Source organism: Garra rufa, chromosome 17 (genome assembly GCF_049309525.1).
Source record: "Garra rufa chromosome 17, GarRuf1.0, whole genome shotgun sequence".
NCBI classification, from domain to species: Eukaryota; Metazoa; Chordata; class Actinopteri; order Cypriniformes; family Cyprinidae; genus Garra; species Garra rufa.
Window position 1 is genome coordinate 40,379,607 of NC_133377.1, and position 72,089 is coordinate 40,451,695.

The following is a 72,089-nucleotide window of genomic DNA, read 5'->3' on the forward strand; positions in this document are numbered from 1 at the left end:
TTTTTTTCCTAATTTCCATGGTCTGTCGGTTGTAATAGTTTTCTCCCAAATGCATGAGATCTGCTGTCATATCTCCCATGTGCCATATGCACACATTACATCAGCCGGATAGGGGCCCTTTGAGAGTCCAAAGTACAGCAAAAACAGTAAAATTTTGAAATAATTTTACCATTTAAAAAAACTGTTTTCTATTTGAATATATTTTAAAATGTAATTTATTCCTGTGATTTCAAAGCTGAATTTTTAGCATCATTACTCCAGTCACATCCTTCAGAAATCATTCCAATATTCTGATTTGCTGCTCAAAAACATTTATTATTATTAATATGTTGAAAACAGCTGAGTAGAATTTTTTCAGGTTTCTTTGATAAATAGAAAGTTCTAAAATAAAAATATTTTGTAACATTCTAAATGTCTTTATCATCACTTTTGATCAATTTTACAAGTTTTTGATCACGTTGACAGTTTATGAGTGATATGTTTTTTTCCTAATTTCCTGTGATGGCATGTCGGTTGTAATAGTTTGCACCCAAACGCATGAGATCTGCTGTCATATCTCCCATGTGGCATATGCACACATTACATCAGCCGGATAGGGGCCTAAGAGTCACTCAGTCAGTCCACACTGGCCCTTAAGAGCCTCAGGCAACACACACACACACACTTGACTCAGCTCTAGTGAGCACGTCATGTCAGGACTCCTGGGATACTTATTTTTACATCACTATTGATTCATCTGCATTTGTCTTTCAGCTCTAAAATTAGAAACTGCTTCACATGCATGATGCAGACAAAAGGTCCAGATGTGCATACCTCTGTCAAACCAGCATGTTTTTGCTCCGCTAAATCAGTCCGCTGATATTTCCATTCGTTTAGAAATGCGCAGGGGACGCCGACTTCCAGCTGCTTTTATTTCTCACCTTTCAGTTGTTTACATCAATCCGTGACTGGCGTCATGTACTGTATGCACACGAGCGGCATGTGCTCTGTGTTAATGTGAGTTAATTATAGCTCTCCCTCCCCGCCTGTAATACAACCGCTTTATGTTGGGTGACCTTAACTGTCTCAGTGAGTGTGTGCATGATGCTGCGTAGTTTGCATGACTAGTTGCTTGAAGTAGTTAAACTGTCAGCTTGCAATCAAGCTGTCTGGAATTGGAGATGTTGACTTATTGATCTCTTGAGTGGTAATATATTTTTTGTTTAATGCATAAGCCCTGATGGAGTGATCAGTGGTGGGTCTTGTGTTAATCTGAGGAGGTTAAATTTGCAATAATGCCTGATTGGCTGTAAATTATCCCTTGGATAACTATACTGAAGCTATTTAAGGAGGGAAACTATCAAATGATGTAATTTATTTGTAAAATCAAAGCAATATCAGGTACAACAACAAAGACTTTGACACTAACTGCATGTAAAAAAACCAGTCTGTAAATCTGATTTTTGCATGCATGTCGTTTCATTAAAAGTACAAGGTTTTAGTGATGAATTATGATTACTATATGCACAGCTAATTGTTTATGTTCTGTTATAGGCTCACTGTATTTATTCTGTCTGCATATAAGTACTGTTTGTCAAGTCATTTATGAAATCACATCTGTTTTAATTAAAAATGTATTGTAAATGCTAGTGATTAAACAATATGGTGTTTCAAAGTGCAAAGGGTTGCCAATAGAATGCTGATTTTATATAATATTATAATATATACACCACCAGTCAAACATTTTTTAATAGTAAGATTTTTAATGTTGTTTTTAAGTTAAAAGTATTTCTGCTCACCAAGCCTGCATTTATTTGATCCAACGTACAGCAAAAACAGTAAAAATTTTGAAATATTTGTACTTTTTAAAATAACTGTTTTCTATTTGAATATATTTAAAAATGTAATTTATGTCTTTGATTTCAAAGCTGAATTTTAGCATCTTTACTCCAGTCACATGATTCTTCAGAAAACATTCTAATATTCTGATTTGTGGCGCAAAAAAAAAAAATTATTATTGTTATTATTTTGTTGAAAACAGCTGAGTAGATTTTTTCAGGTTCCTTTGATGAATAGAAAGTTCAGAGGAACAGCATTTTTCTAAAAATAGAAATATTTTGTAACATTATAAATGTCTTAATCATCCATTTTGATCAATTTAAAGCGTCCTTGTTGAATTAAAGTATTAATTCCTGTAATTTCCTCACCATATAATGTTACAAAAGCGTTTTATTTCAGATAAATGATGATTTTTGGTACTCAACTGTTTTAAATATAGATAATAATAATAAAATGAAAATAAAATGTTTCTTGAACAGCAAATCAGCATATTAGAATGATTTCTGAAGGATTGTGTGAGACTGAAGACTGCAGTAATGATGCTGAAAAATGTAGCTTTGATCACAGGAATACATTACATTTTAAAATATATTCAAATAAAAAGCAGTTATTTTAAATAGTAAAATTATTTTAAAAATTCACAGTTTTTACTGTACTTTGGATCAAATAAATGCAGGCTTGGTGAGCAGAAGAGATCTTTAATAAACATTAAAAATCTTACTGTTAAAAAACTTTGGACTGGTATTTGTATGTATATTTTAATTCAGCAAAGACACGTTAAATTGATCAAAAGTGACATTTGTAATGTTACAAAAGATTTCTGCTTCAAATAAATTCTATTCTTTTGAACTTTCTATTCATCAAAAAAAATCCTAAAATGTTTCTTGAGCAGCACTTTTACATTTACATTTTACGTCTTTACTTAGAACAAAGTTCTTTTAAATATTAACAATATTCCCGATTGGATCTAATCAATGCAGCCTGTGTGTGTATAAACCAGTTAAATAATAGTAAGTCAGATGTGCACCAATTTCCTCATTAGCAAACAGTATCGTAATATCATTCACTATATAAAAACGAAAAATGTTTCTACATAATCCGCTGACAAAGCTGTCAGTAGATTTTGCTTAGACTTTAGTAAGCACTTAGTGTTACACTAATGTCAGTTTTTCTGACAGGCCTCTCCGAGGTATGCATGTTCCCTGTGTTCAGTGGCACAATCTCTTGGAGAGGTGATGGAGGAGAGGTGTCATTCCCACCCATAAATTAGCTCACAGACTTGTTAGCGTATGTGTTCACTGTGTCTTCTTCCTCCGCAGGCTCAAACAGACGATGAGAGTTGACGAGACCCACGGCTCTTGGTGACGACGCGGTCCTGCTATGGGGCTTCCGTGAACGGCCCGGGCGTCGAGTATGTTGACTGCCTGTCAGCATGACGCCGTTGGACCTGTGGCTTTCGCGTTCCATCCCCATGTGTCTGCTGCTGCAGAGCCTGGTTCTCATGGTCCTGTGCTTTCCATCTGCCAGCACCTGTCCCAAGGGTTGCACCTGCCAGCGCTCCGAAAGCCCTCCACACGGCCTCAACGTCACCTGTAGTCTGTCGCGCTTGAAGGAGATCCCGCCCGACGTCCCCCCGGACACCCAGCTGCTGCAGCTGGACCGAAACCACATATCCCTGGTGCCCGATCGCATTTTTCATGGCTTGAGGATGCTCAGGAGGCTCAATCTGTCCCACAATGCCGTGGAGACCCTCGGCGAGGGAGCGTTCGTCGGATTGGAGGGCTCTCTGGAAGTACTGGACCTTTCCCACAACCGGATCACTAGCGTGCACAAGGACGCGTTCGCACGGTTGAAGGCACGTGTGATGGTGGACAACAACCCTTGGCATTGCGACTGCGCCCTGCAGCAGGCGCTGGGCGGCATGGCGCACAACCACGAGGCCGCCACGCGTGTGCTGTGCCGTAGTTCTGAGCTGAGGGACCAGGAGGGCCAGCCATTCCTGGCCGTGGACGCGGACTTGTGCAACCTGGCCAAGCGGACCACCGACTATGCCATGTTGGTGACCATGTTTGGCTGGTTCGCGATGGTTATCTCTTACGTTGTGTACTATGTACGGCAAAACCAGGAAGACGCGAGACGACACCTCGAGTACCTGAAATCGCTTCCCAGCAAGCCCAAGAAACCGGACGAACCGGAGGACATCAGCACGGTCGTGTGACGTTACAAAAAACACACGATCCCAGAGACTAAAGGCTCGTTCACACCAAGGATGATAACTATAACGATAACTTAGAGCTGCACGATTAATCGAATGCAATTTCCATGCGCATTTTGTCAGTAAAGCCGGTTCTGTAATCAGCAGTAAATCTCTATCATGTGCTTTCAGATGGAGCAGCATTTACTACACAAAGCCATAGTTCACTGAAAGGTTACCCAAAAAATCACAGACAATATTATTGCGCGATTATGAAATCGAAGAAATCATTCGCGATAATGAGAGCTGTGTAGTAAATGCTGCTACATCTGAAAGCACATGAAAATACCATATTCAATAACATGTTTTTACTACAAACTCCTTCTTACACAGAATAAGGCACGCAAAATATCTCATAGTATTCTAAGCCGTGATAAAGGCATTGCATTATTAATATACTTTATTATAATGAAAATTATAATAAGAACTCAAATAAAGCATATATTGTCATAGTTTCTTCTGGTTTTTGGGTTTCCATTTTAGAGCACCCTCTGGCCTTCGGGTTGAAAATTTACTGCTGATCACAGAACCGTGCTTCACTGAAAGATACTCATGACATTTGCAGCTTCTGTCTAATCACGATTTGCGATTTCATTTCGATTTACTGTGTAGCCCTAATACAGAAGTTCGCACCACAACTACAACGATAACCGTATGGAAGGACTGAATTGTTTACAGGTGGTAAATGATAAAAACGTCCATCTATAGGCAATCTGAATCCATTATTATATACTAGGGATGTAACGATACACCTACTCTTTGTCCTACACTACTCCAGTAGGGTGTGACGGTGAGAACTGACACTGAAAACAACAAAACTAATTTCAAACCGAACCGATACGAATCGTTACACCCCTATTATATACAGAGCTTTATCGTGCATTGGTGTGGACGCTGATATGGTTATTATTATAGTTAGCGTTCTTCATAAATGGGCCTTAAACCAGGATGTTGATCAATCTGACACGAGTCGTAAATGTCGTCTAGCGTACTACACCTGTCTTCTCTTTTTCCAATGTGCTTTCCTGTTTCTGAGTATGTATTTAAAACAATTTGTGATACACTTCCAACCCTTTGTCCTTACAAAAGAGTGAGAAAATCTTTTAAACGTGGCGTCCAGGTGGCATTAAAACAATCGCAAAGTTGTCCTTTAAACGTGGCCCGATCCCACGTTTAGAGCGAGAACTTTTCTTCAGGCACATTGACACGAGTAGTTTTCTATTTTAAATAGTCAGTTGGAGCAGGTCGTCGATCATTAAGCGGCGCTAATGACCAGTACAGGTATTTTGAGAAATCAAACCTCAGGTGCAAATGTTGATAGACTCCAATGATTTGTAAAAACCCTACGATGTTTTGATGCTACCAAGTTTTGTAAGACAAACGATAATCCAGGCATGTGCACATTAGCTACAATCGCCAATCATTTCACGACCTTTAAAAGGCGTGCCGCACCCTTTATTAGTGAAATGATGGGACATTTCTTCCAATGTTCAAAAACTATTATCGTGATTGTGTGCATTTTTAAGTTTTCTGTTTTGTTTTCACGTTAAAACTTGTGCGTTCAATCGTGACTCAACGTTCAATCGTGAATCGTTGAGTCGTAGAGCACAGCAGTGCTGGTGTGGTGCTTGTCACGTGATTTTTCGGAACTGTAGTCGAGGAACGTAGTCGATACCTCCATCCGAGTCTTTTGTCGGTAACGTTACTTGTGAGGCTCTTTGTCGATGTCGTAACTCACCGTGCATAAAAAGAGGCTCCCGAGCCCTGTATTAGTCCTCGTGTAATCTACGAGACGGCCAGTGTGTTTCCGTAAACGTAAGGTAACATCCCTGAATCCAATATCTTGACATCCAGGGCAGAAAATACACATCCTGGATGAGGAACTTCAGCTTCCCCTTGCGCTCTGGTGGTAGGGCCATCGGCGCTCAGTGATATTATTGTGTGTGTGTACAGTAATTCAGGCCGGTCGTGAGCAGAAAATTACAGCTGTCACTCTGTTACTGGCCTCATTCTTACGGTTGACTGCCGAGTCCAGCAAAGCAAAGCCCCAGGGAGAGCTAGAGGATAGAAAGACGGCAGAAGAAGAGAGAGGAAATGGAAAACAGGATGCTGGGAACAAGTTCTAGAGGAAATCAGAACAGGCGGTGGTACCGTGGTATAGTAAGTTTCAGATGGCTTTCGTATATCATTGCATTCACTTGATCCAAGGATAATGTGGTGTTTCCATGATTACCATGTCCAAAAGCTGTTAGTACCATGGTAGCCTCCCAAACAAATGGTTTTATGATGGATGCGACCATGTACTGTATATTCAAAAATGTGAAATTTAAAGCATTGGTCACTGGGGAAAAATGACATTCAGAATATATTAGTACCATGCCAGCAAATTGGAAATACTATAGTAGTGTCAAAAAAACATGGTATTATGATAGATTTAACCATTTATATTCAAAATTGGGGAACCAAATGTAAAATTTAAAGCATTGATCATTGGGGGGAAAAAGCAACAGAGTTTTTTAGTATCCATAAGTGTCTATAAATTGGAAATACTGTGGTACAGTAGTTTTTAATACCATGGTAGTGTCAAAAAATATGGTATTATGTTGAATGCAACCATATTTTTAAGATTGGGGGACTAAATATAAAGCATTAATTATTGGAGAACAAAATTGCCAATCAGAATAAATTAGTAATATGTCCACAAATTGGAAATATTATAGTAGTGTCCAAAAAAGCATTGTATTACAATGCATGCAACCATTTTTATTCTAGATTTGGGAACTAAATGCAACATTTACAGCATCGATCATTGGAGGGAAAAAAACAACAGAATTTGTTAGTATCTATAAGTGTCTATAAATTGGATATACTGTGGTACAGTAGTTTTTAATACCATGGCTGTGTTCAAAAACATGGTATTATGGTGGATGCAACCATATATAAAATCAAAATTTGGGAACTAAATGTAAAATTGGTCGTTTGGGATAAAATGACATTTAGAATATATTAGTACCATGTACACATATTGGAAATACTATAGTAGTGTCTATGGTAGTGTCTAAAAAACATGGTATTGTGATGGATGCAGTTATTTATATTCAAGATTGGGGAATCAAATGTAAAATTTAAAGCACTGATCATTGGAAAAAATATTACAAAATAATAATTAAATTAAAAAATTGATTGTTGATAAATTGGAAATACTATGCTACAGTAGTTGGGGATTGGGGAACTAAATGCAAAATTTAGAGCATTGTTTAGTGAGAAAAACATTGCCAATCAGAATATATTAGTACCTTATCCTCAAATTAAACAAAAAATAGAAATGCTATGATAATATTTGATACCATAGTACTGTCCAAAATGTATGGTATTATGATGGACGCAACTGTTTTTATTCAAGATTGGGGAAATGTAAAATTTTAAGCATTGATCATTGGGTAAAGTATTGCCAATACGAATCAGAGTACCAGAATACCATGGTAGTGTCTAAAAAGCTTGGTATTATGATGAGTTCTACTATATATGTGACCCTGGACCACAAAACCAGTCATAAGTGTAAATTTGTTGAAATTGAGATTCCTACATCATCTGAAAGCTGAGTAAATAAGCTTTCCATTGATATATTGTTTGTTAAAATAGGACGATGTTTGTCTGAGATACTATTTGATACTGATAACTATTTGAAAGCCTAGAATCTGAGGGTGCAAAAAAATCGAAATATTGAGAAAATCGCCTTAAAAGTTGTGCAAATGAAGTTCTTAGCAAAGTTTTTATATATTTATGGTAGAAAATTTACAAAATATCTTCATGGAACATGATCTTTACAAAATATGCTAATGATTTTTGGCATAAAAGAAAAATCGATAATTTTGACCCATACAATTTATTTTTGGCTATTGCTACAAATATACCCCAGCGACTTAAGACTGGTTTTGTGGTCCAGGGTCACATATATTCAAGATTTGGGGGACAAAGGTAAAATGTAACGATAAAATTGCCATCAGAATATTATTAGTACCATATCGACAGATTGGAAATACTATAGTGTCCAAAAAACATGGTATTATGTCAAGATTGGGGAAACAAATGCAAAATTAAAGCACTGATTATAGGGTAAAGTATTGCCAATCAGAGTATGTTAGAATTTATAAATTGGTAATACTATGGTACAATAGTTTTTTAATACCATGCCAGTGTCCAAACAACATGGCATTATGATGGATACAACAATATATATTCAAAACTGGGGGACTAAATGTAAAGCATTAATCATTGGGGAAAAATTGCTAAACAAAATGTGCGAAATTTAATTTAATACCATGGTAGTGTCTAAAAAGCTTGGTATTATGATGGATGCAAAATATATATATATATATATACAATATTGGGGGACCGAATGTAAAATGTAAAGATAAAATTGCCATCGGAATATTATTAGTACCATATCCACAGATTGGAAATACTATGGTAGTTTTGTGAGTGGAATGAGCGTTGTTTCTTTATTGTAACTTCATCGTTGTGTATCCAGTGAAGTGCTTTTTTTAATGAAACTTTTTAAACGGTAATTAAATTCCAAGGTTGGTGCCGTTATAATAACGACTTTGACATCGGTCCATCAGAATTATTAGGAGAACTTTAGAAGAACATTAGGGAGAGCGCTGAACCCGACTTCACTGTAGATAAAGAGTTTGTCGTTTGTGTAGGAAGGTACCTGAAATCCCTTTAAAGAATCGTGTTTGAATGTACTTATCTAGTCTTTTTGCCTTGTCTAACTGCGGTTGTTCTACACGCTGTATTGTGCTGGGAAAGAGAGCCGTTTCTCAATGCAGACTCCACAGTGAAGCACGCTGTAGCCAAGGACACGGGGGAGAGATTTTCTAAGTGCCTGAAATACTCGTCTATAAGTCTCTCATTCTTCCAGCTACCGATAACTTTGCTTTGAAACCTTTTGCTCCGTCTCGCCCAACTCGAGTCTCAAACGAGACGTTGCACAAACACACTGGGAAAACGAATGAAGTTGTCACATTGAAACGTGATGTTGTTCTTCCTGTTTTCTTAAGGCCTTTTCACATGATTCGTGTCATGGCTTCAATGCTGTGTGATGGTTTGGCCTTGCAGATTGTGCCACCGAAGGGCGATTTTACAAGGTTGCAAAAAGTAAAAAAATAGTCTAAATATCTTATATTAGAACAGAAAGTCCTGGCGTTTGCTTAGTGTAGATACATTGGAGAACCAAAACAAAGACATGTCTAACTTTTTCTCTGAATGTCATGATATGCATTTGACGCTCCAGATCCAGATTTGCACACCAGTCTATCTTCCATCTTGTTTTGATTTTCACATTGGATGCATATCTTTGGGAAATAGTTGGTTGCTCTTTGAAAAGATCAGAATTGTTAACATGTAAATGTGAGGGCAAATTTCAGGACGTTTTGTTCATCGGTTGGTTTCTAATTCTGCATTGTGAACTCTCATTGGTCCAATTACATTTAGGACAGAAAAACTACTAGCTGTTAGAAAATTATTATTATTAGCTGCTCAGGACGTGGTTTAACGCTGTAGTTTGATGCATTTGGGAACCGAATGCGAATCATGTGAAAGGGCTTTTCTTGAACAAAAATGTTGAGGGGAGTTGTGGTGTGTGTTTTTTCCTATGTTATGTTCATTTGTTTTTTTAAGGTAATAACTTCATCTTTGTGTACCATTCTTTGGCTTGGTATACATGAAACAGACTCCTGCTCAAAAAAGTGACATACTCTTGAAGACGTAAAACTGGAGGAGGACCAGTGGTACATCACATTGTAAACGCATGATGTAGAGAAAACGAAATAAAAGATTCATTTACACTGTTCCGTGTATACTTGTTTTTTCGGCTCCGTTCCAAAACCCGTTGAGCTGCCTACATAGGGCATATTTTAGGATGCACTTCTAAGGCTGTTGCTTAAAGAAGTGCTTCCTTTTCAGGCATTTCAGCCAACATTATCATCAAAACCACCACAAAACGCTAATATTTACTTGTTATTGTAGGTGGGCAAAAAAATCCATGGTGTTAAATTTGCATCCAGTGGCAATTCTCTGGCGCTGAGATGCAAAGTAGAGAGTCATGAATAAAACAAGGGCCGAATTCTGACAAGAGGCCAAATCTGAGAGGATTGAAATGAAAACAAAAGCATTTGAAGGGAGACGAAACGCGCTTTGTCACGGGTTCAGTGAAAAAGCACCATCAAATCTCTGACACTGACATCTGTTGTCCTTTTTCATCTGAAGTGTGGACGCCTATTATCATCGCGCCGTGTCTAAAACGGGACCACAAATTGGATCTATTTTTAAGGCGGTTTAAGCTGTGACAAGTTGAGCCTTATGGTGAGCTGCTGAAATGATTCACATTTTTGAGAGGCAAACACGGTCGGATCTGTTGGAGGGTGTCGAGCTTAAGGAATAAGTGTAACTATTTCTAGTGGATTTAGTAATTTACAAGCTATTTACAATTTGCAAGCTATAAAACAGAGTTATTATAGTGAAGTAAAACTATTCAAAACTTAAATTACTCAAAAATAAACTCAAAGCAAAGCAAGTTGTATGGATGTACGAGTGTCACAGTTTTTGTCATACGTTTTGTTCGCTATTTTATTCAAATAATACTTGCTGTTGAAATGTTTTCAGTTTTCTGATGTTCTTACATTTGGTTTATTATTATATTACAGGTCACATCTGCACAAGTTTTCATAGATATACACTACCAGTCAAAAGTTTTTGAACAGTAAGATTTTAAATGTTTTTTTAAAGAAGTATCTTCTGCTCTCCAAGCATTAATTTATTTTTTTAAAGTACAGCAAAATAAAATTTTGAATTGTTTGTACTATTTAAAATAACTTTTTTTCTCTTTTAATATATTTTAAAATATAATTTATTTTTGTGATTTCAAATTTGAATTTTGAAAATAGAATTTTTAGCATCATTACTCCAGTCACATGATCCTTCAGAAATCATTCTAATATTCTGATTTGCTGCTCAAAAAACATTTACTATTAGGTTGAAAACAGCCGAGTAGAATTTTCAGGTTTCTTTGATGCATAGAAAGTTTGGAAGAACAGCATTTATCTAAAATGGAAATCTTTTGTAACATTATATATGTCTTTTGATCAATTTAAAGCATCCTTGCTATAAACAAAAGCATTAATTATTATAATTTCTTTTTCAAAAACTCCAAGCTTGTGAAATTTTATAATGTTCCAAAAGCTTTTTATTTCAGATAAATGCTAATCTTGGCATCAAAAAATCCTAACTGTTTTAAATATTGATGATGATAATAAATGTTTTTGAGCAGCAAATCGGCATATTAGAATGATTTCTGAAGGATCATGTTACGCTGAAGACTGGAGTAGTAATGCTGAAAATTCAGCTTCACATCACAGATATAAATTACATTTTAAAATAAATTCAAATAAAAGGTGGATATTTTAAATAGTACAAATATTTTTAAATTTTACTGTTTTTGCTGTACTTTGGATCAAATAACTGCAGGCTTGGTCAGCAGAAGAGTCTTTTTTTTTTATAACATCTTACCATTCAAAAACCTTTGACTGGAAGTGTATTTATATTTGATTTCATAATGAATTGATGCATATTCACTACCTTCAATGCTTCCACATTTTCAACCTTGTAAATATTTGAGGATTATAATAATAATGATGAAAAATGTCCTGAGGTGCTGTGATGTTCAGCACTTGTGTTCTCTTCTTCAAATGAAACGCTAAATCAAACAGCATCTAAATTTATAATAACTTCCAAGGGTGAATATTTTTAAGAAACAAAAGCGCTTAGAAGCTTGAGTGATTCAGAGTAATTTTTTTAATTAGCTGTGAAAGCATTGACAGGTCGACGCGTCCTCACGTCCTCGCAGGGACAGACAAATCCTCAAGCATTGCAGGTGAATCTACCAGCTCCAGTTTGGAGTTTCAAGTCGTTTTATTCCAGTATTCAAACCCCGTACTCAAAGCTTTGAGCTCAATTATTATTCCAGTGTTAATGCGTCTTACTGTGTCCTTGGTATTAGAGACATTCACTGTTTTGATCAGTGTGCTTGCAATGAACGCAAGTCACGTACACTGGAAAAAATTAGGCCAAGCAAGATGTAGATGAGATTGTTTCTTCATCAGATTTGGAGAAATGTAGCATTGCATCACTTGCTCACCAATGGATTATCTGTAGTGAATGGGTGCCGTCAGAATGAGAGTCCAACAGCTGATAAAAACATCACGATAATCCACAAATAATCCATACCACTCCAGTTCATCAGTTAACGTCTTGTACGCCAAAAGCTGTGTTCGTAAGAAGCAAATCCATCATTAAGGTGTTTCTAACTTTAAAACATATAAAATATTAGTCCATAATAACACTTCCTTCAGTAAAAAAGTCCATTCCCTGTTGTCTCTCACATCAAAATCCACCCACATATTTGTTTAGAGCTGTTTTGGACTGTTTTGGCCTGATATTTCTCTGACTGCAGGAAGCGGTATTATGGATTATGGACTCAGTTTGGCATAAAAAATGTCTTTAAGGTGTTGTTTCATTTTTTACAAACGTGCAGATTTTGTCTTCTCAAGATGTTAACTGATGAACTGGAGTGGTGTCGATTACTTGTGGATTATTGTGATGTTTTTATCAGCTGTTAAGGCAGCTATACACTGTAAAAAAAACTATTTCTTGAGTCAACGTAAAATAATGTGTTACCTTGCTGCCTTAAAATTTTAAGTTTAGTCAACTCAAATAAGCTCACTCAACTTGAAATTTTAAGTACCAACTTAAATATTCGAGTTGACTAAACTAAAAAATATTTGCTACCCGGCTGCCTTAAAATTGTAAGTTGAATCAACTCAAATATCTAAGTTGTCACTAGCAAAACTTAACTTTTCAAGTTAACTAAACTTTTTTCAAAGTTGACTGAACTTAAAATTTTAAGGCAGCCGAGTAGCAAATTATTTTAAGTTGACTCAAGAAATAGTTTTTTTTTACAGTGTATAGCTGCCTTAAAATTTTAAGTTAAATCAACTTAAATGTCTAAATTGTTACTTAGTACAACTTAACATTTTAAGTTGGCTAAACTTCTTTGAGTTGACTGAACTTAAAATTTTAAGGCAGCCGGGTAACAAATTATTTTAAGTTGACTTAAGAATTTTTTTTTTACAGTGCAGCTGCCTTAAAATTTTAAGTTGAATCAACTCAAAAATCTAAATTGTTACTTAGTACAACTTAACATTTTAAGTTGGCTAAACTTTTTTGAGTTGACTGAACTGAAAATTATAAGGCATTTAGGTAACTAATTATTTTAAGTTGATTCAGCAAATTTTTTTGAAAAGAAAACTTTTTTTATTCAAATTTGTTAAGTCAACTTAAAACAGTTTGTTACCTTGCTGCCTCAACAATTTAAGTTCCGTCAACACAAATACGTTTACTCAACTTGAAATTTTCAGTTGTACTAAGTACCAACTTAAATATTCGAGTTGACTAACCTAAAAAATGGTTTCCTACCCGGCTGCACTGCAAAAAACTTTGTGTCGAATTTGTTGAATCAACTTAAAACAATTTGTTACTTGCTGACTTAAAATTTTAAGTCCTACTCAAATAAGTTCATTTAACTTGAAATTTTAAGTTGTACTAAGTACCAACATAAATATTCGAGTTGACTAAACTAATAAATGGTTTGCTACCCGGCTGCCTTAAAATTGTAAGTTGAATCAACTCTAAGTTGTCACTTAGCAAAATTTATCTTTTCAAGTTAATTCAGCTTTTTTTTTTAAAGTTAACTGAACTTAAAATTTTAAGGCAGCTGGGTAACAAATTATTTTAAGTTGACTCAAGAAATTGTTTACAGTGTACACTGTAAAAAAATTTTTTTTGAGTCAACTTAAAATAATTAGTTACCTGGCTGCCTTATAATTTTAAGTTGTCATCTCGAAAAAGTTTAGTCAACTTAAAATCTGAAGTTGTACTAAGTGACAACTTAGATATTTTAGTTGATTCAACTTAGAATTTTAGGACAGCCAGATAACTTAGCCAGCTTTTAAGTTTAACAAACCAATTTTTTTGTTAAGCAAACTCAAATATCTAAGTTGTCTCATAGGACAACTTAACATTTCAAGTTGACTTAACTTAAAATTTTAAGGCAGCAGTGCAATCGACACTGTAAAAAAACAGTTTGTTGAATCAACTTAAAATAATTAGTTACCTGGCTGCCTTGTAATTTTAAGTTGTCATCTCGAAAAAGTTTAGTCAACTTAAAATCTGAAGTTGTACTAAGTGACAACTTAGATATTTTAGTTGATTCAACTTAGAATTTTAGGACAGCCAGATAACTTAGCCAGCTTTTAAGTTTAACAAACCAATTTTTTTGTTAAGCAAACTCAAATATCTAAGTTGTCTCATAGGACAACTTAACATTTCAAGTTGACTAAATTTAAAATTTTAAGGCAGCAGGATAACAAATAATTTTAAGTTTACTCAACAAATTGTGTTTTTTTGTTTTTTTCCAGTGAGAGGATCCATCATTGAGCAAGTGATATAATGCTATGTTTCTCCAAATCTGATGACTATTTCTGGATGAACTATTCCCGTAAAACATGTTTTTTGTATTACTTCCTCAAATAACCCCTCCTTTATACATACTGTATGTTCAAGGCACTTATTATGATATATTTAATATCCTCTCAGAGTCTGGGGTTCAAAAGATGAAGATCTGCTTTGGCTGTGCTACGCGTCGCATGTTGTTTGTATTGCGCGCAGGCCAGGACATGCTTACATTTAATTATTTTTATGTGAGCCTGGAAGCAGAGACTTGTCTTTGAACGCTCCAAAGACGGAGTCCCTGCGGATTCTGGAAGTACGTTTGCCTGTTCTATAAATATTAAAAACAGACCGAGAGACAGTTGAGCCATCGTGGAGACAATGCTTTGTCATTTCCTCCTGTAACCTTCGTCATGTGTTTTTTCGGGACACAGATTGTAGTGTGATCAAATGCAATAAAACCGTCGTTTATATGCGATACATGCACTCTAGAGAAATCTAGTTTAAGGTGTAAAACCAGTATTTCTGTGTGGTTTGGGATCATAATATGTTGGAGGCCAAACAGTGTTTGTAATGAAAAGATGAAGGAGAAATTGAAGCATAATGGCCATGAAAATGTTATTGCTCACAGGTGCTATTCAGGAGCCTTAAAGCACTGTAAAAAAATATATTTTTTAAAGCAGTCTTTCTGCTTAAAATGTCTCATTTAAATCAGTATTGCTTGCCATTTGTTTGTATTGTTTGTGAAATGTACTGGCAGTTTTTTGAGTGAAAATGGTTTCTTCCATACAGCTCAATTAGGGAAAGCTCAATTAATCTTTTTATTATTATTAATATTATTATTATTATTATTATTATTTATTTTTACATATTTTGGGGCAAGAAAATGCTATAATAATTGCAAATGCGGATGGAATAGCCTACTAGAGAGCAAAACTATGATTGAGTAATGTTTATTTTTTAATATTGTAATATTTTTGGAACATTTAAAAAAAACATGTTTTTAAAAATATACAGAAAATTTAAAAAAAATACATGTTAAAAATTTGTATTGATTGATTGCCATATGACCTACACCTTTTTATTTTTGAACTATACTTTAAAAAAATATATAATATACAATACAATATAATAAAATATACAGAAAAGTCTTTATTTAATTATTTATTTATTGCCATATGGCCTACACCATTTTATATATATATACTTATTTATTTATGTATATATATATTGCTTTTATTAAGTGTAATACAATAAGTAAGGTTATAGGAGGGCAAAATATATTTTAAGTGCTTTAAATATATATATTTTTAAAATATGCAAAACAAATATTTCCCATTATTTATTTATTTATTTTTTGTCATATGGCCTACACCATTGAATTATTTTTAAAAAACACACGTAAAAAAATATTTTTGTATTTATTTTCCTTATGGCCTACACCTGTTTTATTATTGAAATATATTTAAAAAAATATACAAAAAGTAAAAAAAAAAAAAAAAAAAAAAACACTTCAAAAATGTTTTATTTATTTATTCCCTTTTGGCCTACAGTTTTTATTTATTTGTTTGTTTTATTTTTGAAATATACTTTTAAAAATATACAAAAACGGTTAAATACACATTAAAAATTTAATGATTAATGGAATCCTGGGAATTTGTAGACCTGAGCAAAAGTCACATTTTAATCTCATTGCTTTCCCTGACAATATATTTGTTTTAAATGCTTTTAAAAATATATGTAATTTTTAAAAATATATAATTTTTAAAAATACAAAAAAGTATTTCTTTTATGTTTTAAAAATTGTTTTAAAAATATAATTTAAAAATATACAAAAAAATACACATTAAAAATGTATGTATGTATTCATTTCTTTATTTATTTGCCTTAAGGCCTACACCACTTTTTTATTTTAAAGTATATTTACAATAATACAAGAAGTATTTTGCAAAAAAGTATTTATTTTTTATTGCCATATGCCCTACACTTTTTATTTGATTGTATTTTATTTTATTATTTTTTATTTTAATGTATTTTTTATTTTTTTGAAATATACTACTTTTAATAAAAAATTTAAAAAAAAAAACATGTTAAAAATCTTTACGATTTCTGGGATCCTGAGAATTAGGAGACCTGAGCAAAAATCTGATTTTAATTACTTTTTTTTTTTTTCTGACATTATTTGTTCTGAGTTTTAATTTATTTGAGGTGCAATACCTCTTTAAGTTTGTCTCCGTCACGTTCTTGGCCCCGGATCGTGCGAAAAGAAACAAAGCCCTCCGGCTCGCGGTTTGAATGGAGTTTGAATAAAAAGGAAGGATTAATGCTGAAGCTTTTCTCATCTCGTGACACATTAACAATAGCATCCAATTTAAAAAGCTCATATCGATCACGCGGCGAGGCGAGGATTTACTCTCTTATTAAACAATTAATCTAATGACAGAGAAAGCACAATGTCTCGCTCCGACAATGATTGTTTCATTTGTGAAATGAAGGCTGTGTATTCTGTCAGAGTCGCTGTATGTTAATGAAGCGTTTGCGTAAACCAGACGCCTCATTCTCATGCAGAGCATCCGGAATATTCCACTAATGAGGAAACACTTTCCAATTAAAGTCTCTGAGGCCGTGAGCAAATGTGAAAAACACTTTAGTGGTCCTTTTACAATTTCACAATCGCACTGCATGGGAATGCAGAGTTTCCTTAAGCGAATAATTAACCTGGAAATTAAAACTCTCACCTTTTTGTCAGTGTAAACTCATATTTTGTTCTTTTCATTTTTGTGCTGTTCATTTTTGAGATAAATAATGACCGGTTGTTCATTCCTTTAGTTGTAAAGTGTTTGTTCAGAGACGATTGTGTCCTGTTGTTTACCCTTAATGAAGCTGCTGCACAGACTGTTATTTCTCAAAGTGTGATCATAAGGACTGTCTTTGAGAAATGTGTGATTTTGCATTGATGAAAGCATAATCTTCCTCTTTTGTATGGCCTACTGAGAACACAGATCATGATGTACAAAGAAAGTCTGATAAAATCGGACTTTAATGAACAGATATCTGATTTCATTTTTCATCAGGCTGAGCGGTTAACTTGAGCTAAAATTAGAATTAAATTAAGATGGTCTGCCAGAACTTTTCAGCATTTACTGCTGAACAGTATTAAATATACAAGATATATTCTCAATGATTTTGCAACATTGTGAATATACTGTATATCAATATGATTTTTATATGGCCAGTATATTTCCTTAAAAGCATATAAATAAATTTTAGATTCAAAAATGATTCATAGATTCAGTCACATCATAGTTCACTGAAGTCTCTGTGTAGTCATTTGATTCATTGGTTCAAAACTCGGATTTAATTATTCATTCTGTTGTTCAATTATTTCATTAATCCATTGTTCACTGTGTAGTGAATTAATTCATTGATTCAAAACACTGTTTCAAAGGCTCATTCACATCATTGTTTACTTTGTCTCTCTGCTGTGAATTGATTCATTGATTCAAAACACTGATTCAAAGACTCATTTACATTATTGTTCACTGAAGTCTCTGTGCGATGGATTGATTCATTTTTTCAAAACTGATTCAAAAAATGATTTTGCTCCATTAATGCTGAATTAGTTCATTGTTATAAAACTGATTCAATTAATCATTAAATTATTCAATTATTAATTTACATCATTGTTCACTGAAGTCTCTGTGCTGTGAATTGATTAATTAATTCATTGATTCAAAACACTGTTTCAAAGGCTCATTCACATCATTGCTTTAAGTCTCTGTGCTGTGAATTGATTCATTGATTCAAAACACTGATTCAAAGGCTCAAAGGCACTACATCTGTGTAGTGAATGAATTCATTGGTTTAAAACTCTGATTCAAATATTAATTCAATTATTATTGAATTAATAATTGCATAATTGTTCAACAACATCTCTGTGTGGTAAATTGAATCACTGATCCAAAATGCTGATTCAAAGACTCATTTGAATCATTGTACACTGAAGTCTCTGTGTGGTGAGTTTATTTATTGATTTAAAACAGATTCAATGATTCAATTGATTCAGTGGTTTAAAAATCTGATTCAATTATTCTTTTACATCAATGTACACTGAAGTCTCTGTGTGGTGAGTTGAATCATTGATTTAAAACAGATTTAATGATTCATTAAAATATTAATTTGCATAATTCATTTGCATCATTGTTCACTGAAGTCTTTGTATGGTGAATTGATTCACTGATACAACATGCTGATTCAAAGACTCATTTGCATCATTGTTCACTGAAGTTTCCATGTAGTGAATTGATTCATTGGTTTTAAACTCTGATTCAAATATTAATTTAATTATTATTGTTCAATTATTAATTCAATTATTGTTCACCGCCATCTCTGTGTGGTAAATTGAATCACTGATCCAAAATGCTGATTCAAAGATTAATTTGAATCATTGTACACTGAAGTATCTGTGTGGTGAGTTTAATTATTGATTTAAAATAGATTCAATTATTCATTCAAATATTAATTTGCATAATTGTTCACTGATGTCTCTGTGTGATGAATTGATTCACTGATTTAAAATGCTGATTCAAATAGCATTTGCATTATTATTCACTGAAGTCTCCATGTAGTGAGTTGACTCATTGATTTAAAACAGATTCAATTATTCATTCAAATATTAATTTGCATAATTGTTCAATGATGTCTCTGTGTGGGGAATTGATTCACTGATACAACATGCTGATTCAAAGACTCATTTGCATCATTGTTCACTGAAGTTTCTATGTAGTGAATTGATAAATTGGTTTTAAACTCTGAATCAAATATTAATTTAATTATTATTGTTCAACTATTAATTCAATTATTGTTCACCACCATCTCTGTGTGGTAAATTGAATCACTGATCCAAAATGCTGATTCAAAGATTAATTTGAATCATTGTACACTGAAGTTTCTGTGTAGTGAATTGATTCATTGTTTCAAAACTAAGATTCAATTATTCATTCAATTATTCATTTACATCATTGTTCAATGATGTCTCTCTGTGGAGAATTGATTCACTTATCCAAAACACTGATTCAAAGACTCATTTGAATCATTGTTAACTGAAGTCTCTGTTAGGTGAGTTGAATCATTGATTCAAAATAGATTCAATTATTCATTCAAATATTAATTTGCATAATTGTTCACTGATGTCTCTGTGTGGTGAATTGATTCACTGATTTAAAATGCTGATTCAAATAGCATTTGCATTATTATTCACTGAAGTCTCCATGTGGTGAGTTGACTCATTGATTTAAAACAGATTCAATTATTCATTCAAATATTCATTTGCATAATTGTTCACTGATGTCTCTGTGTGGTAAATTTAATCACTGATCCAAAATGCTGATTCAAAGATCAATTTGAATTATTGTACACGGAAGTATCTGCGTGGTGAGTTTAATTATTGATTTAAAACAGATTTAATGATTCATTCAAATATTAATTTGCATACTTGTTCACTGATGTCTCTATGTGGAGAATTGATTCACTGATTTAAAATGCTGATTCAAAGACTCATTTGCATCATTGCTCACTGAAGTTTCTGTGTAGTGAATTGATTCATTGTTTCAAAACTAAGATTGAATTATTCATTCAAATATTTATTTGCATAATTGTTCACTGATGTCTCTGTGTGGTGAATTGATTCACTGATCTAAAATGCTGATTCAAATAGCATTTGCATTATTGTTCACTGAAGTCTCCACATGGTGAGTTGAATCATTGATTTAAAACAGATTCAATAATTCATTCAAATATTCATTTGCATAATTAATTTGCATCATTGTTCACTGAAGTCTCTGTGTGGTGAACTGATTTACTGATACTACAAAATGCTGATTCAAAGACTCATTTGCATCATTGTTCACTGAAGTTTCTATGTAGTGAATTGATTAATTGGTTTTAAACTCTGATTCAAATATTATTTTAATTATTTTTGTTCAATTATTAATTCAATTATTGTTCACCACCATCTCTGTGTGGTAAATTGAATCACTGATCCAAAATGCTGATTCAAAGACTCATTTGAATCATTGTTTACTGAAGTCTCTGTTAGGTGAGTTGAATCATTGATTCAAAACAGATTCAATTATTCATTCAAATATTAATTTGCATAATTGTTCACTGATGTCTCTGTGTGGTGAATTTAATCACTGATCCAAAATGCTGATTCAAAGATCAATTTGAATCATTGTACACTGAAGTATCTGTGTGGTGAGTTTAATTATTGATTTAAAAATAATTTAATGATTCATTCAAATATTAATTTGCATAATTGTTCACTGATGTCTCTATGTGGTGAATTGATTCACTGATTTAAAATGCTGATTCAAAGATTAATTTGAATCATTGTACACTGAAGTTTCTGTGTAGTGAATTGATTCATTGTTTCAAAACTAAGATTCAATTATTCATTCAATTATTCATTTACATCATTGTTCACTGATGTCTCTGTGTGTTGAATTGATTCACTGATTTAAAATGCTGATTCAAAGACTCATTTGAATCATTGTTTACTGAAGTCTGTTAGGTGAGTTGAATCACTGATTCAAAACAGATTCAATTATTCATTCAAATATTAATTTGCATAATTGTTCACTGATGTCTCTGTGTGGTGAATTGATTCACTGATTTAAAATGCTGATTCAAAGACTCATTTGCATCGTTGTTCGCTGAAGTTTCTGTGTAGTGAATTGATTCATTGGTACAAAACTCTGATTCAATTATTATTGAATTAATAATTGCATAATTGTTCAACAACGTCTCTGTGTGGTAAACTGATTCACTGATCCAAAATGCTAATTCAAAGACTCATTTGCATCGTTGTTCATTTATGTCTCTATGTGTTGAATTGAATCATTAGTTCAGAACTGTAATTTGTTGAGGTCTGTTTTTTAACTAACAGTCCTAGCAGTACATGAAGTTACACAAAGTGAAACTGGCATGTTTTGTCCTTCCTGCTGTGTTACGCAAGATCTGTACGCCTCACCTTTCAGTGGGAGGATGTTTAAATTCACACCACACCGGAATAGTTTTACACACCTACAACCATCCGGAATTGCCCAGTTTAAACGAAGCCCAATGAGTGGACGTTTTCCTCCCTCCACAGCCTGGATACTACTCAATTACAGCAGACTGATTTAACACTCTCATCAAAGTCAAAGATCATAGATGAGAGAGCCGATATTACAACTGTTTCTCCAGAGACTACATGGAAAGTAAACTAAGATTTTTGCTGAAGGCTTCAGCTTCTCAGATGTTTCTGCTAAATCACGTGTCTCCAGAGTTTCATAAGAAATCTCAAAAGATGCGCACAGATTTGTCAAGATCTCAATATGAACTTATCAGATCCTCCCAGAACCAAATGATTTATTTAATGCCTCTACTCTAACTGTATGACAACAAATGTCTTATTTATTTTCAAAGAGAAACATCTCAAAGCTGGTACTTTTCTCTTCACTAGTCTGAAAAAACACATTGTAAATAGCCCATTGCATATAAAAACTATCTTTTTCTCTTTCCTGCCTGTTATTTTTCTTTTGTTTCACAATTCCAGCACATTTCAAGTGGTAATATCCTATGATTCAGTTTGTTTTGTAAGCTATTAGTTGTTGTTTGTGCATTGTGAACGCTGAGAGACAGAATCTCCTGTACTTGACTGTTTGCGAGTGTGTTATTGTAATGTATTTTTAACACTGGAGCAGCTAAATATGAAACACAGAGGTTGTGTGAGTCGTCCATGGCAACACCCGCGTGTTTTAACAAGGCACGATTCTGCGATTCTCACGGGCATCGAATCTCACAGGACTTCAAACTCTCTGCATGCTAAAATATGCTGTCTGAAATTCTGAAGTGATCTCTGCAATTAGTGATCGTGAGGAGCTTGACAGGCTGTAAAATCGGAGGGAACGTTTGAAGCATTTTGATGGAGCCGCTGGAGTGTGTAACTGCATGTTCAGGCCACACACACTCACACAAAAGAACCTATTTTAGGGGCTGACAGCTAAGTCTAGAAGCTTTGTCTGTTTAGAGCAAAAGAGATTTTCCTCCAAATGCACAATATCACTCGATAATCTCTGTATTTTCTCATCAAATAGCTGGAGAAATGAAACCCAGCAGTCATGAAAGTATTAAAATACTGCAGAGTACAGGATGTGTAGTGCACAAAAATACCACACAAGGTGAAAAATAGTGTCCTACTATAGAATGCGCATTTTCCAATGCTATTCTAGAAGTATTTATATGTGTTATGTGTAATAATAGTTTGACATAGCTTTTCTTTTTAGATTTTTAGATTTAAATCTCAGTTTAAATTTTTGTATTTATGTGCTTTATTTAATTTAACAAAAACAATTTGTTTTGTGGATTTCTTTTTAATTTTATACATTCTTAGTCATTTTGTTATGTGCTTTTGTCTTTACTTACTAGTTTTATTTATCTTTATTTTTTTCATCTTTATTCATTTTATTACTTTAACTTATTTTAATTAGTCACCAAGGCACCACATTTAATTTTTTCAAAGTGTTTCATCTATTTCAATTGACGGAAACAATTTTAATCAAATTTTCAATTTTAGTAAATTTAATACTTAATTTTTTTTTCTTCCAGTTGATTGCCAGGGCAGCACTTCTACATTTTATATTTATTTTTATTTATTTATTTATTTTTTGTATTTATTTCAGTTTTAAATTTAGTAAATTTAATAACTTGCCAGTGCAGCATTTCTAAATTTTATATTAATATTTTATTAATTTCACATTTATTTCAGTTAGCAAAATTTAGTTTTATTTTTCTGTTTTCATTTTAATTTTTAGTTCAAGTTTTAGTAATTTTGTTGTGTTTTTGTTTTTGTTTTTGATTTGTTTCTGTTCTATTTTCCGGCATTACATCTCAATCGATTTTATAAGATTTAAGACTTTTGAAAAAAGAAAAGTTAACCAGAAAAAAAGTACTGATCTTTCAAATGTTCTTTCAGCTTGAGAAACTAATTAAGTTCATATTTATATTTAATTTACTGTAAGCATTAACTTTGTTTCTGATGTTTCTCCTCAAATAACTTAGGAGGAGTTAAACTAGACACAAATTAGTCAGTAGCTGTCATACAGAAAGTAATTAATGTAGACATAAATGCCTTTTTATTTTTGTATTGCTGGTAAGAAGAAATAATGCAGACGTTAGAAAGATCTAAGACCAAAATGGATTCAAAATGCAAAATAATGTTATTGCTTAGATAATAACTTGACACTATTTCCTAAATGAAGCATATTTCGCATATTAATACATTTTAAAAACAATACAATGTCATAGAGCTCAAGCCCCGCCCCCTCATGTAAACTGTATTCAGTATAACAGACTTCAGTTTGTAAGTAATCTATACCCAGCTCTGGCTGTCTGTCTGTGGTTTTGTTTGGTTGAGTTTCTCAGTTGTTGTTAATCAGATGAATAGTGTTTGACCTCTTATCTCTTCAGTGTGTGTTTGTGTGTGTGATTCCTCTCTGCGCTCATCACGAGTGTTTTTGTGATGGAAAAGCCTTTGGTGCGCCCATGTTTACTCAGGCCCAGCAGCACGCCTCAATGTGTCTGTTTATAGCAAGCAAACATGCCGTTTGGCAGCTTGTGCTGCTTTCTGCCGTTCTCTCCTCATTTCCTCCTGCTTCTCTGTCTTTCGCTCTGGTTCTCCATGAAAACTTGAGGTGTGAGCGAAGAGTGAAAAACTCGCTCTGTATCTCCACACGTTCTGCATCGGTGTGCTAAATGTGACATACCTGCAAGTTTGACAAGAACAAGAGAAGAAAACTCTAACTACTGCTAGACTAACTGACTGAAACAGCATTACATGCAACATCATGCTCTCAGACTGTAGAGTCAATGTTATGATGTGAAATAATGGCAAGACGTAAAATGAATGTATAGAACACTAACTTTATTTAATTTATAAAGGTTTTTTTGAGTGTTATACAAAGCGTTTGTTGGCTGTCAGTGGTTACTAAGAGGTTCTGGGTGGTTGGTAAGGTATTTTAACTTGTTAAGTGGTTGTTAAGGTGTTCTGGGTAGTTGCTAAGGTGTTGCTAAGATGTTTTTGGTGGTTGCTAAGGTGTTTGTGTAGAGATAAAAAAAAACATGAGAATAAAACTAGATAAAAAAGTTTGTCAAGACAAACTTTGAAGTTGGCTTGAGAAAGCTAAAACAGGAAGTTAGAAAAAGTTTTAAAAGCTAGAAGTTTGAAGGTTTTCCGTTTGAAGTATAGTTTGAAATTAAAGTCGTTTTAAAAGATATGTTGTTAGCATGTGACTAGCATGTTGCTGATTTGGGTGGTTGTTGTTATGAAGCAGACGGGACAACAAGGTAAGAATGATACAAGTGATGTTTATTAATATTAGCAGCGGTGCCGGAGGTGAACGGAGATCCTGTGATGGTGAGTACGTGATAGTAGGAAGGTTTCAGAGCCGGTTTGGAACTTGATGGGAATAACAGATCCTTTTCCTTATAGGTGGTGAGACGGGAGGATTCCAAGAACGATCGAAGGAGGTATACTTGAGAGTCCGTGAATCCACCAACCTCCGCTGACGTGGAAGTCAGCTTACGGCCACCCACCACTGACGACTGGAACTGAGAAGACACAGAAGACTGGAACTGGAACAAGACAGAGTTCAGGTAAGTACAGTAGGGTAAGTATTTAGATAGTGAGACTCGTAGAGAAACACTAGCAGTCCGCTTTCGCTAGAACGAGCCCGGACAATGAGTGGTGTGTGGAGAGTGGCTTTATGTGCTGGTGATGATTGCGTGCAGGTGTTCATTAATCAATACTCAGGTGACGGTGATCTGGGAGTGATTGTGGGTGCAGAACCTGACCAATCCTTGACACTACCCCCCTCCCCAGGGCCCGCTCCCGAGGGCCGAAGTCTCTTGCGCCGTGGTGGTCTACCTCGTCCTCGGGGTGCAGGGAACTCAGGATGACTAGCGTGGAACTCCTCAGTAAGCGTGGGATCTAGGATGTCGTCTCTTGGGACCCATACGAATGCCCTCTCGGTCGATGACATAACCCAGGAACTGGACGGATGGAAGGTGGAATGAACATTTCTCTGCTTTCAGGAAGAGTTGGTGTTCCCTGAGTTTCTGGAGGACCTCCGCAACGTGGTGGCTGTGTTCGGTTTCACTCCGGGAGTATATGAGGATATCATCAATGTAGACTATTACTGACCGATGGAGAAACTCCCGGAGGACTTCATGTATGAAGTTTTGAAATACGGAAGGGGCGTTGACCAGGCCATAGGGCATGACACAGTACTCGTAGTGGCCTGTAGGGGTCACGAAAGCAGTCTTCCACTCATCCCCCTTCCGTATTCTCACCAGATTGTAGGCGCTGCGGAGGTCCAATTTGGTGAAGATGGTGGCTGACCGGAGTTGTTCGAGGGCCGCAGGGACGAGAGGAAGGGGATACTTGAACTTGACTGTACTCTGGTTCAGAATGCGGTAATCTATACACGGCCGCAGCCCTCCATCCTTTTTAGCTACAAAGAAGAAGCTTGATGCTGCGGGAGAAGTGGAGGGGCGAATGTACCCTTGCTGAAGAGCCTCTTGGATATACTCCTCCATGGCCTTAGTCTCCGGAAGTGACAACGGGTAGATCCTTCCTCTGGGCAAAGGAGCATCTGGAATCAGGTCTATGGCGCAGTCCCATGGCCGATGGGGAGGTAGCTGGGAAGCTCTCTTGGGGCAGAAGACGTCCTGGAACGAGGAGTAGATATCCGGAATCTTGGTAGATCGTTGCTCCAGGGGGCTCTCGATGGACGTGGCGCAGACAGGAATGGGTCTTGGTAGTGGACGTGGAATTTCTGGAAAGCACTCTGGATGACAGTTGTGGCCCCACCGGATTACCTCTCCGTTGCCCCAAGAGATGATGGGATTGTGCTTCACCAGCCACGGGCGCCCCAAGATGATGTCCATGGTGGCCCCCTCCAGAACCAGAAGTTGAATGTCCTCTTGGTGAAGAGCTCCAATCTGTAGGTGGATGAATTGGCATTTACGATGGATGCGGGGTCGTGCCGTGATGGAACGTGTTATGGGCTGAATCTGGTAGACGCTCGACGAAGCTTCGGTTCGGAGCTGCAGCTGGCGACAGAGGTTCCCCGAGATGAAGTTTCCCGCTGACCCGGAGTCGATGAGGGCGTGGGCTATGACAGAAGACGTGGCAGTGGTTAACTGAACACATGTAGATAGAGGATACATCTTTTCAACTTCAGACTGGATAACACTCACCGCGGTATGGACAGGACGAAGGGGGCATTTCATCCGAACATGCCCACTGGCGCCACAATAGAGACACAAACCCCGGGTCAGCCTTCTCTGTCGCTCAGCGGCTGACAGTCTACCAGATTCAAGTATCATCGGTTCTGGTTCTGGAGGGCTGGCGGTCTCCACTGGGCGGAGGAGTGCATTAGAGGAGACATCGGAGAGAGTCTGATATGTTTGCATACGGTCAGAACATCTGATGGATTGCTGGATGAAACGCTCTAGACCCATAGCGTCATCTGACGCAGCTAGTTGGAGGCGAAGACGGGGTTCGAGCCCAAGACGATAGGTGGTCAGCAACGACCGCTCGTTCCATCCACTGGCAGCAGCTAGGGTTCGAAAACGTAAGGCATACTCATGAGTTGACATCGATCCTTGTGATAAGTGATAAAGCTGCTCACCCGCTGACACTTCTCCGTCTGTACGGTTAAACACTTCCTTGAAGTGAGTGATGAATGCCTGGATGGAACGAGTGGCCGGCCCGCTTTGCTGCCACATCGATTCAGCCCACTTCAAAGCTGGTCCTGTGAGAAGAGAGGTGATAAACGCTATTTTAGACTGGTCTGTAGGATAGAGCGCTGGTTGCATAGAAAAGACTAAAGAACACTGTAGTAGAAATCCATTGCACTCCTCCGCCCCGCCAGCGTAGGGCGCTGGTCGGGCCATGGGACTGGATGGTAGTGGTTCCGAAGAAGTGCACGGAGGTGTGGGTGCCGGCGGTGCGGAAGGGGTGACAGATGGAGATGACATCAAAACCTTCCGCAGAGAATCTACCAGTTCCTGAAAGGGGTCCTGAGCACTCATGCTGCTTACGGTTTTGGTCCGGGCTTCCTGTTATGAAGCAGACGGGACAACAAGGTAAGAATGATACAAGTGATGTTTATTAATATTAGCAGCGGTGCCGGAGGTGAACGGAGATCCTGTGATGGTGAGTACGTGATAGTAGGAAGGTTTCAGAGCCGGTTTGGAACTTGATGGGAATAACAGATCCTTTTCCTTATAGGTGGTGAGACGGGAGGATTCCAAGAACGATCGAAGGAGGTATACTTGAGAGTCCGTGAATCCACCAACCTCCGCTGACGTGGAAGTCAGCTTACGGCCACCCACCACTGACGACTGGAACTGAGAAGACACAGAAGACTGGAACTGGAACGAGACAGAGTTCAGGTAAGTTCAGTAGGGTAAGTATTTAGATAGTGAGACTCGTAGAGAAACACTAGCAGTCCGCTTTCGCTAGAACGAGCCCGGACAATGAGTGGTGTGTGGAGAGTGGCTTTATGTGCTGGTGATGATTGCGTGCAGGTGTTCATTAATCAATACTCAGGTGACGGTGATCTGGGAGTGATTGTGGGTGCAGAACCTGACCAATCCGTGACAGTTGTTAGGTAGATGCTAAGGTGGTTGTTACTATGTTTTGGGTGCTTGTTAGGTAGTTGCTATTGTGGTTGCATAGTTGTTAGGTGGTTGTTGGGTAGTTTCTAGGTGGTTGTTAAGGTGTTTTGAGTGGTTGTTGGGTAGTTGGTAGGTGATTGTTAAGGTGAATTGGGTGGTTGTTAGGTAGATGCTAAGGTGGTTGGGTAGTTGCTAGGTGGTTGTTAAGGTGTTATTTGTTGTTGTTGGGTAGTTTCTAGGTGGTTCTTAATGTGTTATGGGTGGTTATTGGGTTGGTAGGTGGTTGTTACGATGATTTGGGTGGTTGTTAGGTACTGTAGATGCTAAGGTGGTTGGCCCTTATGTGTTGTTGGGGACGTTTTCGTCCACTGAGGGGTGCTGTTGAGTCTTAATTTGGCCACAACTTTTTCTCTGTTAAAGCAAATTAAAAGATTTTTTGTGAGAAATCTTATTTTGACACATATTTTAAGAAAATGCTTTGAAATTTTTCAAAAACTCAACCGTATGCTCTGGGCAAATTTACTACCCTCTCGTTATGTTTGTGGATGAAAACATCCACTAAATTAAACTGCTGTAAAAATGTATCAGATAAAAATTTATTTGAATTTTTTTGCATAAATCTGTTAATCAACCTCAGTCCTGATCAAAACTACCAAATCTTTTGAAAAAAATCAGGATTTTGACTCTTTAATTGCCGAGTTCCTAAATGATGTCACTGTTTTGGAAAAACCACAAACAATCAAGAATTCAGCATTATATGGTGTCATGGCTTTGCAATCAAAAAATGTGGTTATAATGGAAGTCAATGGGGCAAAAACAGCCACAAACAATAAATGAGGGAGAAAAAATGAAAATCTGATGCTGCGCCAAAACTAACAATGCATGAAAGCCAATGTTCTTACTAATCTTTCACATGTCCAAGACTGTTAAAAAGGTAAAAAAAAAAATCCAGGCCACAATTACCTTTTATATTGAAAATTAGTAATTTTGTGTTTTTTTTTTCCCAAATCAGTGACATCATTTAGGAATTTGGCAATTAAAGAGTTAAAATCCTGAATTTTTTTAAACATTTAGTATTTTTGAGCAGGACTGAGGTTGATTAATAGATTTATGCAAAAAAAATTGAAAAAAATATTTATCTGATACATTTTTACAGCAGTTTAAAGTAGTGGCTGTTTTCAGCCACAAACATAACGAAAGGTTGTAAATTGAAACAATGCACAAGGGTTAAAGGTGTTTTGGGTGCTTGTTAGGTAGTTGCTATGGTGGTTACATAGTTGTTAGGTGGTTGTTGGGTAGTTTCTAGGTGGTTGTTAAGGTGTTTTGAGTGGATGTTGGGAAGGTGCTATGGTGGTTGAGTAGTTGCTAGTTGGTTGTTAAGGTGTTTTGAGTGGTTGTTGGGTAGTTGGTAGGTGGTTGTTAAAGTTAATTGGGTGGTTGTTAGGTAGTAGCTAGGTGGTTGTTGGGTAGTTGCTTTGGTGGTTGAGTAGTTGCTCTGTGGTTCTTAATGTGATGTCGGTGCTTATTGGGTTGGTAGGTGGTTGTTACAGTGATTTGGGTGGTTGTTAGGTAGATGCTATGGTGGTTGCATAGTTGTTAGGTGGTTATTGGGTAGTTTCTAGGTGGTTGTTAAGGTGTTTTAAGTGGTTGTTGGGTAGTTGCTTTGGTGGTTGAGTAGTTGCTAGGTGGTTCTTAATGTGTTATGGGTGGTTGTTGGGTAGTTGCTAGGTGGTTGTTACGATGATTTGGGTGGTTGTTAGGTAGTTGCTATGGTGGTTGCATAGTTGTTAGGTGGTTGTTGGGTAGTTTCTAGGTGGTTGTTAAGGTGTTATGTGTGGTTGTTGGGTAGTTGCTTTGGTGGTTGAGTAGTTGCTCTGTGGTTCTTAATGTGTTATGGGTGGTTATTGGGTTGGTAAGTGCTTGTTACAGTGATTTGGGTGGTTGTTAGGTAGATGCTAAGGTGGTTGTTAAGGTGTTTTGGGTGTTTGTTAGGTAGTTGCTATGGTGGTTACATAGTTGTTAGGTGGTTGTTAAGGTGTTTTGAGTGGATGTTGGGAAGGTGCTATGGTGGTTGAGTAGTTGCTAGTTGGTTGTTAAGGTGTTTTGAGTGGTTGTTGGGTAGTTGGTAGGTGGTTGTTAAAGTTAATTGGGTGGTTGTTAGGTAGTAGCTAGGTGGTTGTTGGGTAGTTACTTTGGTGGTTGAGTAGTTACACTGTGGTTCTTAATGTGATGTCGGTGCTTATTGGGTTGGTAGGTGGTTGTTACAGTGATTTGGGTGGTTGTTAGGTAGATGCTATGGTGGTTGCATAGTTGTTAGGTGGTTATTGGGTAGTTTCTAGGTGGTTGTTAAGGTGTTTTAAGTGGTTGCTGGGTAGTTGCTTTGGTGGTTGAGTAGTTGCTAGGTGGTTCTTAATGTGTTATGGGTGGTTGTTGGGTAGTTGCTAGGTGGTTGTTACGATGATTTGGGTGGTTGTTAGGTAGTTGCTATGGTGGTTGCATAGTTGTTAGGTGGTTATTGGGTAGTTTCTAGGTGGTTGTTAAGGTGTTTTAAGTGATTGTTGGGTAGTTGCTTTGGTGGTTGAGTAGTTGCTAGGTGGTTCTTAATGTGTTATGGGTGGTTGTTGGGTAGTTGCTAGGTGGTTGTTACGATGATTTGGGTGGTTGTTAGGTAGTTGCTATGGTGGTTGCATAGTTGTTAGGTGGTTGTTGGGTAGTTTCTAGGTGGTTGTTAAGGTGTTATGTGTGGTTGTTGGGTAGTTGCTTTGGTGGCTGAGTAGTTGCTCTGTGGTTCTTAATGTGTTATGGGTGGTTATTGGGTTGGTAAGTGCTTGTTACAGTGATTTGGGTGGTTGTTAGGTAGATGCTAAGGTGGTTGTTAAGGTGTTTTGGGTGTTTGTTAGGTAGTTGCTTTGGTGGTTGCATAGTTGTTAGGTGATTGTTGGGTAGTTTCTAGGTGGTTGTTAAGGTGCTATGAGTGGTTGATGGGAAGTTGCTATGGTAGTTGAGTAGTTGGTAGGTGGTTGTTAGGGTGTTTTGAGTGGTTGTTGGGTAGTTGCTTTGGTGGTTGAGTAGTGGTTGAGGTTCTTAATGTTTTATGGGTGGGTGGTTGTTGGTTAGTTGGTAGGTGGTTGTTACGATGTTATAAGTGGTTGTTGGGTAGTTAGTAGGTGGTTGTTAGGTAGATGCTAAGGTGGTTGTTAAGGTACTATGGGTGGTTGTTGGGTAGTTGCTAGGTGGTTGTTAAGGTGTTATGGGTGGTTGTTGGGTAGTTGCTAGGTGGTTGTTAAGGTGTTTTTGAGTGGTTGTTGGGTAGTTGGTAGGTGGTTGTTAAAGTGTTATGTGCGGTTGTTGGGTATTTGCTATGGTGGTTGAGTAGTTGCTAGGTGGTTCTTAATGTGTTATGGGTGGTTGTTGGGTAGTTGGTACATGGTTGTTACGATGTTATAAGTGGTTGTTGTGTAGTTGGTAGGTGGTTGTTAAGGTGATTTGGGTGGTTGTTGGGTTGTTGCTATGGTGGTTGAGTAGTTGCTAGGTGGTTGTTAAGTTGTTTTGGGTGGTTATTAGGTAGTTGCTATGGTTGTTGCATAATTGCTAGGTGGTTGTTAAGGTGTTATAAGTGGTTGTTGGGTAGTTAGTAGTTAAAGTTAATTGTGTGGTTGTTAGGTAGTTGCTAGGTGGTTGTTAAGGTGTTTTGTGTGGTTGTTGGGTAGTTGCTGTGGTGGTTAAGTAGTTGCTAAGTGGTTCTTAATGTCTTATGGGTGGTTGTTAAGTAGTTGCTAGGTGGTTGTTAAGGTGTTATAAGTGGTTATTGGGTAGTTGGTAGGTGGTTGTTAAAGTTAATTGGGTGTTTGTTAGGTAGTTGCTAGGTGGTTGTTAAGGTGTTATGTGTGTTTGTTGGGTAGTTGCTAGGTGGTTCTTAATTTGTTATGGGTGATTGTTGGGTAGTTGGTACGTGGTTGTTACAATGTTATAAGTGGTTGTTGGGTAGTTGGTAGGTGGTTGTTAAGGTGATTTGGGTGGTTGTAAGGTAGATGCTAAGGAAGTTGTTAAGGTGTTATGGGTGGTTGTTGGGTAGTTGCTATGGTGGTTGCATAATTGGTAGGTGGTTGTTAAGGTGTTATAAGTGGTTGTTGGGTAGTTGGTAGGTGGTTGTTAAGGTGATTTGGGTGGTTGTTAGGTAGTTGCTAGGTGGTTGTTAGATAGTTGCTATGGTGGTTGCATAGTTGCTAGGTGGTTGCATAGTTGCTAGGTGGTTGTTAGGGTGTTATGGGTGGTTGTTGGGTAGTTTCTAGGTGGTTGCTAAGATGCTAAGGTGTTTGGGTGGTTGCTTGGTGAATAATAGCTGTTGGTGGTCAATTTGTGTACAGTTTTTAAAAATGCATTTTCCCTAATTTTATTCTGTTTCTACTAATAAATTAGTATTAGTATTTGTAGTTATGAAATATACTAATTAAATATTACCAATGTACTCTTTGTTTTATTTTAGATTAATAATAATATTCATAAATATCTGTTTTAGCTCCAACCCACTACCCCGCCTCTCTGCATTTTATGATGTTGAACCCAAACATCAACCTAGCAAAGGTACAGAGAATACTCAAAGCCTCAAAACCTGTGTGAAGCCAGATTCCAGGGAGAAAACATACAACCAATGCAGAATGACGCACACTTCATTTGAATAATCAGTGTTAGAGGTTTGATCACACATAGTAATAGTAATAGTCACACTTGCCTAACCCGAAAAATATCATATCCAAGTAAACTGGCAGTGACCCCATTACATCATGATATCAAAGACTGTAGAGCCAAATGTCAAAGACAAGAAGCTGATGATACTGTGAGGAAAAATAAAGACAAGACATAAAATGTCACGTTACGTAACTGAAGAAAATGAGAAAATAGAAAAATCTACAACTGAGTCATTGCATGAGTTTGTCATCAGTCATAGTTCTGCTTCAAACTGACTCACTATCATTGTGTTTCATGTAAATCACTGAAGCTTTGAGATGGAAATGTGATTGTGAATGGTGTCGCATTCAAAGCAAACACTCATGAAGTGGCTTTCACAACTCATTTACTCATTAACAGCACATTCAGCATGAAAAAACATGTAGTTCAGGATTGGATTTTCACCAGGATATGGAGACTGAGCACTTTGTATTTCGATTCTATTATTATTTAATGTTATGATAACCTTTATTGCTTTATTGCTTAACTGCCATTAAATATGTGTGTTAACTATTGACAAGCGTTTACAACAGCAGCCTAAACCCAGTGTTTTGGGTGGCTGTTAGGGAGTTGCCAGGGTGTCTGAACGATTTCTAGGTGATTGCTAAGATATTCTGGGTGGTTGTGAAGGTGTTTGTGTTGCTTGCTAAGGTGTTTTGTGTGGTTGATAGGTGGTTACTAAGGTGCTCTGGGGTGTTGTTATGGTGTTTTATGTGGTTACTAGGGTGTTCTAGGTGGTTAAGTTGTTTTGGGTGGTTACTAAGGTCTTGTTTTGGGTTGTAAAGGTGTTTTAGGTAGTTACTAGGGTGTTCTGGGTGGTTGTTAAAGTGTTTTAGGTGGTTACTAAGGTGTTCTAGGTGGTTGTTATGGTGTTTTAGGGGGTTGCAGGGGTGTTCTAGGTGGTTGTTAAGTTATTTTGGGTGGTTTCTAAGGTGTTGTTTTGGGTTGTTAATGTGTTTTAGGAGGTTACTAGTGTGTTCTGGATGGTTGTTAAGTTGTTTTGGGTGGTTACTAAGGTGTTCTTGGTGGGTTGTGTTTATGGGCGTTTGTTAGGGTGTATTGGGTGGTTGTCAAACTGTTTTTGTGCTTTCTAAGGTCTTAGGTTTTAGGGGGTTTCTAATGTATCTTTGGGTGGTTAAGGTGTTTTGGGTTGTTTCTAAGGTCTTAGGGTGGCTATTTGATTTTAAGTAGCTTCTAAGGTGTTTTGGTGGTTGTTAAAATGTTTTTTTTTTGTGTGTGGTTTCTAAGGTGTTTGGGTGGTTGTTAGGCTTTGGGTGGTTGGTAAGGTGTTTTGAGTAGTTGTTATTGTTTTAGGTAGTAATTAAGGTGTTTTGGGTGGTTTCTAAGGTGTTTTGGGTGGTTTCTAAGGTGTTTTAGGTGGTTTGTAGATGTTGGGTAGTTGAAGGTGTTTTGGTGGTTGGTAGGTTTTGGGTGGTTGTTAAGGTTTTTTGATTGGTTTCTGAAGTGTTTGGGTAGTTGTTAAGATGTTTTAGGTAGTTGGTAAGGTATTTGGGGTGGTTTCTAAGGTTTTGGTTGTTGTTGGGAAAGTGTTAAGATGTGTTTGGTGGTTTCTAAAGAGTTTTGGTTTTTAGATTTTGGGTAGTTGTAAAGGTGTTTGGGTGATTGTTAAGGTGATTTGAGTGGTTATTGACATGTTCTGGGTTGTTGTTAAGTGTTCTGGGTGGTTGTCAAGGCGTTTTATTTCTTTCTAAGGTCTTTGGGTGGTTTTCAGACTTTGGGTAGCTGTTAAGGTGTTTGGGTTTGTTGTTAAGGTGTTCTGGGTGGTTGTTAGTTGGTTATTAAGGTGTTCTAGATGGTTGTTAGTTGGTTATTAAGGTGTTCTGTGTGCCATCTGCCAAAAGGAAAACAGTTTCAAAGCTTGAGCAAGTTTTTAATCACAAATATCTTTTGGTATAATGTGCACTAATGAAAATTTCACAGTAAGAGTGGGAACATAAACAGCTTGTTGTGGTTTCCTGTCGACTTTAAATGACGTTAAATTCTGTTTTCCCCAGAGGCCAGTGCTGTTCCCTTCCGGGAGGAGCTGCATTACCTGCAAACAGTCCAGTGCGGTCTCACATGCGGCACCCAAATGTGAAACTTGTTGTGACAGCAGCTCGGCCAACACGCAATTGCATCATTTTCCCTGTGGATTAAATGCCACTTTCTTATTCATATTATCTGGGTTTTTTTCTCTTCTCCCTTTATAATGAGGCCGGGCTCTCTTTAGGAATGGAGATATGTAAATGGAGCAGTTGTAGTTGGTGGAGCAATCCTTCTGTTTGCTTTCATGTGGGATCCAGGCAGCTTGTTAGAGGAAGGCTTTCACAGTTTCCCAGCCGCGCGATCTGGCAGCGGGCACGGTGACGGCTGTGGCACGCCAGAGAGGTGATGTGTGGAAAACACAGAAATAACATCCAGCTCACAGCGACTCCCAGACCGCCGCTCACCGGCACAATAATGCGCCCCTTTGCTTTCCAACAATTGAAGAAGTCTTTTGGTAATTAATTTCTGCCGGCGGAGGCCTGCACGCCTCATTGAGGGCGGATTTGGCCTTGTGTCTCTTCAATGAGTCTGTATTTGCTTAATTATGTTATAGGAGGGCAGAACGCCATGACTGAACGCTTCTCATACATTTGACTGAACGAGAACTCAGAAACTCAGAGTTGTTAAGGTAGTCGTTAGGTTTTGGGTGGTTTCCAATGTGTTTGAGTGGTTTCTAAGATCTTTTGGGTAGTTGTTAAGGTGTTTTGGTTGGATTCTAATGTGTTTAGGTGGTTAGTAAGGTGTTTTATGTGGTTGGTAAGGTGTTTTGAGTGGTTTCTAAGGTGTTTGGTGAGGTGGTTTGGGTGGTTGGTGAGATGGTTTGGGTGGTTTTTAGGGTGTTTGGGTGGTTGGTGAGGTGGTTTGGGTGGTTGGTAAGGTGTTTGGGTGGTTGGTAAGGTGGTTTGGTGATTTTTAAGGTGTTTGGGTGGTTGGTGAGGTGTTTTGGGTGTTTGTTAAGGTGTTTGGGTGGTTGGTGAGGTGGTTTGGGTAGTTTCTAAGGTGTTTAGGTGGTTGGTGAGATGTTTTGGCTGGTTTCTAAAGTCTTTGAGTGGTTGGTAAGGTATTTTGGGTGGTTGTTCACATCTTTTGGGTGGTTTCTTAGGCGTTTTAGTGATTGTTGGGTAGTTGTTAGGGTGTTTTGGGTGGTTTCTAGGGTGTTTGGGTGGTTGGTAAGGTGTTTTGAGTGGTTTCTAAGGTGTTTGGTGAGGTGGTTTGGGTGGTTGGTGAGGTGGTTTGGGTGGTTTTTAGGGTGTTTGGGTGGTTGGTGAGGTGGTTTGGGTGATTTTTAAGGTGTTTGGGTGGTTGGTGAGGTGGTTTGGGTGATTTTTAAGGTGTTTGGGTGGTTGGTGAGGTGTTTTGGGTGGTTGGTAAGGTGTTTGGGTGGTTGGTGAGGTGGTTTGGGTAGTTTCTAAGGTGTTTAGGTGGTTGGTGAGGTGTTTTGGGTGGTTTCTAAAGTCTTTAGGTGGTTGTTAAGGTCATTTGGGTGGTTTCTAAGGTGTTTTAATGATTGTTGGGTAGTTGTTAAGCTGTTTTGGGTGGTTGGTGAGGTGTTTTGGTGGTTTCTAAGGTCTTTGGGTGGTTGTTAAGGTCTTTTGGGTGGTTGGTGAGATGTTTTGGGTGGTTGTTAACATTTTTTGGGTGGTTTCTTAGGTGTTTTAGTGATTGTTGTGTAGTTGTTATGGTGATTTGGGTGGTTTCTAGGGTGTTTGGGTGGTTGGTAAGGTGTTTTGAGTGGTTTCTAAGGTGTTTGGTGAGGTGGTTTGGGTGGTTGGTAAGGTGTTTGGGTGGTTGGTGAGGTGGTTTGGGTGGTTTTTAGGGTGTTTGGGTGGTTGGTAAGGTGTTTTGAGTGGTTTCTAAGGTGTTTGGGTTGTTGGTGAGGTGATTTGGGTGGTTTTTAAGGTGTTTAGGTGGTTGGTGAGGTGTTTTGGGTAGTTGTTAGGGTGTTTTTGGTGGTTTCTAAGGCCTGTGGGTGATTGTTAGGCTTTGGGTGGTTGTTAAGGTCTTTTGGGTGGTTTCTAATGTGTTGTAGTGATTGTTGGGTAGTTGTTAAGCTGTTTTGGGTGGTTGTTAAGGTCTTTTGGGTGGTTTCTAATGTGTTGTAGTGATTGTTGGGTAGTTGTTAAGCTGTTTTGGGTGGTTGTTAAGGTCTTTTGGGTGGTTTCTAATGTGTTGTAGCGATTGTTGGGTAGTTGTTAAGCTGTTTTGGGTGGTTGGTGAGGTGTTTTGGATAGTTTTTAAGGTGTTTTCTGTGGTTTCTAAGGTCTTTGGGTGGTTGTTAGGCTTTGGGTGGTTGTTAAGGTATTTTGGATGGTTTCTACGGTGTTTTAGTGATTTTTGAGTAGTTGTTAAGCTGTTTGGGGTGGTTGGTGAGGTGTTTTGGCAAGTTGTTTAGGTCATTGCACACTCTGTCTTAAATTTTCATCTGCAATTTCTGCGTGTTATAAAAAAATTAATATGACCTCACGTTGTGTCAATCATGCTTACACACACACAAATTTGGATCAGGTTCGATCTTCTGCATTTTTGCATCTGTAGCTATTGGAAAGGATGACGAATACGAAATTTCAGACTCTGTGTGCAATGACCTGTGAAGGTGTTTTGGGTGGTTTCTAAAGTGCTTGGGTGGTTGTTAAATTTTGGGTGATTATCTATTATTCTATCGTTCTATCTGTCTGGTTGTGCAGTTTCTGTCCTCACCCTCATTTTTGGCTCTTTGCATTTTAGGCCAAAACAATAAAGAGAAACTCTTCGTTTTTGAGGAATGATTTTCTGCCTGATAGGAATCGACTTTATAAAAAGATAAGGAGGAAAAACCCCTTTAAAGCGCAGATGACAACAAAAACTCCCACAGATGGGAATCAATAGGACGACGGGGCGGTTTTCTCGTCCAGCTCAGAGGTTCAAAGCGAGAGCCTCTACTCGAGCTGCTGTTGCCTTCAGCTGCAATAAAACCGCAGAGACATATGGGAAAAAACTGTGAAAATATGTGTGCGTACGGCTTTCCTGTTCAGCATCCAAAAATGCAACGAGAGGTCGCTTCAATTGCTTTGTCCACTTCTCCATCTCCTTCTATTTCAATGCCTTTTTGAGAGACCGCGTCAGCCATTGAATTTCGACACACGGTATTTGGCTGCCAAAAGGTGTGAATGTTTTTACTGTGGATTGGATTTAATCTGAATACATTTGCATAATTTAAAGGGAAAAAAAGAAAAGCAAATTCACTTGAATGCAGTCTATCCTTTTTAAATCCTGTCAGGTTTAAATGTCTGAGACAACAAATATTGCACTTGATTATTTTGTTTTTCATAATACTTGCTTTTTTATTTAATTGAACACAGTACGGTTTGAATGAGCCCTTCTTTTTCCAGAAGAAAAACCTGATGAATTCAACCTTTGTCAGCTTTGCGATGACCCGTCCAGCATGTTCAGCCATCCTCCGTTGTACAGATAGATGAGGAGACAGAACTAATCGCCTCTCAGATTCCTGACAGTAGGTTGTTCAAATGAAAGCTTTGAGAAATTAAGCAAGGCCGGAGCGTTCGTTTGGCGTAATAAGCTCACCTCAGAGAGGACTGGCTCCTCTGCCTCATTAAACACAGACAAGAGCCTGGCATGTCTTCTCTTATGTAAAACTCTCCATGTCGAGTCAAAAGATAAATGCAAACGCTGTATCCATCTCCGCTGCAGGCGTTAAGCCTGAAAAATATGGGATTTCGTGTAATTGGCCCTGACTGGCCGTGACACTTCACCTCAAACCAAATCAAATAACGGCACACACACTCATGCAGGAGGAGAAGAAAGCAGACGGCAAACATGCATCAATAAAAATTGAATTGAAATTGAAATCATGATTTTTTTCTCTTGTCCTATGACAATTAAAGGGATGAATGTAAAAATATCTCATTTGTTAGCCAAACGAGAGCGTTTAGTTATTAGTACATCTTAGTTTAGACATCCAGTTAATTTGTCTCCTGATTAATGCTCAGATATTTTAACATTAACATTAACTTGTTTTAATACTGACATCTAGTGTACAGTGCATGACAATGTAATACCGAAATTATGCCCCCAATTTATATATACATGCAGTGCAATAACATGATTTTATTCATTAAAATATACTAGAATGATTATTGAAATGACTTGAAATTTTATTTTATTAATAAATATATAAATAATAATTATTATTATTATCTGTGCTATTTTTTTTTTCAAATTCAATAAAACCAGCGGCATTTTGCAATTTAAAAAAACCCACAACTAATTTTTCAAAAGATTTTTTAGTCTATACTCAAATTATGTACACAAAAGACACAGAAAAAGAACAGATCATCTATTTCCTGTTATATATCTGTGGTGCAATAGCATGATTTTATGCTTTAAAATTAATTTTTACAATTGTATAATTTTGTTCTTTGATAAGAAATGTATAATGAAACATGTGGAAAAAGATATAGTGCACTGGAGCTTTTACACCCATAATAAAAAAGTAATAAATATTAAAAATAAATAAATAAATACAACATAATAAATCGTGCAAGTTTAGCCAAAAGCAATAACGTAAATAATTAAAATAAGTAATATTAATTGTTATTATTATTATTTTTATTTGTGTTATTTATATCCGAGATATTTTTCTAATTTAATTAACCAATTGCATTCTGCAATAAGTAAAATAAATTAGATTTATTAATAATAATAATAATAATTATTATTATTATTATTATCTGGGTTATTTATATCTTCTTTTTTTTTTTCAAATTTATTAAAACCAAATACAATCTGCAATTAAATATATATATATATATATATATATATATATATATATATACAATTCATTTTCCAAAAGATTTTTTTAGTCTATACTCAAATGATAAACACAAAAGAAAAAAGTGAAGACACCAAAAGTACAGATAATCTATTTTCCGTTACATATTTGTAGTGCAACGGCATGATTTTATGTTTTAAAAGAATACAATTTTATCATTTTATTTTTAACAATTACTTTTACTTCTTTGAACCACAATTTTGTTCTTATCTCTTCTGATAACAACTCAAAATGGAAAATATAGTGAAACATATAGAAAAAGATATAGTACACCGAAGCCTTTACACTCATAATAAAGAAGTAATAAATAACAATTAAAATGAATAAATAAATAAAACATCATAAATCATGCTCTTATTAAATTTATAATTGTGTAAAAAAAAAAGCCGTTAATTGATTTTTGTTTTATTTAACATTACCACAAGATATTTAAATATAGGCTGCGTGTTGAAAAGAAAGTGCGCGAGATAAGACCACTACAATCTATTAACGGTCTAAACATATACATTTTGACTATATTTATTATATACATAAGTTTATATGTATTTTATATGTATTTAAATTTGAAAGTAAAATAAATTACAATATTTATGTTATGTCATAAAATGCGTGACTCTGCCGTTGATTTGCTTTGATGACGTTCCAGGGCATTCCAAACACTAATCTATAATAGAGAATATATAGATCAGTGATTCCAAATGAGCGAAGTCCACTTCAACGGATTTACCGTGCTAAGGGATTAGGGAGCAGTGAACACTGCGTAGGGACCCTGTCGATCGGAACGCACCTATAATCTATTTTTCCGTTTAGGTCCAATTTGAAGTCGGACTTTTATTTTGACACTTCAATTTTGGCCATAATGTCACATACTTCACATCATTTCTGTACCGATCGAGAATTCAAACGCAAACAGTACACTTTTCCCCCAAACACATACAGTTAAAGAATAGCTATGTTAAACCATAGTGTAAAACTAAATAAAGAAATTATTTAAAGAGCGATTGATCGCTATTTATTTTTTGGCTTTAAATTTGAAAAGGACTTTTATTGCGTTGATTTAGTCGTTGGTCATACCGAACTCCTGCCGCTTCCTTCACATTATTCCTGTCTTTCATATTTACACACACAGCCGCACCAGCAGAGCTCAGTGTATTTCCTAAATAAACGTTGTGATCCTATTCATAATAAAGTATGATTAGCATGGCCTCCCCATCGTGCGAGAAGACATCCGGGCCTAAAAAGAAAAGCGAGAAGAAGATTGCGTCCAAAGAGGAGTACAGATTATTGTCCAACATCATGGGAGTGATGAACAACTTGAGGAAACAGGTAAATATCAGCAGACATTTGACATATGATTACGTAATATAAAATTACTGTCGTACGCATGTCATAATCTCATGCATTCGTTATATAATATGATATATCTAACATAATACAATATGAGAAAGCCATAATACAATCTAACTGCTTTGTGTTTACATACTTTACATTAAGTTTGCTGTGAGTAATGTCTTACATTAAACTGAAAATAAGGTTTGTTTTCAAACAAGATTTACATAATATTTTATGAAATATTTTATGATAATTTATAAAAAAATAGCAGTTGTTAAATAATATAATGTATATATAATTTATATTTTTTTACATTTATTTTCATGTCTGTTCAATTTAAAAATTTTTGTTTTATTTCTTTTAATCACAAAATTGTATTTTTCTTTGAGTTATTATTCCTGATATTATAAATCTAGTACTATATAAATATAATCATTAAATATAAATATAATATAAAATAGAATTATTATTAATTACAAATATATAGTTTAGATATTAAGTTTTAGCTTATCATTTTTAACTTATTATAATTGAATTAATAATTTAACTTACTAATTAAATTTTTTTATTAACTTTATTTATGTCATATATATATATATATATATATATATATATATATATATATATATATATATATATATATATATATATGCGTGTGTGTGTATAATTTTCAATTATAATAACTATGTTAATACTATTTTGCAATTAATAAAAAATAGGTTAGTTTGTTTACTGATACTTTAAGACAGTTTAATTTTTTTTAAATAATAATAAATATATTTTTTAGATAATGAAATGTAATAATAAAAATATAAAACAAAAAGTTTTTATAATTATTTAATCATTTTTAACTGAAGAAGTTGTAATACATTTTTTTTTAATATTTTGTAAATAATAAAAAAATTTAAATAATGAAATGTAATTATATGTATAATAATTATAACCCAAAAATTTGAAATAAAATGTAGCAATATATATATATATATATATAATGTCTTACATTGAACTGAAAAAAGATAGATAAATGTATGTTTATTTAATTGTGATATTGTTATAATAATTTACAAATAATTTGGCAATTGTTAAATAATAAAATGTATATTAAATTTACATTAATACATTATTTACATTATTATTTTACATTTATTTTATTTTCATGTCTGTTTAATTTATTTATTTATTTTTTTTTTCTATCAGTCATACTTGTATTTTTTGTGGGTTATTATACTTGGTATTATAAATCTAGTATTATAACTGACATCTGATATATTCTTCATATAAAATATAATTATTCATTACATAATAATAATGTAGTTTAGGTATTTAGTTTTAACTTATATTTTTTATAACTTATTATAATTTAATTAATAATTTGGAACTTTATTTATTATTAACTTTATTCATAACTTTTTACTTTTTATAAATTAATTAAGAATTTTTACTTTTAAAAAAGTTTTAATGAAATGTTTATATATTTTGTAAATAATAATAAATATGTTTTAGATAATAAAATGTAATAATAAAAAATATTAATTTTTTTAAATAATTTTTTTTTACTAATAAAAATATTTTTTAAAATATAAACATAATTTTTTTTTTACTTTTTATAGTTTAATAATTTTTAACTTACTAATTTAATTTAAAAAAATATATATATTTTTAGTTTTAGTTGCAATGTTTGAATAATGATGAAAACAGAATAAACAATACAGAATGACTTGTAGCATGAAGGTGAAAATTTGTGACAGTGTTTTTTATTAATAAGAAATAATAGAAATTATGAATAAAGCATTATGCAAATATCAAATAACATCTATTCACGGCTGTGCATGTATTGTCTCTAATGCACCAAAATGGTGTTTGTAGGGAATCCTGTGTGACGTGATTCTGGTGGTGCAGGGCAAACACATCCTGGCACACAGAGTGGTTCTGGCCGCCGCGAGCCACTTCTTCAACCTCATGTTCACAAGTGAGAAACGTTTATTCATCCATCAAACACATCTTTCCGCTTACACACAGATGGATCTAAACTAATATTGGTGCTTTTGCATGTGCAGCAAGTATGATGGAGGCCACGAATCATGAGGTGGAGCTTGGTGGAGCAGAACCAGAGATCATCGAGCTGCTGGTGGAGTTTGTCTACACGGCTCGGTAAGACCTGATGAAAGACACTGACAGAAAGACAACAGCAGTCTAGTGTAGCAAACCTATTTGACATGCATTTAGAGTTAATGTATGTTTTGATTTGATTGCAGAATCTCAGTGAACAGTAATAATGTTCAGTCTCTGCTGAACGCCGCTAACCAGTACCAGATTGAACCCGTCAAGAAAATGTGTGTGGATTTCCTGAAGGAGCAGGTGGATCCCACCAACTGTCTGGGTGAGACACCAGCGACTTCATTTTCCTCTTTTTTAAATTTTGTATTAATTGCAAGATAATTATACACTTCCAGTCAAAAGTTTTTGAACAGTAAGATTTTTAATGTTTATAAAGATGTCGCTTTTGCTCACCAAGCCTGCGTTTATTTGATCCAAAGTTCAGTAAAAACGGTAAAATTCTGAAATATTTTTACTATTTAAAAAAGCTGTTTTCTATTTGAATATATTTTAAAATGTAATTTATTCCTGTGATTTCAAGGCTTTTTAGCATCATTACTCCAGTCACATGATCCTTCAGAAATCATTCTAATATGCTGATTTGCTGCTCAAAAAACATTATTATTATTATTATGTTGAAAACAGCAGAGTAGAATATTTTCAGGTTTTTTTGATGAATAGAAAGTTCAGAAGAACAGCATTTATCTGAAATAGAAATCTTTTGTAACATTATAAATGTCTTTATCATCACTTTTGATCAATTTAAATTGTCCTTGCCAAATAAAAGTATTCATTTCATCATAAAAAAATAAAAAACAATAATTATACTGAACAAGCTTCTATACAAGCTTTTGAATGGTATAGTGTATAATGTTAAAATGCTTTTTATTTCAGATAAATGCTGATGTTTAGATTTTTCTATTCATCAAATAAAAAGGTTTTTAAATATTGATCATTATAATAATAAAAAAAATGTTTCTTGAGCGGCAATTCAGAATCTTAGAATGATTTCTGAAGGATCATGTGACACTGAAGACTGGAGTAATGATGCTGAAAATTTAGCTTTGATCACAGAAATAAATTAAATCTTAAAAGATATTCAAATAGAAAACAGCTTTTTTAAATGGTAAAAATATTTCAAAATGTTACTGTTTTTACTGTACTTTGGATCAAATAAATGCAGGCTTGGTGAGCAGAGGAAACTTCTTTAAAAAAAGAACATTAAAATCTTACTGTTCAAAAACTTTTGACTGGTAGTATATATGATATTTCTGTGGGTTACTATTTCTGATATTATAAATCTGATATTACATGTAATACCTGATATATCCATCATATAATATGATATATCTAACATAACATAATATAAAATGAGATATGACATATGCATCACAAAATCTGAGAAATATGCATAATAAAATATGTGATATCTGAAATATGCATCATATGCATCTTTACAATAAAATTTACTAAATATAATGTCTAACAGTAATCTGAAAATAGACAAGAGATAAATGTATATATGTAAATCTATTTCAAACAAGATTTACATATTATAAGAAATATGTAAAATATTTATATTTAATTATTTTCATTAAATTGTTATATTCTGCTCACCAAGCCTGCATTTATTTGATCCAAAGTACAGCAAAAACATATAAAAAAATGTTTACTATTTAAAATAACTGTTTCCATTGAATATATTTTAAAAAGTAATTTATTCCTATGATCAAAGCTGAATTTTCATCATTACTCCAGTCTTAAGTGTCACATGATCCTTCCTTTTTTGGGAAAGAAATTATAGAAATTAATACTTTTATTGGTGATAAAGACATTTATTTGACAAAAGATGCTGTTATTCTGAACTTTCTATTCATTCAGAGACCTGAAAATATTCTACTCAGCTGTTTTTAACATAATAATATTAATAATAATGATGAATGTTTTTGAGCAGCAAATTAGTATAATTTCTGAAGGATCGTGTGAAGTAATGATGTTAACAATTTAGCTTTCAAATCACAGGAATAAATTAGATTTTGAAATATATTCAAATAGAAAACAGTTATTTTAAATAGTAAAAATATTTCTAAATTTTACTGTTTTTGCTGTACTTTAAATCAAATAAATGCAGGCTTGGTGAGCAAAAGAGACTTCTTTAAAAAAAAAAAAAATCTTACTGTTCAAACACTTTTGACTTTCAGTGTATATATTTCTGTACTTTATTATTGTTGATCTTATAAATCTGATATGATAAAAAAAATAATTTTACATGTGATTTTTACAATCTCTGTTCACATTAAAACTCTCGTTAAAATTTGACAAGTGTCAGGTGAAATCACATTATTGTTCAAAAATGCAAACAGTGGTAGAAAACAGTATACTATAGTGCAATGTTATACCGCGGATATGAATCCGTAGAGGAGTGTTGTGATTGGTTGTTTTGTGTAAGGCATCAGCGCATTGGCTGAGTGTCTGAACTGTCCTGAGCTGAAGGTGGCAGCTGATGATTTCATCCATCAGCACTTCACAGACGTCTACAAGATGGACGAGTTTCTCCAGCTGGACGTTAAACAGGTGACACACCTGCTCCAGCAGGACACGCTGACCGTCCGAGCCGAAGACCAGGTGACAGCACACGGGACGCCATGATGGCTGAAAACTGAACTGTGTTTGATAGGATGACTGACGTGTTTATGTGTGATTGTACAGATATATGATGCAGCGGTGCGGTGGCTGAAGTACGACGTGTTGAATCGGCAGCAGTACATTGTAGACATTCTGGGGAAAGTTCGATTCCCCCTTGTATCCAAAAACTTTCTCAGTAAGACTGTTCAAGCCGAACCGCTGATCCAGGACAACCCAGAGTGCCTGAAAATGGTCATCTGTGAGTTAATACCAGTTTTATTATTATTATGCATTTTTTCCTTTTATTTATTTGAAATGTTATTATTGTTATTAAAATTGTACTTGATTTCTGTGTTTTTATCTAAAAATATTTTTTTAGATAAAATTTGTCTGAAATCATTTTTTTTTTATTATTATAATTACAAAATTATGTAAGGCCATTTCCGGTAGGTAAGAAAAAAATTAAAGCCTTAAAAAGTGGAAATTTTGACTTACCAAGTCAGTCTAAATTATAACTTTAAAAAGTCGAAATTAAGAAAGCGCTTAACGAGGGCGTTCATATTTTGGGGTATTATTCTGCTTGTCTGTAAATGTTATATGTGACCCTGGACCACAAAACCAGTCATAAGGTTAAATTTTACAAAACTGAGATATATACATCATATGAAAGCTCAATAAATAAACTTTCTATTGATGTATAGTTTGTTAGGATAGGACAATATTTGGCTGAGATACATCTATTTGAAAATCTGGAATATAAGGGTGCAAAACAATCAAAATACTGAGAAAATCACCTTTAAAGTTGTCCAAATTAAGTTCTTAACAATGCATATTACTAATCAAAAATTACATTTTGATATGTTTACAGTAGGAATTTTACAAAAAATCTTAATGTAACATGATCTTTACTTAATTTCCTAATGATTTTTGACATAAAAGAAAAATCAATAATTTTGACCCATACAATGTATTTTTGGCTACTGCTACAAATATACCCCAGCGACTTAAGACTGGTTTTGTGGTCCAGGGTCACATATGATTTATTAATAAGGTGTGTACTGAACTTGGTCCTCCAGACTGTTTTAAGACAACTTAATTTATACTAAAGTCATAATTTCAACTTTTTATCTCATAAATTCGACTTTTAAGCCATAATTTCTATTTAGTAAATCATAATTTTGACTTTTATCTCGTAATTATGACTTAAGTCATAATTTCAACTTTTAAAGTCATAATTTCGACTTTTTTAAATCATTATTTCGACCTTTATCTCGTAATTATGGCTTAAGTACGTCACAATTTTGACTTTTAAAGTCATAATTTAGATTTAGTAAATCATTTTGACTTTCATCTCGTAATTATGACTTAAGTAAGTCGTAATTTCAACTTTTAAAGTCATAATTTTTATCTCATAATTTCGACTTTTTAAGTCATATTTTTTATTTAGTAAATCATAATTTTGACTTAATCTTGTAATTATGACTTAAGTCATAATTTCAACTTTTTAAGTCATAATTTTGACTTTTAAAATCATAATTTCGATTTTTATCTCGTAATTATGATTTAAGTCATAATTTCAATTTTTAAGATCATAATTTCAACTTTTGTCTCATAATTATGATTTAAGTCATAATTTCTACTTTTAAATCAATTTCGATTTAGTAAATCATAATTTCGACTTTTATCTTGTAATTATGACTTAAAGTCATAATTTCAACTTTTAAAGTCATAATTTCGACCTTTATCTCGTAATTATGACTTAAATCATAATTTGAATTTTTAAGCTCATAATTTCGATTTTTAAATCAATTTCGATTTAGTAAATCATAATTTCGACTTTTTTCGACTTAATTATGACTTAAGTCATAATTTAAATTTTTAAACTTATAATTTCGATTTAGTAAATCATAATGTTGACTTTTATCTCGTAATTATGATTTAAGTCATAATTTCGACTTTTAAAGTCATAATTTCGATTTTTATCTCAGAATTATGACTTAAGTCAGAATTTCGACTTTAAAGGTCATAATTTCGATTTTTAAGATAATTTTGACTTTTATCTGATAATTATGACTTAAGTCAGAAGTTCGACTTTTAAAGTCACTTTCGATTTTGTAAATCATAATTTTGACTTTTATCTTAATTTTGACTTTATATCTCATAATTTTGACTTTTATCTTGTAATTATGACTTAAGTAAGTTCAAAATTTAAACACATAATTTCAATTTAGAAAGTCATAATTTCAACTTTTTTCTTACCTGGTGGAAATGGGCTTCCTTACAAAATGTATATATTCAAAGATCATTAAATTTCTTTTTTTTTTTTTTTTTTTTAGATATTTATAAATATTTATTTATTTAATTCATGTATTTGATTAATTCTTTTTTTAACTATCATTAAGATAATATGTTGAGATATCTTTATTGCTGTAAAACAGACAATATTCCTCTAATAAACTGAGGTCATAGAAGATTTTTTTCCACATATAATTAAGTCATTTAGTCAACTCCATGTGTTTGTTCTCAGGCGGGATGCGTTATCATCTTCTCTCTCCGGAGGACCGTGAGGAGCTCGGCGAGAGCAGTCGACCGCGCCGCAAGAAACACGACTACCGCATCGCTTTGTTCGGAGGCTCCCAGCCGCAGTCCTGCCGCTACTTTAACCCGAAGGTATACTTTTGGCCTTATTGATAACAAGAATCCAACAAACTATCTGCAAATGTCAGGTGTATCATATCAGTAAGACCTGGAGATCAGCAGCAGAGGTGGTTTATTCAAGTAAATTTAAAATGTAAATTTATCTGTAGTTTTTCTTTGGAAATTTTTACTTTACTACATTCCAAAGCATAATGTTGTACTTTTTACTGCACTACATTTCATAAATATATATATATATATATATATATATATATATATATATATATATATTTTTTTTTTTTTTTTTTTTTTAACCTTTAATACTTAAGAACATTAAAAATTTAGTACTTTCTTGTACTCAAGTAAATCTTTGAAATACTTTTACATGATTAAAAGTGAGAAAGTACTAGATTTCTAATGTAATTAAGTATTAAATTATATTTAATATGAAACATAGTGCAGTAAATGTATAATATTATGCTTTGGAATGTTTTTAGGTAAAATTGTCCAAAAGAAAAACACTCTGATAAAGTCCAGAGACTTGAAAAGTACTTTTACAGCAAAGAAAAAATACTTTACTACTGTCTGCCTCTGATCATGGAAAAAATGAATTTATATTTGATTAATATCATTTTAAAAATGTGTGAGTGTGTGTTTTGCAATAAATATATAAAATATATAAAATAAAGAAATGTTAATCTCTAAAGATTTAAAAAAAAAAAGGGAAATATTTTATTAAAAATAATTGTTTTTTCATTTTTTATTTTGCAATTTAAAAAATTAAATAAATAAATACAATGCAATAATGCAGTCATTAAAATGTATCAAAAGTCATATAAGTGTATCACTTTACGTTATCTAAATATCTTAAAAAAGAGTTAGAAAATCACAAATCAATGGAACTAAGATCCACAGCCATAAAAAAACAGGAAATATTTTATATATGTACAGCAATGTCTCAAATAATCATATGCAATGATTTTAAAAAATGCTACAAAAATGGAAATATTTTATGTAATTTTTTTAAATAATTTTAATTTTTCAACAAAAAGTGAAAAATCAAGTAAAAAAAACTTCTCAAATTTCTTTTGAAAAGTCTTAAATGAATTTAGTATTTTTATTAAATAATAAATATATTAAATTAGGGCTGCACGATTTAGAGAAAAAATCTAATTGCGATTTTTCTGATCAAAATTGCGATTTGCGATTTAAAATGCGATTTACTACTATTTCATAAAAGAGCTACAAGTTTGATATGGTGGTTTTAACAGCACCAAAGAAAGACCAAGCATAATCACAAAGTATGCTACACTGTTCTACTGTTTATTTAAAACCTCTTAAACATTGTTGTCATTTTTTAAATAAAGTTGTCATGACAAATTAAGAAAATAACTACAGTATCTTAAATAAAATTGAATTAACAATTAAAATGATATAATAAAATATTATTTAAATCTTTTAAAATAAAATATATACTATTATACAAAATTAATTAATAAAAATATTATATATTTTATTATATAAAATCCTAAAAGATTACATACATACATACATACATACATACATACATACATACATAAATAACATCATTTTATAACAAAATATAATTAAAATCTTTTAGGAATCCAAACACACTGTAAACTATTTTACATTAGTAAAACACTGATGATAACCTACATTAAGAGACACTTTGTTGGGAAGTTGAGCCGCTGCTCCCGCTCATCTTTTCCAAATGGCGTTACCGTTATTTGCTCAGTACATGCAGTAGAGACCTGCACTCCTACGGGAGTACAGCGGGACCCGACGCAAACGAATGCTGCGCGGAACATAACTTGATGGGAGAGTGCGGCTGTTCGGGACGCGGGAAAATAAAATGATTCGCGGGACTCCCGCAAAATAGAAATATCTAAACAAAATATTTAAAAAACAAAACATTGTTATTCATCTATTGCACAAAAGCAGCAAGAACAACTAGTATACAACTTACAGCTATGATTAGTAAGCACAGGGATAGACAGTCATCAGAGGTGTTTAAGTTAGAATCCACTCACTGCTCAAATGTTCTTGCACAGTGCTGAATATTGCGTGCTCACGAATTAAAACACACGAAGTGTAGACATTGTGAAAGATTCATTGTGCATACTATTCATTGTAGAGCTTGATAAGTTCGCGTATAAACTGAGATATCAGCTTTAAAGGAGCTGTGTCTGCTTGCATTTTCTGTTAAGAATAACAGTGGTTTGTGAATATTGATGCTTAGCCTATAGGCTATAACAAATATTTTTATCGGGGACGTTTATGCTGGGGTTTTGTGAAACTTACGAGATCTGTTTCATGTAAATTCAATTGATGTACTGAAAAAACAACAACTATAAAGGTTACTTTTATGCGGGCTTTTGCGGACAGAAGCGGGACAAAACATGAATGTCGAGGCGGGAACGGAACGAGATAAACCTATTTCTGCGGATGCAGGACTGAAAAGTACGTCCTGTGCACGTCTCTACATGCAGTGTTAAAATGCCCCCTATTGGTTAAACTCTGCATCAAACGTAATATAAGCATGAAGATGTAATGTGCACATGAAGCGACCTGTCAAAAACGATTTATATGCTTGTTACCACAGTTGATAATTAATCGAAATAATCGCAGCTCTTGCGATTTGAAAATCGCACCCTTTCAAATCGCGATTTCGGTTTAAAAACGATTAATCGTGCAGCCCTATATTAAATAGTTAATAAAACCATAATGTTTTTGGTAAATGTACACTAACAGTCAAAAGTTTTTGAACAATACGATTTTTAATGTTTTTAAAGAAGTCTCTTCTGCTCACCAAGCCTGCATTTATTTTATTTTATTTGATTTGATTTATCCTAAGTACAGCAAAAAGAGTAAAATTGTGAAATATTTTGACTATTTAAAATAAAGATTAAAATTCAGGATTCTTTGATGAATAGAAAATCCAAAGATCAGCATTTATTTGAAATAAAACGTTTTTGGAACATTATACACTATACAATTTAAAATCTTGAAGTCAGTATATATTTTTATTTTAAATAAATTATAGAAATTAATACTTTTATTTAGCAAGGATGCTTTAAATTGATCAACAGTGATGATAAAGACGTGTATAATGTTACAAAAGATTTCTTTTTCAGATAAATGCTGTTCTTTTGAACTTTCTATTCATCAAAGAAACCTGGAAAAATTAATAACATATAAAAAAATAACAGTAATTTTTTTTTTTTTTTTTTTTTTTTTTTTACAGCAAATCAGAATATTAGAATGATTTCTGAAGGATCATGTGGCTGGAATAATGATGCAAAAAAATCCGCTTTGAAATCACAGGAAAAAATTACATTTTAAAATATATTCAAGTAGAAAACAGTTATTTTAAATAGTAAAAATTATTTTGGATCAAAAAAATGCAGGCTTGGTGAGCAGAAGAGACTTTAAAAAACATTCCAGATTTTACTGTTGACTGGTAGTGTATATTTTCCACATTATGTAATCTAAGTCTGCATAAAATTATTTTGAAAAAAGTTCTTATGCAGTGTTTGTGTGTTTCAGGATTACAGTTGGACAGACATTCGCTGCCCCTTTGAGAAACGCCGGGACGCTGCGTCTGTGTTCTGGGACAATGTGGTTTACATCCTGGGTGGCTCTCAGCTCTTCCCCATCAAACGCATGGACTGCTATAATGTGGTGAAGGACAGCTGGTACTCCAAACTCGGACCCCCGAACCCAAGGGACAGTCTAGCCGCCTGCGCCTCCAAAGGAAAGATCTACACCTCTGGAGGGTCAGAAGTGGGTGAGTTTGTGCAGAGCATCACATGGGTTTGAAGAGAAACTGGAAATTAGGGATGCACCGAAATTAAAATTCTTGGCCGAAGCCGGACAAAATAAAACACTGGGCCGAAGGCCGATTACCGAACACTGTTTTTTGTGATTTTTTCCCCCATGTATTTTGCCATTTTTTTTCACCATTGCATAAATGAAATAGCCAAAATGTACTTTTTACAGTTTTGTCAATTATTACAGAACAACAATTTAAAAATATTTTCTTATCACTGAACATTTTTAACATTCTAGTAGACATTATAGGCTACCAACAAAGCACAATTTAACTTAAAATTAATAAGTTAGTAAAATAATATTCTTTGGCCATTTTTAAGACCCCCTTCTTGAATCAGGCAAGTATTTTTAATGTACAAATAAATGCAGCCTTGCTGAGCAAAGGAGAATGTTATAATAAATGTATCAATAGAGCTGATGTAATGATTGTTATCATTATTTTTGTCTTACTTTTTAATTTATTTTACTACTTTTTGCTGACAGCAGCAGATTTATGAATGATTCTCATCATGCAGATTTTCCTGGCGCTTCGGACTTTGAACCCTGACTAAGGAGCTTGTGCAGCGCAGTTAGAATAAATACAATTAGTGCGTGTATTAGACAATATGTGACCCTGGACCACAAAACCAGTCTTAAGTCGCTGGGGTATATTTGTAGCAATAGCCAAAAATACATAGTATGGGTCAAAATTATTGATTTTTCTTTTATGCCAAAAATCATTAGGAAATGAAGTAAAGATCATGTTCCATGAAGATTTTTTTTGTAAAATTCCTACTGTAAACCTATCAAAATGGTATTTTTGATTAGTAATATGCATTGCTAAGAACTTAATTTGGACAACTTTAAAGGTGATTTTCTCAGTATTTTGATTTTTTGCACCCTTAGATTTCAGATTTTCAAATAGATGTATCTCGGCCAAATATTGTCCTATCCTAACAAACCATACATCAATAGAAAGCTTATTTATTGAGCTTTCATATGATGTATATATCTCAGTTTTGTCAAATTTAACCTTATGACTGGTTTTGTGGTCCAGGGTCACATATAATGCTCTGTAGTTTATTGACTAATGGTTTAAGGCCATTTGGCGATTTCAGTCATCATATAGTAACCAACAACAACCAGCCCTTTCTCTTCTAATGGAAGACATGTGATGCGATACTAAACAATCTCTCGCTGTCAGTGCTTGTAATGATTTTTGCGTCTTTATCGGACAGTTTTAAAAGCTTCCACACTGCCCACATGTTTGCTGCATTAGTGCGCACCTCTATTTGATCACGTCACGTCATTGTTTGGTATAATTTAATTTGCCTTTTCACTTATACGGTTGCCGAACATTCGGTGCATCCCTACTGGAAATGATAGGTCAATGATGTTTGTGTTGATTGTGTTGACAGGAAGCTCAGCTCTGAATCTGTTTGAGTGTTACGACACGAGAACAGAGACGTGGCAGACGAAACCCAACATGCTCATGCCGCGCTGCAGTCACGGGTCGGTGGAGGCCAATGGCCTCATTTACGTCTGCGGAGGAAGCCTGGGAAACAACGTGTCCGGGAGGGTTCTCAATGACTGCGAGGTGTACGACCCCAACACTGAAGAGTACGTCTGTTTCCAAGTATTTATTCATATTCTAATATTTATAACATCTAACATCTAATATTTATATTTTATGTCAAATTTATTTAAAATTTTAATGTTTTTAATAGTTTCTGCTTCAGTTACTGCTCCAAAAAAACATTTTCTATTTTCAAGACACTGAATTTAATAGAGTTTCTTAGCAATAGGTTGTTATTTATGACACCTACATTAATGTTCTTTTTTTGAAAATGTAAATTGTCATCATTTCAGTTTTTTTTATTATTTATATACCATTATAGTAATTATACGGTTTTTTTTAATTAGCTTTTAAGGTTATGTTTTCATTTTAATGGTAGTTTAAGATTTGTTGATTTTTATTTTGTCAATTTTATTCATTTTTATTTAGCTTTGATTTAATTTTAATTTATTTTTAGTTTGTTTGGAACATTTGAGTTATTTTAAATAACTTTTTTTATTTTAAAAATTTATTTCAATCAATGTTTAAAATAAAATATAGAGAAATAAACCGAAATAAATAAAAACACTATAAAAATAACATATTTCTATTTTCAAGACAGAATTGAATTGTGTTTCTTAACAATAGGTTGATATTTATGTTGATATTTATTTATTTATTTATTTCAAAATATAGTTTACCTTAAATGTAAATTGTCATCATTTCAGTTTTATTTTAGTATTATTTATATACTAAAGCTTTAATTTTTAAGTTTTCATTTTAATTGTAGTTTAAGCTTTTGGGATTAATTGAATTTATAATATAAAGAAATACATTTGAAAATATCAAAATAACTTTAAAAATAAAATACATTTATTGAAAAAATTAAATATAGTATGAATAATATTTTATTTTATTAAAAAATTTGATGTTTTCATTTTAATTGTAGTTAAAGCTTTTGTGATTTTGCTTTTGCCGGTTTTATTAATTTTCTTATATTTCTATTTAGCTTTAATTTAATTTTATTTCAGTTTTAGTTTGTTTAGTAAGTTTTTGTCATTTTAGTACTTAAACTTATTTTTTCAGTTAGTTGCCAAAGAAACATTTCTAGATTTTATTATTTCAAAATTATTTCAATCAGTGGTTTTAATTTATAATATAGAGAAATAAATTTGAAAATATCAAAGTAATTTTGGAAAAAAAAAAAAACATTTATTGAAAAAAAAATATATATGAATAATATTTTCTTTTATTCCAAATTATTTTAATTAATAATTAAATATTTTTACAGTTTTTGCTGTACTTTGGATCAAATAAATGCAGGCTTGGCGAGCAGAAGAGACTTAAAAAAAAACATTAAAAATCTTGCTGTTCAAAATCTTTTGACTGGTAGTGTAGATCAAATATTTAATTTCTTTACCTACATTTCATGTGTCCATTAATTTACATTAGAGCACTGCAAACAAATGCGTCATTAAATTATTGAAATATTATTTAAGCATGTGTGTGTGTTTTGTGTGGTGTCTCAGGTGGAGAGCTCTCTGTGGGATGAGGGAGGCCCGTAAGAATCACGGTCTGGTGGTGGTGAACTCAAGAATATACGCCGTCGGCGGGCAGAACACACTTGGTATGTTTCTATGAAACTTTAATGTATTAAAGGAATTACTTCCAAAATAAAAATGTACAAATAATGTACTCACCCCCTTGTCATCCAAGATCATGTTCATGTCTTTCTTTCTTCAGTCGTAAAGAAAAAAAAATGTTAAGAAAAAATGTAGGACTTCTATGGTGCCTCGAGTTTGAACTTCCAAAGGCTCATTCTCCAACTCCCCCCGAGTTAATAAGTTGATTTTTGCAGTTTTGAAATCCATTCAGCCGTTCTCCTGTTCTAGCGATATCACTTTTAGCATAGCTTAGCAGAGATCATTGAATCCTATTAGACCAATAGCATCGCGTTCAAAAATGACCAACGAGTTTCCATATTTGTTGTATTTAAAACTTGACTCTTCTGTAGTTATATCGTGTACTAAGACCGGTGGAAATGCAAAGCTGTGAGTTTCTAGGCTGATATAATATGTAATATGGCCGAAGCAGGCGGAGTATTATCAGAAATGAGTTCCCAGCTAGTTTAGCATTTGCACATGTGCTGCGTGGTATTACTGCTCCTGCTTCGGCCTTATTACTGCAGCAAACTTCCTTGACTATTACGCCGGAATGGGAGTGTAGTTCCTAATCTTATCAGCCTAGAAACTCGCAGCTTTGCATTTCCACCGGTCTTAGTACACGATATAACTACAGAAGAGTCAAGTTTTAAAAACAACAAATATTGAAACTCCTTGGTCATTTTTGAACACGATGCTATTGGTCTAATAGGATTCAATGATCTATGCTAAGCTATGCTAAAAGGGATATCGCCAGAACAGGAGAACAGCTGAATGGATTTCAAAACGGTAAAAATCAGCTTATTAACTCGGGGGGAGTTGGAGAATGAGCCTATTTCCAAAAAAAGTGGAGTGTTCCTTTAAATGCAGCTTGAAAAGGCTCTAAATGATCCCAGCCAAGGAAGAAGTGTCTTATCTAGCAAAATGATAGGTTATTTTCATAGAAAAAAACAATTTAAATACTTTTTAACCTCAACCGCTCGTCTTGTCTTGCTCTCTCAAGACAGTTAGGGTATGTCGAAAAACTCCCATCGTATTTTCTCCTTCAACTTCAAAAATCATTTTAAAATCCTACATCGCTACAGAAGTACCGACCCAGTCATTGCAAAGGGACCATGCAAAAAAGATCAAACACCCTTAACAAAAAAGGTAAAACAGCGATGTAGGATGATTTTGAAGTTGAGGGAGAACATGAGATGGGAGTTTTTCAACATACCCTAATTGTCTTGAACCAAAAAAAAAAAAAAACAGAGTACATGCAGAGCTAGACAAGATGAGCATTTGAGGTTAAAAAGTATATAAACTGTCAATTTTTTGGGAAAATGACAGAATGTTTCGCTAGATAAGACCCTTCTTCCTCGGCTGGGATTGTTTAGTGCCCATGGAAGCTGCATTTAAACTGCATTTTGGAAGTTCAAACTTGGGGGCACCATAGAAGTCCATTATATGGAGAGAAATCCTAAAATGTCTTTCTCAAAAAACTATTTCTTTATGACTGAAGAAAGAAAAACATATCTTTGGATGACAAGGGGGTGAGTACATTATCTGTAATTTTTTATTCTGGAAGTGAACTTCTCATATAAACCGCATTTTGGAAGTTCAAACTCGCGGGCACCATTGAGGTCCACTATATGAAGAGAAATCCTGATTTTTTTCCCTCAAAAAACAATCTCTTTACGACTTAAAGGAGTAGTTAACTTTCAGAACAAAAATTGACAGATAATGTACTCACTCCTTTGTCATCCAACATGTTCATGTCTTTCTTTCTTCAGTTGTAAGGAAATTATTATTTTTTTTGAGTAAAACATTTCAGGATTTCTCTCCAATTAATGGACTTCTATGGTGCCCCCGAGTTTGAACTTCCAAAATGCAGCTTCAAAGGGCTCTAAACGATCACAGCCGAGGAAGGAAGGGTCTTATCTGGCAAAATGATGGGTTATTTTCTAAAAAAAAAAAAAATACAATTTATATACTTTTTAACCTCAAATGCTCATCTTGTCTAGCTTGGCAAGATGAGTGTTTGAGATTAAATAGTATATAAGTTGTAAATGTTTTTAGAAAATAAACAATCATTTTGTTAGATAAGACCCTTCTTCCTAGGCTGGGATCATTTAGAGCCCTTTGAAGCTGCATTTTGGAAGTTCAAACTCGGGGGCACCATAGAAGTCTATTATATGGAGAGAAATCCTGATATGTTTTCCTCAAAAAACACCATTTCTTTACGACTGAAGAAAGAAAAACATGAACATCTTGGATGACAAAGGGGTGAGTACATTATCTGTCAATTTTTGTTCTGAAAGTGAACTACTCCTTTAAGAAAGAAAAACATGAATGTCTTGGATGACAAGGGGGTGAATACATTATCTGTACATTTTTGTTCTGGAAGTGAACTTCTGCTTTAATATCCTGCTGATCCTGGGATGATCGTTTCTCTAATGGTGATGTTTGGTCTCAGGCGGTCTGGACTCGGTGGAGTACTATGAAATCGGCAGTAACGAGTGGAAGATGGCGTCTCCGATGCCGTGGCGCGGTGTGACAGTGAAGTGCGCAGCCGTGGGCTCCGTCATCTACGTGCTGGCCGGGTTTCAGGGGGTTGGCCGTCTGGGTCACATCATGGAGTATTACACAGAGACTGACAAATGGGTGGTTTCTAGTAAAGTCCGTGCATTTCCTGTCACCAGCTGCCTCATCTGTCTGGTGGACACGTGTGGCGCCAACGAAGAGGACATGAATTCAACATCTTCATCCTCATCATCATCATCCGCGGATGGAAGAATGTAGCATTGCCATCAGAGCGTATGGATGATATAAAACCACTGGAAACTACAGACTGAGTCCTCGTTGTGCCAAGACTACATTCACTGCATTAAATGTTCACCCGATTACGGTTTGTGTCTTTAGTGCAGGTACAGATGTGAAGAGCTTGCCGCTCAGATTTAACCAGTCAGGTTTAACATTATTTTAATTGTTTTGTTGAGATAAGGCTGCTTTTTTCTTTATGTCCTCTGTGACAATTTATTTTGATATTTCGAGTTTTAACAGACATCTTATGGGTGAAAAATTAAGCGTACGGCTTGTGTATTTGATATACACAGTTCATTCTTTGGAAACATTCGTATCTCTGAGTTTATCAGATTTTGGGGACTAAAACGTGTTTTATGTTGGTTTTTATGTTTTAGGAAATTGTGTTTTGATGTGTTTATTATGTGTAAACAAACTTGTAACTTTCATTTTTTTTAAATAATGATTATATTATAATTTTGATGTTGCCGAACTACAATAAAACAGGCCAGAAACTTTCTCAGAATGAATTATTTATTTTAGTTCTCTAATTATACAGATGTGTTTCAATAATTTTTTCAATATTTAAGTTTTTAATGGTAAATTCATTGTCCAGTAAAAGCTTTCTTTCATTTGAATACATTCATTAGTACGAGTATTTTTGGACTGGAATTATTGTGAAAAAATGGTCAGAACTAATTTAGTTTTTTGTGTGCTATGGCAGTATCATGGTTTGTTGATGATATCTGATTGTAATATTACAGTATTTTGAAATATACCATGGTACTGCTAGGAAATCCAAAGAATATAGCTGCATTATTTTTCCATGGTAATTATTAATATATTTGGGTATAGATATTTTATTTATTTAGTTAAAAAACATTTATATCTGTGTATATTTTCTTTGATTGTTCTGAATCAAAAGATTTGCAAACCCGCTCTGAAGTCCGGATCTGAATCAAAAGATTTGCAAACCTGCTCTGAAGTCCAGATCTGAATCAAAAGATTTGCAAACCTGCTCTGAAGTTCTGATCTGAATCAAAAGATTTGCAAACCTGCTCTGAAGTTCTGATCTGAATCAAAAGATTTGCAAACCTGCTCTGAAGTTCCGATCTGAATCAAAAGATTTGCAAACCCCCTCTGAAGTCCAGATCTGAATCAAAAGATTTGCAAACCATCTCTGAAGCTCTGAACTGAATCAAATGATTCGCAAACCTGCTCCAAAGTCAGGATCTGAATCAAAAGATTTGTGAACCCGCTCTGAAGTCCAGATCTGTATCAAAAGATTTGCAAACACCCTCTGAAGTTCTGAACTGAATCAAATGATTCGCAAACCTGCTCCAAAGTCCGGATCTGAATCAAAAGATTTGCAAACCCGCTCTGAAGTCCGGATCTGAATCAAAAGATTTGCAAACCATCTCTGAAGTTCTGAACTGAATCAAATGATTCGCAAACCTGCTCCAAAGTCAGGATCTGAATCAAAAGATTTGCAAACCATCTCTGAAGTTCTGAACTGAATCAAATGATTCGCAAACCTGCTCCAAAGTCCGGATCTGTATCAAAAGATTTGCAAACACCCTCTGAAGTTCTGAACTGAATCAAATGATTCGCAAACCTGCTCCAAAGTCCGGATCTGAATAAAAAGATTTGCAAACCCGCTCTGAAGTTCTGAACTGAATCAAATGATTCGCAAACCTGCTCCAAAGTCAGGATCTGAATCAAAAGATTTGTGAACCCGCTCTGAAGTCCAGATCTGTATCAAAAGATTTGCAAACCCCCTCTGAAGTCCAGATCTGAATCAAAAGATTTGCAAACCATCTCTGAAGTTCTGAACTGAATCAAATGATTCGCAAACCTGCTCCAAAGTCAGGATCTGAATCAAAAGATTTGTGAACCCGCTCTGAAGTCCGGATCTGAATCAAAAGATTTGCAAACCTGCTCTGAAGTTCCGATCTGAATCAAAAGATTTGCAAACCCACTCTGAAGTCCGGATCTGAATCAAAAGATTTGCAAACCCCCTCTGAAGTTCTGATCTGAATCAAAAGATTTGCAAACCTGCTCTGAAGTTCTGATCTGAATCAAAAGATTTGCAAACCCCCTCTGAAGTCCAGATCTGTATCAAAAGATTTGCAAACCCCCTCTGAAGTCCAGATCTGAATCAAAAGATTTGCAAACCATCTCTGAAGTTCTGAACTGAATCAAATGATTCGCAAACCTGCTCCAAAGTCAGGATCTGAATCAAAAGATTTGTGAACCCGCTCTGAAGTCCGGATCTGAATCAAAAGATTTGCAAACCTGCTCTGAAGTTCCGATCTGAATCAAAAGATTTGCAAACCCACTCTGAAGTCCGGATCTGAATCAAAAGATTTGCAAACCCCCTCTGAAGTTCTGATCTGAATCAAAAGATTTGCAAACCTGTTCTGAAGTTCTGATCTGAATCAAAAGATTTGCAAACCTGCTCTGAAGTTCCGATCTGAATCAAAAGATTTGCAAACCCCCTCTGAATTCCAGATCTGTATCAAAAGATTTGCAAACCCCCTCTGAAGTCCGGATCTGAATCAAAAGATTTGCAAACCTGCTCTGAAGTTCCGATCTGAATCAAAAGATTTGCAAACCCGCTCTGAAGTTCCGATCTGAATCAAAAGATTTGCAAACCCACTCTGAAGTCCAGATCTGAATCAAAAGATTTGCAAACCTGCTCTGAAGTTCCGATCTGAATCAAAAGATTTGCAAACCCCCTCTGAAGTCCAGATCTGAATCAAAAGATTTGCAAATCATCTCTGAAGCTCTGAACTGAATCAAATGATTCGCAAAGCTGCTCCAAAGTCAGGATCTGAATCAAAAGATTTGTGAACCCACTCTGAAATCTGGATCTGAATCAAAACATTCATGAACACACTCTGAAGTTCCAATCTGAATCAAAAGATTTGCCAACCCACTCTGAAGTCCGGATCTGAATCAAAAGATTCATGAACACACTCTGAAGTTCCGATCTGAATCAACTGATTTGTGAGACTTGCTCCGAGATACCAATCATCAAATGATTCGCGAACCCACTAAGAACTTCTGATCTAAATCAAAAGATTTGCGAACCCGCTCTGAAGTCCGGATCTGAATCAAAAGATTCATGAACACAATCTGAAGTTCCGATTTGAATCAAAAGATTTGCAAACCCGCTCTGAAGTTCCGATCTGAATCAAATGATTTGTGAGACTTGCTCCGAGATACCAATCATCAAATGATTCGCGAACCCACTAAGAACTTCCGATCTGAATCAAAAGATTTATGAACCCGCTCTAAAGCTTCGATCTAAATCAAAAGATTTGCGAACCCGCTCTGAAGTCCGGATTTGAATCAAAAGATTCACAAAACCGCTCTGAAGTTCCGATCTGAGTGAAATGATTCGTGAGACTTGCTCTGAGATACCGATCATCAAATGATTTGCGAACCCGCTCAGAACTTCTGATCTAAATCAAAAGATTTGCAAACCCGCTCTGAAGTCCGGATCTGAATCAAAAGATTTGCAAACCCGCTCTGAAGTCCAGATCTGAATCAAAAGATTTGCAAACCATCTCTGAAGTTCTGAACTGAATCAAATGATTCGCAAACCTGCTCCAAAGTCAGGATCTGAATCAAAAGATTTGTGAACACACTCTGAAGTTCCGATCTGAATCAAATGATTCGTGAGACTTGCTCTGAGATACCGATCATCAAATGATTTGCGAACCCGCTCAGAACTTATGATCTGAATCAAATGATTCATAAACCTGCTCCGAATTTCCGATCTGATTTGCGAACCTTTTTCTAGTTCAGTTTTAACGTTAAATCATTGCGAGCCTGCTCCGAAGTACCGAAATGATTCTGATAAGCGCTCCGAAGTCCGGATCTAAATCAAATGATTCACAATTTGTGATCCGATTGGAACTTCGAAACTGTGAAATGTGAATAATTTTGCTACGTAATGGTTTAACGTAATGTTCATTCTCGATTATGAGTGTGTCTCCTCTTCTGCCCCTGGTGAAAAAAACAGCTAAAACCAGCCTAGGCTGGTTAGCTGGTTTTAGCTGGTCATAGCTGATCAGCAGGCTGGTTTTAGAGGGGTTTGGGCCACTTTTCCAGCCTGGTCAGGCCAGTCTTAGCTGGTCAGGCTGTGAAACCACCAGCTAAAACCAGCTACTTCCATCTTAAACCAGCTAAGACCAGCCAACCAACCTAGGCTGATTTTAGCTTCTTTTTTTCAGCAAGGGCTCTGCGGTATCTGCTCATGGATTAGGCCTACTCTGTCGGTGGAGATATGCTGACGTTCCTGAGTAAATTTGGTGATCGTATTCTGGAGAACATGGCACAGTCATGCAAATCATGAATGTTCATCTTTGGATGAATGATTCCTTTAGTGTTTTTTTGTTTGTTTGTTTGTTTTGCTTTACTTAATGTATTCAATTATTTAATTTGCTTTATTTACCATTTAATCTCAATTTTAATATATGCTTATTAATTTGTTGATATATTTTTTTAAATATAGCATATTTTATTTTTGCTATAAAAGCATACCATATTTTTTTGTTAATCATATATATAATTATTGTTACATAAAAGCTTTTGTAAAATTTTAACTTTTATTTTAGAGTAGTAAAGGTGGCCTTAGGTCAGCGATCAGTCACAAATAGACACTAGGTGGCGTTCTAGCTTTAAACTTGATTCATCAGAGTTTGAATACATACATGTCAAGAATATTTACAAAATAAAATGTATGTTTATCACTGTCGATTAACCTTGACTAGTCCAGTGTAAACTCAGTTTAGGTGTTCTTTAGGAGTTATTGCAGAGAGATTTTGTACCTTTAATCCAGATGTTTCACAGCTCTGTACACTTATTTTAAGAATTCTACTATGTTGACGGCTTTGTACATGAATATTAATTACGTAAGGTGACGTTTGGCTTGTAGCCCTACCTGATTGGCCGACAATGCTCATTATACTGACGGCGTGACGCGAGAATATTAATTAGGTCATCTGAATGGACGCTTCAAAAAAGGTTACTAGGCAACGTCAGCATTACCTAATTCATATTCATGAGATAATCCTTTCCAATAGTACGGTTGCTCTTTTCGACACCGGAGTTCCACTTGCGGGATTTCCATCGTTCAGAAGGACTTTTACGGTTTTGTGATCATAACGAGGCGTGTTCTGTAACCGACTCTGACCTACATCAACAGCAGCGCTTTATTATTTTACTTTCATTCGTGTGTGAGCTCATGCTGAGTGATTGACAACACGCTGTTTAACTTGGAGCCGCAGGACACAGGTTTGTTTACTCTCAATCTTTACTGAATATGAACATGAATGAGTATTTTGTTGCTTATATAGAATCTTTAGTGCGTTATATAGAATCTTTATGCACATAATCAATTATTTAACTCGGATTATATTGTACATGTTTCATAGACAGGGGATTTATCTGTGTACAGTCAGTGTAACATGAGATTTTATGCATTTAAACTCGATCTGTTCGGTGTTTTTTCTTTAGTTTCGGTTGTAAACGTGCATGTGGCTGACAGCATGTCATAGAAAGTGAGAGCAGATGTGAAATAGTGCATGAAATATAGCAATTTAAGCAAAACGTGTGTGTGTGTGTGTGTGTGTGTGTGTGTGTGTGTTTTGTATGGCAATGTGTAGTTGACAGATAGACTTTTTTTTTGTAAAAGTCAATTTTTGAAGAAGAAACATATATTCATGTAGTGTGAAGTCTGATCTTTAAGAAGTATAAGGGTCACTAACTTCGTCAAATCTTTCATTGCTTTTTTTGTTTTGTTTTTTAACATTTTAACTGAACTGTACCATAAATGTGTCCTATGGTGTGACATGGCAAAAAAATAAGAAAAAAACTCTTAATAATATACAAATAGCACGAGAGAGATTTATCTTTATTGTTAGACACGTATTTTCACATGGTGTTATTTATTTAATATGAAATTTTAATTAACAATTTTTTTTCCCCGTGACTTGTTGGACAATTTCAAGACAAACTTTGACAACAAGACTAACTTTATTTTGTTATCTGTTCAAAACTGTTGAAAATTATACCATTTTTAAGATGAGTGATATTTATATATCCCCTGTTGCAATACTCAACAGGTTTTTAATATTTTTTGAGATAAAAACAAATCTGTGGTTATTTTATGTGTGTCACACCATTAGACATTATGTCACACTAAAGGACATTATTATTAAAGTATTTCTAATTGATTTTGAACATGTCAAAGGAAAAAGTAAGTTTAGTTCTGATACCAACAATATCAATGTTTTTTAAACAAAACAAAATATTTTTTTATCAACAAAATTCAGTCTCTTAGTCAGTATGTTACTGAAACTCTTCTAGCCCCCTGCCGAATATGATTGATACTCAAACTATATTGTTTATGATTTGAATGAATTGTTAAAGTATATACTATAGCTATTCTTTTTAAGGTTTCATTTTGATTCTATTTACTTTCTGCGTCACTCTCAGGATTTCCTCCCTTCTGGAGGATCCCTGGTCATTTTCTCTCTACATTTCCATGTTCTCTCTCTTCCACTAATTTCTCTCCCTCAATTCTTTCTGTTTCAAAAACAAAGTATCACATTTTATGCTTATTTTCATGTTACTTTATAATAGTACACGTTTTATGCAAAAATATCAGAAAGTAGTTTAATTATTGCATTTAGGAAGAGTGAAAATGATCAAAAAAGAATAAAAAGGAGTTATACAAATCTTATTGAATTATTTAAAATGCGACTTAATATACTTTGTCCTGTGGTGTGACAGTACAGGCGTCACACCGGAAGACATTGTCTGTCACATCAAAGCTTTTTGTGTCAATTAATGACCTTGCTATTCTGAGCTAATAGAGTTTTAAATTAAAAATATAATTTATGGGTGTCACACCAAAGGACAACAAAACATAACACTTTTGTAGTGGTACAAAAATGTAAATAATTAAGCATTTCTGAGACAAAAATTGCACTTGACATGGGGTTCACAGGGGGCTTCAATAACACAACCATGGGTCCTTCAACTAATTAAAGTTTTCTCTGGAATTGGGCGATTTATAATCAGGAAATGGTGTCACACCAGAGGACATGGTTTTCAGAGACAAAATGTATGAAGTTCCTAGACTATCAAAAATATACGGATGAAAAATGAGACTTGTACAATTCTGCCAATTATTAACATTTTTATGCTTTTCTTTTTAATTTATTTAAAAAAATGTGTAATGTATTGAACCATGCTTGAGACAGTCACACCATTGGACAATTTTGACATTTAAAAAAACATTTACTGCATTTTAAATGATGATAATATTAATTATGTTAATTTTTATCTTGTGAGACAGTGAAAATGGCATGTCACGTCAACAACCTATATATATATATATATATATATATATATATATATATATTTATACTGAATACATTTAAACTTTTCATTGATGTATGGTTTGTAAGGATAGGACAATATTTGTCTGAAATACAGCTGTTTGAAAAATCTGTAATCTGGGGGTGCAAAAAAATCAAAATATTGAAAAAAAACACCTTTAAAGTTGTCCAAATTAAGTTCTTAGCAATGCATATTACTAATAAAAAATTAAGTTTTGATATATTTATGGTAGGAAATTTACATAATCTTTATTTAATATCCTAATGATTTTTGGCATAAAAGAAAAATCCATCATTTTGACCTATACAATGTATTTTTTGGCTATTGTTACAATTATACCCGTGCTAGATTTTTTTAAATGTTTTTAAATGTGCTCAACAATACTTCGGAGAAACAATACAGTAAAACAGTCATATTGTGATATTTGTACAAACTTGTGTCTCTTAATGTAATTTATTACTTAATAACTTAAACTAATTAACTTGTAATTAACTTTAATTTATAAAAAGGGGTCTTATATAATAAAAAGCACTTGTTTACGATAGTTTTCGCTGACGTATAGCTAAACAGAAGGAGGTATGTGCTCAGGAATGACAAACCTTGCTTTTCTTGGTTTTTCCCAACTGGTCTGACGTCTTTGTCAATCTTGGCTCCAGCAGTATGAATGCTCTCTCTGTCTGTACGTGACTGCACTCCCTGCTTTGCTTGGGAATCATAAAGACCAGGGTCTGTGTTGAGACTATTGTGCATGTGATGTAAATACACGTACAGTCTTACAGTAGATGCTTTGGTCTGTTTGAGTGGACAGAACTGTGACAAACTCTATAGTTTCGTTTTTAGTCCTAGTCTTAGTTTGAACTTGATCCAGATTCTGACAAGATCCAGATGTTGAGCTGGGAGTGGTTCATTGCATGTAGTCATTCTGATGGAAAAACAGAGAAGCATTCAGGGAGAACCAGGCTATTAGACTGTACTCTTTATAGCTGACTTATAATTATGCAAATTCTAATTAAAAAAAGTGGAGACAATCTTGTTTGAATATCTTCTTTTACTCACAAATACTTCACATTATAGGAGTAAATGTGGATGTAAATTCAGTTTGGCATGGCTTTGACCTGTAGACCAGGGGTTTTCAATTTATTAGCTGCCACAAACCCCCAAATATAACCATCCTCGTGTGAGCAACCCCCATCCTGAACTTTTAAAAGAAAGACATATACAGTACATTTAATGTATAAAGACCCAATTTTAAACTGCTGACATTAATATTTTAATTTTGTGAGTATATAGTTTACTCTTTTCTCTACTCACTATAGTACTGTACTGGTTTTTAATTCATTAATTAGGTAATTATTTAATTTATTTATTGAATTATTTATTTATTTATTAAAGTTTTTATAGTTAACTAAAACTAAAACAATAATAAATAAATAAATAAATAACTGAAATAAAATAAAACACAAAAAACGTAACCAATTTTTAATTCAGACATTTCCCAAGGAAATGTGATAATATAATATAATATAATTAAAAATGATAAAAATATAATTATATATACAGTTTATTATATAATAATACATTATAAATTTATATAATAATAATAAATTATAATGTAAAATTAAAAAATTATATATATTAGATATTAATAGTTTTTTTAGTTGGAAAAAATAACTAAAACTTTAACAAAAAATTAAAGTAAAATCAGAATATATATATAAAAAAATTCTAATTAAATAAAAACTGCAATGTATCTTATTGATAGTGATTACTAACAAAAACAGTAACCTTTTTAATAAAATAAATATGTATATATTTTATTTCAAATTTCTTTTATTGGATTTTCTGCACTGAACATCAAATCCACAGTCAACAATGCACTGTTATATAAATGTGTATTTTTAATATAATCATATATACAGTTTATAATATAATAATCATAATAAATTAATATAACATAACAATAATAAATTATAACATAATATTAATAAATAATCAATATTTATATTTTAGATTATTAATAGTTTTTATAGTTGGAAAAATAACTAAAACTTGAACAAAAAATTAAAATAAAATCAGAATATATCAAAATAATTTCTAATTCAGACATTTAATAAAAACTGTAATGTAATTTATTGATACTGATTATTAATAATAATTATAATAATAAAAACAGTAAACTTTTTAATAAAATAAATATGTATACATTTTATTTAAATTTTCCTTTATTGGATTTTCTGCACTGAACATCAAGTCCACAGTCAATGCACTGTTAATATTTATGTATATATTTTAAGTATAATTATATATACAGTTTATTATATAATAATAATAATACATTATAAATTAAATTAAATATTGTTAAATTAAATGAACAATATAAATACATTTTATTTATATTTTTTAGATTATTAATAGGTTTTTTTTGTTGAAAAAATTACTAAAACTTTTTTACTCAAAATGAAAATAAAATCAGAATATATAAAAATAAAAACTAATTCAGACTGTTAATAAAAACTGTAATGTATCTTATGGATGATATTGTTGATATTGATTATTAATAATAATTATGATAATGAAAACAGTAATCTTTTGAATAAAATAAATATGTATATATTTTCTTTATTGGATTTTTCGCCAAAAAGTAAATCAGATGGGAGATGCTGGATAATTAACTTAAAAGTTTTGATTGTGAAACATGAGCATTTGCTTACATTTTGCATCTTACATAGTGATGTTATTGTGTGTTGCATAGTTTTTGTACCACATACTGTGCAAACTTCCCTTTTTTGTTTGCGTGTGTTTTTAAATATCATCCTTATAGTGTCAGAACTGCAATAGTTGCCTCTTACACAATATTAATAGATAGTTTATAGTCTCTGTGATATTCCGGTCTCTAGATGTTGCATTACTAACCATAAGCAATAGTAATAGTGCTTGGTTTTTACAGTCAGTACTGTTAAAAATGTCTGGTGTAAACTGTCTTGGGACCTATTTCAACAGACTTAGAGGAAGTTGAAGAACCACAATGAGACTAAAAACTGAAGACTGAAGACTTTTCTGAAGAGAAAGATAATCGAAAACCAGCTCAAGCGGTTCTGATGGCAGAAAACGTCCCGTCTGGTTTGTTGGAGGCGTGTGTTGTGCTCGGAGTATCAAATGAACGTCTGAAAGATATAGGCCTGGTGAGACAAACTGTTCATTTCTGTGTTCATAGTCATTCTGTGCAAATTTTTAGGAAAAAACAATGATAATATGTTTGAAATGTTATTAATGATTATTAATAATAATTATAATAATAAAAAAAAAATATATATATATATATATATATATATATATATTTTTATATTATATTTAATATATTATACAGATCAGGATTTATATATATATATATATATATATATATATATATATATATGAAAATAATTAAATGTTATTAAAGTAATTAAAAAAATGCATGAATGTTTTTATTATTAATCATATTTAAAAAATGTTTATATTATTAATAAAAATAAAATATTATTTAATATCGTATTAATAGTAGAATATATTTAATATCACAGTATTTAATATACTCTCATTTTAATAATACTAAAAAAGCTTATTTATATTTTTAGATTAATAAAAATAATATATATATATATATATATATATATATATATATATAAATAAATTATATATATGTAAATATATACGTTTTAAACATAAAAGTAAAAATTAAATGTATTATATATATATATATATATATATATATATATATATATATATATAATACTATTTTATTAATATTACAGTAAAATAATTGTTAAATTAAAATATTTAATATTGTATTATTAGAATATATTTAATAATAATAAAATAAATTTTATAGAAATATACATAAAATATATTATTACATTTTGTATTAATATTAAAGTAATAATTACTTTCTCTCTTTCTCTATATATGAAAATCATAAAATGTAATTAAATTAAATATAAAATATATTACTGTTTTTATTATAAAATTAAATGTGTTCATATTATTAATAAAATTACAATATTAATTAATATCGTATTGTATTAATATTAGAAAATTTAGTAATAATAAATAATAAAGTATGTTTCTATTTTTAGATTAATAAAAATATGTAATTTATTAATATTCCTATTTTTCATTAATATTAAAGTAAAAAATAATTAATTAAATATATTTATTATTATTCAATATACTCTTATTGTATTTTAATAATAAAAAATAATCAAGTAATATTAATAAATAATATTTAGAATTTTAGATGAAATATATATTTTAGTTTAAAATTATATACATTTTAAACATAAATAAAAAATGTATATATATTTTATTAATATTACTATTGTTTTATTGATATTAAAGTAAAATCTATTAAATATTATGTGTGTGTATATATATTACATTTAATTTTCATGTGAAATGTTTCCAAAATGTAATTAATTGTGCGTATATATGTGTATATTGATATACATGCAAAAAGTTAACTGTGTTGTTCTTGTCTGGATGCAGCTGCAGGGTAAAGACAAAGAGTCTCTGGTGGAGGCGGAGGTGCTGCAGGTTCACGCTCCACCGTTTGTAACGAAGGAGAGCTCCAGTAACGGCACTGAACAGGATCACGCTCCGGCCTTCAGCAGAGTCCAGCGACGGCGCTCCTTTAAGAAGAAGAGAGAACGGCCGGTTTCCACCATCAGCAATTCTGGCCAAACCAACGAACCAGTGGTCGCCGTCTCAGACGACCTCAGCGTACCACAAAACATCGACCTCATAGCCCTGCCACAGCTCTGCTTTCCAGGTAAGCTTCGCAAACACCTCAGCCTGCCGTTCTGTATGTAACGATAACGCTGACAGTGTTTTATCATTGGACAGATGGGTTGAGAATAACCAACGAGAGCAAAGAAGACAGCTTTCATTTCCTGGTGTTCACGGATGTGTTTGGGAACCAGACTCATGGTGTTGTGGCTCAGTACTGCAAACCTGTTCATGTGAGATGTCTTATCATTACCTAAGAGTACTGCATTAATTATACTACCATAATAATAATAATAATGATAAAAAAACAAGAACATATACCCTGCCATTCAAAACTTTGGGGTCATTTGTTTCAGTCTCTTCTGCTCACCAAGGCTGCGTTTATTTGTTCAAAAATACAGTAAAAATGTGACCCTGGACCACAAAACCAGTCATAAGGTTAAATTTGACAAAACTGAGATTTATACATCATATGAAAGCTCAATAAATAAGCTTTCTATTGATGTATGGTTTGTTAGGATAGGACAATATTTGGCTGAGATACATCTATTTGAAATCAGAAATCTGAGGATGCAAAAAAATCAAAAAGACTGAGAAAATCACCTTTAAAGTTGTCCAAATTCGGTTCTTAACAATGCATATTACAAATCAAAAATTACATTTTGATATGTTTACAGTAGGAATTTTACAAAAAATCTTCATGGAACATGAACTTTACTTAATTTCCTAATGATTTTTGGCATAAAAGAAAAATCTATAATTTTGACCCATGCAATGTATTTTTGGCTATTGCTACAAATATACCCCAGCGACTTAAGACTGGTTTTGTGGTCCAGGGTCACAAATGTGAAATATTATTATAATTTAAATAACTGTTTTCTGTGTGACTATATTGTTAAATATAATTTATTCCTGTGATCAAAGTCTAATTTTCAGCATCATTACTCCAGCTTTAATTGTCACATGATCCTTCAGAAATCATTCTAATATGCTGATTTGCTGCATTTCTGAGTTTTATAAATGTTGAAAACAGTTCTTTGTGTGGAAACGGTGATATAGTTTATTTTTTAATGACTCTTTGATTAATTGAAAGTTCAAAAGAGCAGCATTTGAGATTGAACTCTTTGTAACATAACATTATAGTCTTTACTGTCACTTTTGATCAATTTTGTGGATAAATAACGCATTATGTTTAATAATTCATTAAAAAATTATTTAAAAAGGATCTTATTGACCACACATTTTTAAAAAGGTAGTGTACAGTACATAAAATATACACTACCTCTCAAAAGTTTGGGATCAGTAAGACTTGTAATGCTTTTTAAAGAAGTCTCTTCTGCTCAAGACTGCATTTATTTGATCACAAATACAGTCAAAATGTAAATATTATTATAATTTAAAGTAACAGTTTTTTTTGTGTGAATATAT

At 33.8% G+C, this 72,089-nt stretch overlaps 3 protein-coding genes across 3 annotated transcripts in view; all 3 read left to right on the plus strand.

The window, feature by feature from the left end:
- Positions 1-3,144: 3,144 nt before the first annotated feature.
- lrrc3b (leucine rich repeat containing 3B) lies at positions 3,145-9,906 on the plus strand. Its single transcript, XM_073822363.1, has one exon. The coding sequence runs from the start codon at positions 3,251-3,253 to the stop codon at positions 4,034-4,036; it is 786 nt and encodes a 261-aa protein (XP_073678464.1). The 5' UTR covers positions 3,145-3,250; the 3' UTR covers positions 4,037-9,906.
- Positions 9,907-41,087: 31,181 nt separating this feature from the next.
- klhl7 (kelch-like family member 7) lies at positions 41,088-58,990 on the plus strand. The gene is made up of 11 exons (XM_073821935.1): positions 41,088-41,291; positions 43,164-43,266; positions 43,355-43,448; positions 43,553-43,677; positions 45,844-46,019; positions 46,104-46,278; positions 48,547-48,689; positions 52,224-52,464; positions 53,906-54,107; positions 55,572-55,669; positions 58,159-58,990. The coding sequence occupies exons 1-11, from the start codon at positions 41,157-41,159 to the stop codon at positions 58,482-58,484; spliced, it is 1,818 nt and encodes a 605-aa protein (XP_073678036.1). The 5' UTR covers positions 41,088-41,156; the 3' UTR covers positions 58,485-58,990.
- Positions 58,991-68,913: 9,923 nt separating this feature from the next.
- Positions 68,914-72,089, plus strand: part of LOC141289409 (DENN domain-containing protein 3-like) — a 7,866-nt gene continuing 4,690 nt past the window's right edge. Inside the window, exons 1-3 of the mRNA XM_073821508.1 lie at positions 68,914-69,082; positions 70,422-70,704; positions 70,779-70,894. Of these exons, the coding sequence (XP_073677609.1) occupies positions 68,999-69,082; positions 70,422-70,704; positions 70,779-70,894 (483 nt within the window). The 5' untranslated portion in view covers positions 68,914-68,998. The remainder of the gene's footprint in view (positions 69,083-70,421; positions 70,705-70,778; positions 70,895-72,089) is intronic.

What these genes read in the sequence shown, in the direction of transcription:
- lrrc3b (XM_073822363.1), top strand. Translation starts at nt 3,251, where the DNA reads ATGACGCCGTTGGACCTGTGGCTTTCGCGTTCCATCCCCATGTGTCTG.
- klhl7 (XM_073821935.1), top strand. Translation starts at nt 41,157, where the DNA reads ATGATTAGCATGGCCTCCCCATCGTGCGAGAAGACATCCGGGCCTAAA. An exon ending in GTGCCTGAAAATGGTCATCT is followed by an intron (nt 46,279 to 48,546) that starts GTGAGTTAATAC and finishes GTTTGTTCTCAG; the next exon opens with GCGGGATGCGTTATCATCTT. An exon ending in CGGCGGGCAGAACACACTTG is followed by an intron (nt 55,670 to 58,158) that starts GTATGTTTCTAT and finishes GTTTGGTCTCAG; the next exon opens with GCGGTCTGGACTCGGTGGAG.